The following is a 58520-nucleotide window of genomic DNA, read 5'->3' on the forward strand; positions in this document are numbered from 1 at the left end:
CGACCATGTAAACCATAGCCTACTAAATGTCTACATCCCATATCTATCAACCCATAAGCACCAGTTACTCTTTGAAATAGACTCACACTAGATGACCCCCTAATCCTTGTAACTTCTTTCTCAGCTTCATGTACTATATCACTAAAATCACCACAACCAAGGACCAGTATGATTTGCATCCACACACAAATTCCACAATTCAGCACGTTAGTGTTTTTGTAGATCCCCATACACATAGGTTAGTAACAATTCTTGTATATTCGAATATCCTTTCGCCATGGCTGCTATTAAATTTTTGTAGGCAAATAAGACTTCAATGTCTAATCCCTCTCTCTAAGCTAGCTATAAGACTAACCCACCCTTCAGCCTCCATCACCTTATTATGCCAAAAACCAATCCTTTTCATCACTATCTTTACCCTTGTCTCCTTTGCCTTAGTCTCTGATAAAAAAAAATTACATCAAATCTTTGTGTGCGGGAGAGTTGGCCCAGTTCCCGAACTATAGGAGGACCTCCTACCCCCCTACAGTTCCTACTGGCGATTTTCAGGGTTGTAGATAGGGACAACCACTGAAAACCCAGCTCCGTCCAATTTAGACTCTACCCCTTGTACACCAAAATCTATAGAATTCAATAACTCCACCAGCCCCAATTGAATCTTTCAGACATATTCTTTTGCTTGTTTTTTACGGGTGACAATCCACTCAGATTCCATCTCATCACTGAGTCCCTTTAACCACCCCAGTATCACTAAACCCACCATTACAGAATTTATAACGGGTTGAGTCATTTCTGTAACTGACGTCACATACCGTCATTCCTTCCTCCAGCATAAATCACCCATCTCCACCATCATCCCTTGTAATTCTGAACATTGGGGCATCCAAGTTTGAAACAAATCATCATCATCAGTCTTCTTCCTATCTACCTTGTTGGTTTTACTCCCCTTGAGTCACTCCAACAACCCTCTCCACTCTCAAATCCTCCACTATGACCATCCTTAATTTACACCACTACTGCTACCAGCACCTCCACTGTCTGCACGAATCCCCAAGCCCCTCCCCTACCCCACCCAAATTCACACTATCACCGTCACTCCCAATAATAGTCATCATGTGTCCCATACACCCATAATAAAAACAAAAAAAAAATATCAAGTTTTTCTTATTGTATTGTCGCCCAAATTGTCTTCTCAACAAAGGAACTCTTCTTCATAAAGGCTTAGCTTCTTCAAATTTACTTCCACATGATAAAAAAGATGAGATCAAATCAGACCCCTCACAAGATTGTCTCTCACAACGTCCCATAGCACATTTCTGCCCTGTATTGAGAGATGATAATACCATAAATAATTATGTCATCATCGGGAGATGTTTTCAATATACAGCGGGAATGTGTTGTGGAACGTTATAGGGGACTGATTTGAATTCAAAAAAGATGGCTCATCCACAATCGTGTCTGATCAACATTTACACCTCGAACAAGATCCCCCACCTTACTAGCCACCTTGCGCCCAATGGAGTCAATCCGGTATTCCATAGGTAGACTATGGATTTGAATCGTGAATAGGAATAAGTCTGATCAATGTAATTAGCAAGTTAAAGGACCTAATGGACAATTCAATTTTGTAAAATATAGAAAAGTTAAATCAATTGTTTGTGCCAGTTTATGTCCAAGCAATTCTTAAAACACATTTTTAGCAAAAATGTCTATGAAAAGTTTCTATGGTTGGGCTCTCCCAAGGGGAATTTACTGTTAAAGTTTTTTACTATAATTTGTGGTTGGATTCTAGTGTGAGGATAGAGGAGATACAATTCAAAATTAGTTGATTTTGGTCACTAGGGATTTCCTACCCACTGTGAATTGAAGCCACACATCTCTATTATGAATTGAGAGATGTGTGGTTGCAATTTAGAAGCGGGTAGAGAGTGGGTAGGAAAAGTGAGTAGGAAATCTGGGCTCAATTTTGGTATGAATGTGGACCGTGTCTATTCTTTGTTGTAGTTTGCAAGGAGGGATCTCTTCTTCATCTGTTATATTTTTATCCATTTACCAAGGTAGTATTATTTTCTTCCCCATGGGGTTTCGGAATAAATGTCTCTAATTTTTCCTCTTTTGTTGATTTTCTATTGTTCATCTTGAATGCTCCTCCTGTGAGTAGTGAAGATAGTGCTAACATTTGCTTAACCTGGATTGCTATTGTTTTTTATTTCATTTGGCATGCCAGGAATTGTGCAATTCAGTGATGAAGTAAAATCTGTTCATTGGGTTGTGGAATATGTTAAGAGGACTTTTATGGACACTAATGCCTTAAATTTTGATATTCAAGAGCAATCGACTAAGGCTTTGTCATGCAGGCCTAAAGATGACTATTTACTTGTGTTGAATTTGTTTGATGCTATCATAAATAGACTTGTTCATGGTTGGGGTGGGCCGAGCTTTGTCTATTTATCAACAAAATTACATTCAGGTCTGAGCCCGAGCTCAATCAAAAATTTGAAAATATAATCTTTTTATTTTTTATTTAAAGTGTTTTATTTATATTAAAAATCCTCAAAATCAAAAATAATAAAAGATCTCACTATTATTTGAAAAAAGAAAAGAAAAAGAAGAGAAACAAAGAAAAAATATTGTATATATATATATATATATTATATAATATATATTAGGATAAATTTCTTAAACTATCCTTAGAGTTTAGCTAATTAACTAACTCTACCCTTACTGTTTGAAAATTAACTAAGTGTACTCTAACTGTTTATTTTCTGTTAAAATCTACACACGTGACACTATGTGACTTTTAAAAATTTTAAAACCCAATATTACCTTAATCCCATTCCTCTGGACCAACAGCCCCTACAATCCGGAGAGCTTCTCTAGGATCTTGGCAGAAAGCTCATTCCAGCTAGAAGTCGCCGGGAAAATGTTGGTGAAGCGGCGAAATCGAAAATGCAAGAGACTTCATTGGGTAATGAAAGAATGAACAATAATAACACCAACAACCGCAACAAGAAGAAGAAATCTGAGGAATATAGTAAAGAAGAGCCCGAGGTGGTAGCCACGGCTACTGCCGTGGCGGTTCCAGCGCCGTTCCTCGTCGGCCGAAATCGATCTCCCTCAAGGAAGCTCGTTCTCTACACCAAACCAGGTTGCTGTTTGTGCGATGGCCTCAAAGAAAAGCCTCAAGCAGCTTTTTTAGTTGCCGGCCCAGATTCCCTCCACGATGTTCATTTGCAGGTTCGTCCCCATGCTTTCTTCCTATGTTTTTTCAAATTTAGATCTTTATATGTGTTTTGTTTGATATGTTTCTTACTTATTTTGTTTATTTTATTGAATAGATAAGATCACGTCCAATTACCGACTGCCGCGACCACCGCCCATAGTGGCAGCATCGGCAGCGAATGAGTGGTACTGGAACAGACAAGGGATAGTGAGCGGGTTGGGTCCTTTGGGAGATGCAAAGCACCCAAACAATAATAACCGTCACAGTCATGGAATAGGTGCTCAGCAACATCAAATTTCAAGCATAAATGCGGATTCAGCAGCTGCCATGCATCAGATTTCTTCTTCCTCCGTCCCCTTCCCAGATCTGTAGATCTGGGACTTGCGACCTTAAAAAAGGAGAAGATTTCTCTTATTTTTTTCTTCCTCCGTCACACCGTAGATCTGGGACGTTTCAGAGAGAGAGAGATATTAGATATAGAGGAAGAAAGGACTTTGAACGAAGAATAGAGGAGAAAAAACTCACCGACCTCCGATTGAAGTTCGTGGTGGTTCCAGCGGTGTTTTTCGTCGGCTGGAGTCGACTTCCGCCAGAGCTCCGCTGTTCTGTTTTTGCAGCGACCTCCGTCGATGACAAGTTAAAAGCAAGGATACAAATGTAATTTTACATAGGGGTATAACGGGCATTTTACTTTTTTCGTCCATATTTAACGGTTAAGGGTACACTTAATATGTTTTATTCTTAAACCCGCGGACCTAAAATAATGTCCAAACTTGATTTAGAACAACAGATTGGGCCATGCCGGTCGGTTGGGCTATCCGGCCCATAAACATGTGTAATCATAAAGTGTGATGGTGGGGTTTGTAAGGAAGTTGCTCAATCATTTGGTCTTTGTATTTACAATAATTCCAGGTGGGAAAAATAATCCTTTTGGAGATGTTGTGAAAGCTAAACTTCTGGCGATCCTCAAAGCTCTGTAATTAGCTAACGAGGAAGGAGAACTGGAAGAAAGTCTTAGTTTTTTTTTTTTTTTTTTCTGATGCAAAGAATATTATCAACTTTTTAAACTTTGGTTCACCAAAACTTCCTTGGGTTGTTGTTAATAGTCTGGTCAAAGGCACATGGATGATGATGATGAAAACTGCTCATATAAATTAAGTTCCTTAAAATATGCCATTTTGGCTCTTCTTTATACATAAAATGCCATATATCAACCTTGTTTTAAATTTCTTAGAAATGTACATCATAAAATATATTAAAGAAAATGAGAAGAGGGAAGAGGGAATAACCCATTTATTTATGCCTTAATTGTCATCCTCCACGCGATATAGTTAATCAGGGAAAATTAAACTAACAAAAAAAAAGTATTTTTCTACTTACGAAATCAGCAATTAAGCATTTGCACCACCATCTTTCACAGAGAAGCAAGCAAGAAAAAGAGAGAAGAAGAAGAAGAAGAAGAAGAAGAAGAAGAAGAAGAAGAATTAAGGTGGTTCTCATCATAGATGAACCAAGCAATGCCTGGGACCCCCCATTAACGTCCCCATTCCTGTGGTAGCCGAGAACTCAACATTCAAATTCTCGCAGTAAACAGTAACAGCTCGAGTTTTTGACATCCAAGATCCAGCCATGAACGTGGCCATGGCGGTCATCTTCAGATTGAAATTCATGAACCCACGGCTCCGATCCATGGCCATTTTCTCGACCAGGAATCCTTTCATGTTCTCCGAATACACAACCATCTTCGCCTGCAACGCCGTGTGGTTCATCTTCTCCAAGTAGAAAGGCGTGAGCAAAACGCTGGTCAGGATGCTGCTCCCGTACATCAAGCCGGTGTTCAAGCCGTCATACATCAAAGCCATGTTCTTGTTCGGGTTGTTTGCGCTCATGGCGACCTCCCATTTTGCAGTGAGTTCCAAGTTGGAGATCTTGAAGGTGGGTACAGAGAAGGAGTCTATTCTGAACTCGGGGAGCTCCGGCTGGAAGACGAGCCAGGTGATGTAGCTGAAAAGAAGCATAGCGAAGACGACGGAACACAGCAGGATAAACGAGCAGCGGAGGCAGGAGATGCAGCAGTTATCGTGGGATGGTGGATGATACGGTTGTGGTTGTGGGTTATAGTAGGAGGCTGAGGGTGGCGCAGCGTAAGGGTAGCCATTGGAGGAGATTGGGTATAGCTGCAGGTACCCTTTTGAGTGTTTGATTTGATTGTCGTCTGCCGGAGCCATTTCTATGGAGAGGAAGAAGGAAAACTGTTTGATGCGTTTTGAATAAAATCCGGGAAGAAGAAGTGTTGGGTGTGTTGCGAATGAAATCCAGGAGAATATATAGAGAGTCGAGATGACTGTTTGTGGTTTTGTCTTCCACATTCACAGTGGGGAGAAGGATCCAAGATGAATTTGGCTGTCCACGTTGGACAGCCTATGCTGTCTAAAAGGACTCATTCCACGTGACACGTTGGTCGTTAGCCTTCACTTCAACTCTAAGTTCGGCTTCAGTGAGGGTAAAGCCCATTCGACCAGCATGCACTGATTCCCTAGTTATATGCTTTATTTCATGTGAAGATATTATTAATGTAAGGTTGGAAAAGGCTGTTAGAACAGTGTAGGCACAAGTTTATCCTCATGGAAGCCGATCTCCACTTCACTTCACTACTTTAATAGTATTACACGAGTGGGGATCTCTTCCCAGCAAAGCACGTCTCAACCCCCTATCAATATAAACTGATACTGCACATCTCATTCATGGCGGATCCCACTTTTATGGTTGACCCCAATCTCATGATGAGATGTGTGGTGTTTGAGGAAGTTGGTAGCGGTTGGAACGTGTATTGTTGGTAGCGGATTCCAACTCATGTTGCAGGGTTGGAAAACTTGGTTCGGACCGGACAATTGGACTGTAATCCGATTAAATGACACTTTGGCAGAGCACATATTTGCTCTTACATGGTTGGATGAAAGCGTCCGACCATCTCTTGATTTTCCTATATGTTTATTTTTTTAATAAAAAAAAAATCTTTTTTAACTCTCCAAAAACCAAAATTAAAAAAAATAAACTAAAAAAAATTGATTCTATGTATTTCGAAGTGCCAATACGCCTCTGCCAATACTTTGAACCATGCCCCTAAACCCTAAATCCCTAAATCTTTAAACCCTAACCTTAAATCCTAAATATAAAATATTAAATATAAAATACATTTGATTGGACACAAATCCTGCGACTAGGTATGAAACAATAAATCCTCGGCGGGTTTTTACGGGCTAAACGAACAAAATCGGCCAATTAACCAGTAAAACCAGGACCCATGGGGCATTCTGGTTTTTAATCCGGTTCAAGTCTTACAACATGAAATTCATGTATATCACGTAGGGAGAGTCCTTTAGGCAGCAGAGGCTTATTCATGTATCCTTTAGGCAGCAGAGGCTGTCCAAAGTAGGCAGCTAAATTCTTTCCAGTGCTTTGGTCGGATAACAACATGCCTTATTGCTGGCTGGTTCGTCCATAACATGCCACCGTTTTTATATATGAAGGATTGGGCCCACCAAAAAATGGTTATTTTATGGGCATGAACTATTCAAACATAGAAGGATCGGGTCCACCAACAAATGGATTCCATGAATGAATGAGTAATGGACACAAACTATTCAGACATTTACTTATCGAAAGTTCCAAGAACAAATATAAATCAAACAACTGAGAAAAATAATAAACAAATGCTGTGCAACTATGAGGTTCACCAATGCTTACGTATTTTGCTTGCAAACCGTTTCCACGTGGTAATAAGGTTAGGTTGGTTATTTATTTCGTTTAAGAAATCAGATTAAGTTTGATTTGTAATTGATAAACGATAACCCAATTTAAAAGAATGGGACCCATACTAATGTGAAGTTTTATTTTTACTAATACTAAGGTTACATATAGAATAAAATTTGGTTTTCTAATTCGAGCTAAGAAATTAAATTAAATTTGGTTTGTTATTAAGGGGGACATGAATGTTTTTTATTTGTTTTTGAAATTGTCATATCAATAAAGAAAAAGGAAAAATCTAAGGAGAATGACGGTTGGGCCTAGGGTCAGGATTTCTAGACCTAAAGTATAGATGGGGTAGGTGTCAGCTCAGAATTGATGCCAATTCATGGGGAGACATTAGTGTATAAAGTAAGGGTTTTTGACATTTTGAATGTTTATAGCTCTGTAGTGGAATTCAGAAATCTGCACTGGACATGTCCGTACTTTTCCAAAAAATCAATGATACCAGAAAGACATGGTACCAGATGAGTTTTGACCAATAAAAGCAATCCCATGAATTTTGATGAATACCATCAGATGAGCTTTCCAAGAACCCGTGCGACTTGGATTCTAACATGTCCATGTCCATTTAGGAAAGCTGGAGAGTTCATGCAACTTTGGCTCTAATGTATATACAAGTAAATAACCCCATATTCCATATGGGAAATGTGTATATAGGTACTTTGTTTGACACTCACTAAGGGCATAAGTTTTTGAAGCATTTAGGTTGAATCTATTTATTTGATCTAGAATGTATTGATTTGTACATAAATTAATATAACATAATGAAAGACTTTATGTTAGGTCTTTATTTGAGTCAGAAAACTAAAATTAGATTTGATTTGTTATTAGAAGATATTAAATAATCTCTTATCTTGAATTAGGAAACAACATGATTTGAGAGCTAGAGTGAGAGGAACCCCACCTAACATATATTTTATTTTCTTGTGTTAAAATTTATCTATTCCCATTTTATAATTTTTGAGTTAGAGGCTAATCATATATTTGAAGTAGAAGCCTTCTTAATGAGGATGTGAGTAACAAAATTACGAAAATAAAGAAGTAGAAAAATCCATTGTAAGAGAATAGGTTTATAGAGTCAAATAGGAGAGATAGGGGAGAGAATTTTAAGAAAAAAAAAAAAACAATTTTGAAGTGGAATAAAAAGTGAGAGGAGTTTTAGGAATTGAAAAGGTTAAAGAGAGAGGTGTCTTCAAGTGATTAGTCATGCGATAGAAAAAAAAATAAAAATAAAAGGGAAAACAAAAGAAAGAAGAGAGAACATATCCTTGAACTCAAATGTGAATTGATTTTACAATCTTTTTCGAATAATATATATAAAAAAAAAATATGGAGAGAGAGCCGCATCATGTATTATGATACCTAAAAATTGAGTCCAGATCTATTGAAAGTAAAAGGCGCCTAAACACATTGAGAGCATGGTATCCAGCTACACATCAAGAAGACAGAAATCTCCATGAATTTAACAAAGCATGGAAACATCTCATTGTATGCTGTTTTGCTTTCAACAGACCCAAACTCACCATGTTCGCATACATTTTTCTTTCAGTAGATCGTGTCGCCTAAAAAATTGATAACCAATTAATCCTTATCATAGAAGTGGTCACCAATCCACTAGTATTTATCAAAATTCACACAGGGGTTCGGAATGACCAAATTTCTTCCGGTATCATACCCTTCCGGCATCATAGAAATTGCCTATATATATGCATATATAGTTAGTTACCCCGTACCATGGATCATTAACTAGTTGGTAATATAGCAGAGAATTAAAAAACATGATCCGTCTTAGCAAAAAATATTATTTCGTAGAAGGCATCAGGTAGGCTTTTGATTATATATACATTTATAACAAGGGCTATTTTAATAATTATTTATTTATGCAACAGCCAACGGGTGCATCTCAGGAAACATCCTGGAATTTGAATTTCCAGGACACAGATAGCTAGAACGAGCATTGTCTAATGGAGTTGTTTTTTAATATCTGTGGACAAAGGCAGAAAGGAATCATTCCAATTCCAGAGCAATTGAAACGACCATACTGATGTCCTTACGTTTAAATTAAATGAGAAAATGAATGAACAGAGCAAACGGGGCAAGTTGAGAACTCCCCAAGTAAATCCCCAGAAGAAAGATAATGCTCTTAAACAAGAAAGCGTAGAGATACACAGATCCATCCAACGTACGGATACTTAGAGGTGGAAGAAAGAAAGAAAGGCATCTGAGGTTATAAAGAAAGCCACGCCACCCATGTTTGAAAGAATGTTTAATCTTCTGATAATATGGGTTACGTGGCATGTTTTCCACCGACCGATGATAGGAAAGTATACTCAGGGATTGCCATTTCTCTTTCCCCAGCAAATTAAGTGGACCTTCCATTTCATCTTCCACGCAACTTTTAGCTGATTTGATTCTAACAAGGCCAAAGTTGAGACCTAAGCAGTGGTCAGAGACGCATAGTCGGTGTTAGAGAATAAAAACCTATTCAGGTGACTTCACCTGACAGCTTTTAAGTTTTGTTGAATGTTTTCTTGGGTATCAGTGTAAGAGAATAAAATCCTATTCAGAAATGTTTCCTTGGATGATATCAAAGCCTGTTTGACCCAGTGGTCTAGTGTTTGATCTTGGCCACCCCATTATAATTAATTAATTTCAGTATAAGGTATGGGTGAGGCTGTGCTTGTCCACACTTCAAGCCCGACAAGCTTTCACGTGAGGTTCCTGAATGAGTTTTTATTCTCTAACACTCTATGCTGAGATAAAGACCAGAAGCACAAGTTGGCAATTTTAGGCTTTTGGCAAATAGGCAATTAGTGGGACTTGTGACCTTTTGGAGTTGCTTAATCAATCTTAAGGTTCGTCATGAAGCTTTTGAGCTGAGGGGAAGAAAAAGAGGACTATAAGACGCTTGAAATTATTTATAACAACTCAGAGAAGAACCAGGAAAGGAGCATGTTGAATACAAGCACCATGAAGAACAAGACGTATTGCTCCAAAGCTACACTATTTTTCTTATTATTCCTCATGCAAAACAAATCACAATCTATGAAAATACACACACATTTCTAACCACGTACAAAGCAGAGGGTTTTTTCTACTTTACAAAATCTACCGCTTCTGTTCATTCAAGATCGTCCCTTCAAAAAATTCATTCAGCATCCGATCAAGATCCTCGGGAGAATATCTTACATACTTTTGGGGGTTCTTCCCATTCTCAACCAAAGGGCTGTACGGCATCAGGAGTTCATCTCAGAATCAAAAGGAAAATGGAAGGAAAGAAATAAAGAATATAAGGCTAAAGTTTACGAGAACACACCCAAAACGTTTAATAAAAGATCTGTAGGCGGGCAAGAGGACTTCCGCAACTGCAAGCCTTAATGACTCCCTCAGCTCACTGTCAGGCACTGCCCACTGGGATTGTCTCTGATGAAGCTCCTCAAACTGCACATTGAAAGTCTTTAACCTGATATCATAAAGCATTGCTGTTCAGTTTAGAATCTATAAAGAAAAAGCTGGGAAAGCCTAACAGAGCGTATATTTTACCTCTCTTTCACCACTGCTCTTGAAACCCCACTGCTGTTTCCTCCATCGCCACCCATAGCACTATTACTACCACCACCAGATGAAGTCAGACCCTGAACAGAAAGGCACTGTAGAATCTGCAGGCAAAAGACCCTTATATTAATGCAAGCCATATCAATTCATTTCAAAAGTCCATGACTGTGAACCCAAAAAAATATCTTCTTTTCCTGGACATCAACAGACATTAATAAGTAACCACCAAAATTTGTGAAAGTAAATGAATAAATAAACAGATACAACATATATTGTAGATAATTGATATTGGATAACTTTGAGAGAACTGTTACAAGTTGCAGGGGCTAGAAGAGCTAGGGGCAGATAAAAAAAGACATGGCCTTAATTAGTGAGAAAATATGTATGGGCCCATAGTTTAACAATGGATTATTCTACCAAAAAAATATTTAACAATGGAAATGACACTGAACAGAATGGAATGGCTGAATAGGAAGCACGTCCCCCATCTGGTTGGGGCAAGGCTTAGTTGATGATGATATCAATAATGTTGAGAAATGTTATTTCTGGTCCTAAAGAACCTCTAATTTATATTTATAGGAACTGAGTGCCCTAACACATACTTCTTCTCCAATTCATGTTTTCCTTTCTTTCTCTTCTCTTCTTCCTTGTTTTCCCTTAATAATCATACAAACGTTAACTAACATTTTGAAAAACTTTGGCCATATCTCTATCCATTCAACAAGACCAAGATTTTGTAAGTCCAACATGTCTTAATAGAGTTATGGCCAAAGTAGGTCATAAGGTGTCAATCTGTTCTAGGATTTGAATCTTTTCTATTTTCTAAGTGGTTTTTTTTTTGTTTAGTTATGGCAAGATAGGCAATGGGTGTTTAGAGTTTTTTTTTTTTTAAAGGTAAAATGGTCTTGTATTAATGGGAGGAGAGGACCCCTCAAGCAAAAAGATATTTCTGATTTTTCACGGTATATACCATAATAGTATTATGCAGAAAAATTATGATAATAATTCCTTTTCCCAGATGATTCTTTGCCATTATACCAAGTAATGGCCCCCTTATAAACTCCTCATGTATTTTTGCTAGCTGCAAAAAATAAGGAGCCTTTCCATCTTTCCTATCAATACTTCTTAAGGGACTCTTAGCCTCAAAAATTCTTTGGTTATGTTCTAGCCAGAGTGACCAGCAGTTTCCAAAGTATTTTTCCTTTAGTGCTCAGGCCTTTTAAGGTCCAGGTGAAGAAGAGAGTGAACAGGGTCCTTAGGCCCTCTGGTACAACCCATTGGTTCACAAATAGCTTCAGAAAACGGGTCCAAATGCTGCAACATTATTTGCAGTGAATCAGCATGGGATGTACAGTTTCTTCCTCCAATCTAGGCAACAATGATTGTCCAGCACCAAACCTTTGGACAGCAAGTGCTCAATGGTTAAAACTCTACCCTTCTAGAGTTCATCAAAAGTAATGATTTAGTGAATTCTGTTTTCTTCCATCCATGTAAGGTTGCACATTTCATATTGGTTGCTGGCTTGCACCGCCTTTTGTGTGCTATAGAAGATGAACAAGCACAAATTCCATTAGATTTCTAGACCACCACAAAACAGTAATTCACAGAATCCCTCAAATGTAATGCAATACATTGGTAAAGGAAATTTTTATTACACAAGCACGGAAAAGAGCAGACTTTTTTTTTTGATAAATAAATGAACTTTTTATTGATTTGGAAAAGTTAGCACATACAAGCAGCCCTTGGAGAGGCGCGAGCTGCAATCTCTCCACTAAAGAAGAAAACAAAAGAAATAAGTTACAATTGTGCCCAATACAAAACTTCCCTCGCTGCCCCTTGCTTGGCTAGACAGTCCACCATAGCATTTGCTGATCTCCCCACCCATTGATTCTTAGGTCCATGTTTCTTATCAGCGCCTTAAACTTTTTCTTCAAACACATTCAGGAGAAGAAGAAAAAGTAAGGCTGGAGTATTCAGAAATTCTAAGAACAGACATCATCGAGAGTAAGAGATAAAGTAAGGCTGGAGTGGAAACCACCAGAAGGCAATAAAGTAAAACTGAATTTTGATGGGAGCTCCTTTGGAAATCCGGGCATCTCAGGAATAGGAGTATTCAGAATTTCTGAAAGGAGGATATTGGGTATGTTCTCAGGACCGATTGGCACCAGAAACTCACTGAAGGCTGAACTGTTGGCATTACTACAAGGGTTAAAGCTAGCCAAACAGCAAGGATACAGACATGTTGAAGTGGAAGGGGACTCGAGTAGTAATTTCATGGGCAGCAAACAGCAGCCATACCCCATGGATGTTTAAACATGTGATTAGGGAAGTGGAGAAGATTGCAAAGGAGGTTGAGGCTGAATTTAAATGGGTCCGAAGAAGTGCAAATGGGCTAGCTGATGGTTTAGCAAAACAGGGGGCTTTGAGACAGCAATTGTTTTGGGCTGCACCGTAATGAGGGATAGAATAGAGTGATTAAAGGGGATCAACAGTCCCATCACCAAGTTGTATAAACTGTTTACAATCTGAGTTTTAATAAAATACATGTTTACTGATAAAAAAACAAAAAAAAAGAAGAAAATAATTAATACATTTTCAATAAAAATAAGCGCCAAGGCAGATTCATTAGCACTTTGCTTAAAGCTCAACTGTAAATCAATTGGTCAAAATTATAAATTGCAATCACGTTATAGGGAAAGGATCAGAGAGGAAATGAAGGAAGAATCTTCCTGTAGAGATGGATGAAAATCTAAGTATAGAACCATAGATACTGAGACCAAAGGGCATGTAAAGAAAATAAAGAAGTAATGCAGAATCTTTCAGTACAACAGAGAGATGCTTCAAAATCAGTTAATTGAACAAAACCTTTCCCCAGGCAACCCTCTTATACTGATTTGCATGCTGCTGAACAATCCTTCGCTGTCTTTGCACCCAGTCGTCTCCTAACAAATCCTTTGCTTCTGACCTGAAAACATGCAAAGAGAATTTGGTTATAGTGTGTACACAAAATTGTCATATTTCAATGATATAAGCTGAAGATATCCAGACCTACGCACAGATCTGACCATGTAGTGAATATTATTCATGAGAAACAAATAAGTCAAAGCAGGATCTTTATATTGTTTAGATTTCCCATCCAAATTTGTCTGAAGGGCTTGCATTATCCGCATTGTTACAGATGCCAACTGAGAATTTGTTTCAGCTCCATTTTCAAACTCCTGGAAAAGTTGCTTCAGTGTTGATTGATAACTGTTGATCCATGAATACATTTGTCAGACCAATTTTGTCAAAGATAACTGGAAAAGTTGCTTCAGAGCTATACCATGTCAAAGATATTAGACCAACTATTCACCATGAATACAACATGCACAAAGGCTAATGAAATTTTGAAAAATAGTTCAATGAAAAACATGAACATGTTCATCCATGGAAGCACAAATTCATAGGGCAGACGTTTAAATATTGAGTGCACTAGCCTAAAACATGCAATAACATACACAAAAGAGAGAGAAAGAAAGATAATTGGTAAGATGCAATAATGATAATGTTTTGTAAATCAACCCCCATGACATATCTCAAAAAAAATATGTAACAAATGAAAGATTAAAAAATTGTTAGAAAAGACGACAAAAATATAACTAGTAGTTAGCAAAATGAAATATTGAATTGAAGAATGCACAGTATGTACCGCTTTTTTTTTCTTTTGATAATCAACAGAATGTATTTCATTTATTATAAAGGAAACTATGCTGTCCAGAATTCAGCTTCTATGAAGGACAAATTCGGCTTGGTTTGAAGTAGCAATTTCAGCTTCTATGAAGGAGAAAGTAGTAATGGATTGGAAGCCTCCTCAGCCTAATAGACTAACGTTCTACTTTGACAAATCCAGAGCTCTCAGGGATTGGAGGTGTGTTTAGGGATGATGCAGGATAAGTTATAACCTTGTTCTCAGGGCCGATTGGAGTAGGGGGATTCTGTAAGAGCAGAAATAACAGCCTTACATCAAGGTCTGAAATTAGCAATGCAGCAGGGGTTTAAGAATTTGGAAATAGAAGGTGACTCTAAATTAGCAATTTCTTGGATGGATGACAGCAGCCTGGGTGTGTGGGAAGTTCAGACATCTAATCAGAGAAATCAAGAGTTTAGCAAAGGACCTAGAGGCAAGATTCAACTGGGTCAAGAGAACAGCAAACGGATTTGTGGATACTTTGGCAAAACAAGGGGTGCACAGGGATCAATCTTTTTGGGCAGATTTGGGTTAATTTGTTTCCTTGGATAAGTGGCCTTGTTTCTAATCTGTTCTTAATCCTATGATGCAACTTCTTTTTTCATACCTAATGAAATTACTCTGTTCACTGATCAAAAAAAAAAAAAAAAAACATGCTGTCCAGAATTGGATAGAATGTTCAGCACAAAAGCAGCATCAAACTAACCAAATATACTTAATTATTGACACTAAACAGCTATTACAAAGTGATTGTAAGTCCCAGAAATCTCCGGTCTAAAGATTGCTTTGAGGTTCCAGAATTAGCTAGGCCATGAGCCAGCTCATTAGTGCTACTCGGAATCCATCTGAACAAACAGTTCAGGCTTGTTCCTAGGGATTGAGCTTCTTAATTGAGAAGCTATAAATCCATGGTACACCTTTCCTGTGCTCAGCCAGGAGACTACCACTTCACAGTCCCCTTCTAAAGCAATCCTTCCAGTTATTCATTTGTACCAACTTTAATCCTCGTATTAGTGCCTCCAATTCTGCCCTTGGGAAATTTCAATCCCTGCTGGACCAAAGAAAGTAAGCCTACTTGGCTATCAACATCCCTAATCTCCCCACAAACACTACAATTGCATGCACAGTATGTAATATGAACTTACTCAAAAAGAAACTTCACGTAGTTAATTACATAGCTCGTCAAAGGATGGACAGTTCCATCCAGAACAGCAGTCTTTGTTGCATCTTTTTCAACTGCTTCTTCAAAATCACCAAATGTCTCTTGAGCTGTCTGGGCAAGCTTCTTCGTCAAGCTTAATGCAGATTCTCGCATTTCACTACAGGCTTTACCTTCAAAAAGTGTCTCTATCTGGCAAAGAAAAAACAGTTCCGAAATAAGAAAAAATTAATCTCCACTATTAAAAAAAAAGAAAAGAATTGCTAGAGAAGATAAAATATATAATAGGAAAATTTGTACATAGTCATCCAAAGCAATTGGGACAAAATAAGCCTCAACTTTCATAAGCCAGAGAGACAACTTAATTTAGTTACTAATTGTTACCTCCTTCAATATGCATTCTATGAATCATAATATAAGTTAAGACTTAATGGAGAACTAAAATGGACTCTCTTTTTGTTCTTTTGGTAAACTAAAGCACTATGCACTAAAATCAGCAAAGTTTAATTGGGGTTAGAAACATTTGAGTCCTTACAACCAGCAGGAAACAAACCAGATGGGAATTGATGCATCTGAACTCCTTTTAAACTGCATTCATGACTGGCAAGAAAGTGAGCCAGTCTATTAAGATTTCTTGGGATGTGTTGGCACTGAACTGACAAAAACCTAGATAAACAAGTTTTACATCCGCAACCAACAGGAACAGAGACGGGATTTTTTAGCAGGGGTGGCCAAATGCTAATAAACATTGATTAGGAGGTCAAGAGTTGACAAACATGGATGGGAGAACCAAAATATAAGTGATATAAATGGGATTGTGGGGATTTTTAAGCCATGGCAGAGGGGGGCTATGCCCCCCCTGCCACCCCCTGGCTCCGCCCCTAGCAACCAAGAAGAGAAAACATTACGAGGACGCCAAAAAAGTGAGTTTTGGTTTAATCTAAGTTTTTGCTCCAGATTTTCTAAGCCACTGGCAGATAGCACACCCTAAGAACACGAGAAAGCAAAACTGAGGGGGGTGAAGTGCACATTTTCAATTCAAGTACTTCCTTGTAATGAAAATAGTGTTTTAAAAGGCATGCTTAGGCTCATGGGCAAGGCTCATTTTTGTGGGAGCATCTCACCTGCTGCTATTTTTTTATGACATAACCTTGAATTTGATGTTGAATACATAATTTACCATACTGTACGATGTGCTCATGATTCTTAGAGTTTAAACAGCTTAGCCCATGTAACTTGAACATACAAGGCTACAACCTTCATCAAAATTGAATTAATATGCCTTTTGAAATATTCCAACCAATTGAATTAATATGCTATTTGAAATATTTTTTTCTTCTTTCAAAATTTAGATTTGCATATTATTGTATATTGATTTTTTTTCAAATTGGTGCCTCACTTCATTCAGGCATGCACACCTCAAGCTCTTGTGCTTTGGTTGCACTTCTCAGTTCTCACTTATAAAATATTGACTGAAGCCTCATAAGACATTATAATAATAATACATTTTTTGGTAAGATGGAATTGTGATTACACATAACAGATGGTAGCATGTCCCCAGAATTCCATGATAGATCATCATCATCATCTAAGCCTTGTCCCAACCATATGGGATCAGCTACACAAATCCTGTTTCACCATCCCATTCTGTTTAGTGTCATATCCTTCATTAATAATCTACATTCCCAGGGCATATAATTAGAAAGGTAGCACTTCCTCCATAATCTACAGTAATAGATTAAGCAAAATCAGGCTGCAAATTATGATTCAATAGATAGAACTAATTCATTGCTTCATGTTGTCCACATAATGCATGTACTTCTTATGTGATGGGAGAGAGATCCATGTACATTTTTTTATCAATAACAGAAACTTTCATTAATTAAATGACAAATGTAAATTACAATATAGCTGCAGATAAAATGGCTTATCTCCACAAACAAAACTTACAATCTAGCCCAAATCAGTTGCTTTCTCCCAACCCCTTGTTTAGCCTAGATATCATTCATACTGTTAGCTGCACTTTTGACCCATCGGTATGTTACATCCATATCCCTAGAAAGCCATTTAATTTTCTTCATTTCATTGTGAATTTCAAAAACCCATTCCCTTTATTTTGCAGCTAAACACCAACTGAGAATCTCCTTCTACGATCAGCTTGCAAAGACCCATGTACATTTTTAATAAGCATGTCCATAAACTGAAGCCACTTTAGAAGTTTTTATTTTATGATATGTTTAAAGATTATGCAAAATTGAATTACAAATTATGGTTCAGAAGATAGGACCACTACACTGCTTCATGGTATCCATATAATGTATGAACGTTTTACATGTTTATACACATGTATATCATGTCATTTTCCCCATTTATACATATTAGCATGGAAGAGGCACATGCATTGCACATGTCACCCTTCTCTCAACTACATCGTATTTGAAAGATTAGAAATTTTAGAAACATAGAAGTAAACAGACCAGGTTCAATGATTGAATCTTACAAATTGAAAGTATGGAACAAATAATAGGATGAGGGAGGAACTTAAATAATAAAAGGTTAGAAAGGTTAATGCAAAAATGAAATAACTTAATAAAGGTGGAACTGGAAAGGAGAAGGAAAAGTTGATGAAAAAGGGAGACAACCAAGGGGGGTTGATACATTGAAGAACTTTATACATTTCAATAAAAACAAGCTTACTGACTCGGATAGAATCTAAGTTATCTAACCATATCTCCCATAAGTAATGAAAATCACACGATAAAACCCTCCCAGAATAATAAAGAAAAGAAACTCACTTAAATTGACAGAAAGTTATATTTAATCTAGTGATGCATACCTCTGACTGAAGTTCTCGCATTATCTCATACATGTCTAAAAGTACAAACAACTTCTCCGGTGACCGTTTGCTTTTAGCAATAGCCTCTCCAAAACTTAGAAGCATGGCAACACTGTTTTCAGTAACTTCAGCAAAGCAATGATCCCTGAGAGAATCAATGCCTTCAAATATCTGATCACAGACTTTCCATTCCCCTGCAAATAGTAATTTTACCTGTTTCAAGCACAATCAGATGGTTGAAGAAGCAGAGAATATGATACTAATCATATAGTAAAATAAAAAATCTTCTGGAAAATGGCAAATAGAACGAGAGGGAGGTCCAAGAATGGCACAAGGTGGAAAAGAGTTCCAAGGAGTTAGCAGATTGAGACTTGAGACAGTAGTTGAAGCAAAGAAGCTATTGTTCAAACAAGGTAAAATTAATGGAAAGATTGCACTGAAGATTAGGGAGGACAGAAGAGATACTATTTTCCTACCTGAGGGAGCGGCAGTTTGATTAAAAGGATTCATTGATGGTATGATATACTCAATCAAGGAAGCTGGGTGGAAAAACTCACTGGTTGTGCAGGAGAAGACTTATGAGGCTGAACTGAGAAAAAATGAAAAGGGATGGTTTGTGGCCATAATAGAACACTATGGAAAAACCAGGAAGCAAATGGTTTGTGTGCCAAAGGGGAAGGAGAAAATAGGTTGGATCTCCGTTGTGGATAATTTACAGGATTTCCTTCACTCAGTCCTATGGCTAACTTCCAAACTAAGAAGCATTAGTGGCAAGGGAAGTGGAGAACAGAGTCCCTCTGTTGCTCCAGCTCTTCTGGACAAAATCCAAAGAAGACAAGGAAGAACACAGCATAAAAGAAAAGATGGTTACACTGTGTGGTCTCTCAATGGCAAACTCGAGACCTGCTCAAAATATGTTTATCAAGGAAGAAAGAGGGGTTTGGGAACAGAGACTGGTATTAAAAGTTGACTATGAAGTCAAAAACAGGAGGAAAATACTTGATACAGTGACAGAGAAATTGGGGGTCCAGAACACAGCGGTCCTTTTGCCCTTTGAAGACAGGAAAGCAACATTTGACATTAGAAAAGAGGAGGGATTTTACAGTAGTTGATAGGAAAGAGTCGATTATTAGTACAGAGCTGGACGCCAGGGTGAAAGGAGAAGTTATTCTCAGAAAGGAGTGGTTTGCAAACTTGACCTAGAAAAAGCTTATGACTTGGTGGATTGGTCCTTTCTATTGGAGGTAATGGATAACCTCAGGTTTGGAGAAATTTGGTGTAGATGGCTATTGGGTTGCCTTAGGACTGTCACTATTCAACTGTAGTGAATGGAACAGTAGTGGATTTCTTCCCGCCATTAAGGGGTATTAGCAAGGGGATCCCCTCTCTCCTTTTCTGTTTACTAGGCTAATCTTTAGAGCAAATTCAAGGAATTTAATAAGAAGTTGGAGAATTAACAGGAAGGGGTACCAGTCACTCACTTACAATTTGCAGATGATACAATTCTCTTTTGTCAAGGCAGTAACTTGAGGTGGATTAGGAGTTTGAATGTTGCTATACAACTCTTTGAGCAAATGTCTAATTTGAAGGTAAATCTTGAGATAAAGCTGTATAGTGGGAATTAACTTGGATTTGGAGGCCTTAAACTTAGAGTGTGCAGCTATCTTGGGATATACAGTTTTGTAGTGGCCATTGATGTATTTGGGACTACTTCTAGGAAAGGAAGCTTCTGGACTCTGGTGGTTGAAAGATTTGAAAAAAGACTTGCTTCTTGGAAGAAAAACTACCTTTTCTTGGGAGGGAGAATCACTCTATTAGCTCCACAGTCCACCCTAACTAATCTGCATGTGTACTACTTGTCAGTGTTTAAAATGCCAGAAGGGATAGCTAGAAAGTTGGAGAAATTAATGAGGGACTTTCTTTGGGAACTAGGGGAGGAAAGGAAGGATCATAGGGTTAGATGGGAAGTGGTGACAAGAAGTAGGAAGTATGGAGGCCTTGGTATTGGGAATGTCTAGAAGAAAAACTTGGCATTGTTGGGGAAGTGGTTGTTGAGACTACTAGCAGAGGAAGAAAAATTGTGGGTCAAGGCAGTGGTGAGCATTCATCGGATTGCGGACAATGGATGGGATGTCAGAATTTAGGCAAGGACCACCAGAGCTTCTCTGTGGAAAGCCATTCAAGTTATTCTCCCTTTGTTCTTGCCTTGGATAAGGTATGATTGGAATTAAATTTTGGGAACAAGGTTAGCTTGGAGAGTCTTCTTTAAGGTTCAGTTGGGATTTGGGTTTTAGAAAGGGCTATTAGGGACATAGAGTTAAGTATTTGACTCTAATGGGCATCCTTGATGGGTATTTTTGGATCCCACTAAGCCTGATAAAAGGATTTGGACCCTTTCTCCTTTTGGATTGTTCACCTGTGCTTCCTTTTCCAAAGCCTTAACTCAACTAGAAGGTAGTGGGAGTTTGTCTTCCCCTATTAAAGAGGGATAACCTATTCCACCAATGGTTGGGAGTTTTTGTTAGGAGGCTTTCTTGGAAAAAATCAACACATGTGATTTACTTCAAAGAAAAGAACTAGCAGTTGTTTATCCCCTAATCGGTGTATTCTATGTAAGGCTGATGATGGGAATTGCTATCACTTATTAATCTCCTACAATTTTGTTAAAGATATTAGGGAATGGTTTTTTTTTCTTTGTTTGGGTGCAGGTGGACTCCGCCACCTATTGTGCAAAGCCTGTTTGCCTCTACCTTCTTCAGTTCACCAAAAAAGAGGGGCAAAATAATGTGGAGATGTGTAAGGGCTGCCATTAGCTGGACTATATTGGAAGAAAGGAATTCAAGAAGCTATATTGAAGTTGACCTTTACCAGAGTAGTACACTGGCTGAAATCATTGGAACTTTTCCAAGATTACACAATGGATAACTTGCTAAGAAGTTGGAGAACAGTTGCCAGTTCTGCCCCAGTAAGGGAGACATTAACTCTGTCTTGGACCTCTCTTCCCAATGGTTTTTATGAGCTGAATGTTGGTGGAAGTAGTGTTGGAAATCCAGGGTCTTCAGGCATTGGGGGTTGATAACAAATGAGAAAGGGAAAGTAATTGCTCTCTTCTCAGGACCAATTGGAAGTAGGAGACTCTCTTAGGGCTGAGATTATGGCAATCTTGCAAGGTATGCAAAGAGCTAAGGAGCTGAACATTAGCAAACTGATGATAGAAGGGGATTCCAAGTTGGTAGTAAGCTGGTTAAAGGAGAAGCAAAGCGCACTGTGGGCCTACAGTAATGAAAAGAAAAAATTCAAATGACTGACATAGGGCATTGAAATTAATGTGGTGTGGGTCAAATGAAGTGCCAATTCCTTTGCTGATGAGTTAGCAAAACGAGTGAATAGGGTGGCTTTGTTTTGGGTTCAGTTGTAATTCGTATGGTTTTATTATTGTTTTCTACGCAAGAGTTAAGAGAGCTTACCTCTCCCTATTGTACCTTCTTTATTATTAATGAAATCTACTTGTTAGTGATAAAAATAAAATACAAAAAAAAAAACATTTCTGGAAAATCATCTGGAACCCTTGGGTGCTCTCTAAGATTGCCTTAATGGTCTGGGCTTCTGCAATAAATGCATGTCTTATAAAGAATAAGCTTATCAATAGGGGGATAGAAACTTCTACTCTTAGCTGCATGTTCTAGCAAACTTGAATCATGTTTGGGAGTCAGAGGACCATCTATTTATTTGTTGCTTCCTCAGTATGAAGATTTGGTCTTTCTTTCTCAACACCCTTAACTTTGGGAGTTCCTAGGACTATTATGTAAATTTTGGGAGGCTTGTTTGTTGATGGCCTGAACAGGAGTGGGAAATATAGCGCCAAAAGAAAAAGAAAAAACAAAGAGCAGGAAAATTGCTTGGAAGTCCACTGCCGCAAAAATTTTATGGACTGCTTGGATGGAGAGAAATTTGAGGATACATCACCACAAGGGGATGAAGTGTAAGGAAAAGTCGTTTTATGGTATAATTGTCTCTCTGCCGCTACTGTGTTCAGAGATATTCCTTCCATAAGTGCTATATGATAGAAACTTTAAAGGGCCAATAGGTGGTTCTTGTTGTATGTATCGTGGAAAAGTTTCTCATTTGGTGGTACAGCCTCTCAGAGTATTATAATTCCTGAGGTTCTGTACTCAGTTGCCACTTTCTGCTCTATAAAATATGCTTTACTTTTTCTCAAAAAATAAAACAAAAAGACTTACAGCTATCCGCATGTAATGAATCCAATTCCCAATTTTAGCCTCCAAAACCTCCCACTGCATCTTCTGCACATCATCTTTACTGAGTTTTTCTACACCAAGTTTTCGAAGGCTTTGCTCCAGGACAGAAGAACGAGCATCTCTGAATACCAATGAAATTGATTACTATTCTAACATTTCTTTGAATATATATATAAGATAGATGAAAGATATGAGTCACTTCGATATTCTTAATAAATACTTATATCAGTCTCATCAAATATACGTAAACAGAGATGGCTCATCACCTAGCAACATAGAAAGAAGCCCAGGTAGTCCAAAAATATCATACAAGAGTAGTACCCAAATCTCATGGATCTATAAGCACACAATTCGGGAAATTGAAAGTATAGCAAGGGAGTTGAATGTTGCTTTTAAATGGGTGAGAAGAACAGCAAAAGAGATGGTCGATACTTTAGATAAACAAGGGGCTGTTGGGCATCAAATGTTTTGGGCAAAGCTATGAAGTAGTTCCTTTGGGGTGGGGGACTTTCCCACCTTGATGTAATATTCAAGTTTGACTTGAATAAAATCTTCTTTTATTGATCAAAAAAATATACAAGAGGAGAGCATAAAAGAGGTGAACAGAATTTCTTTTATCAATAACTAGTTAATGATCATCCCGTAATGAGTACAAGGCAACTATTCCTACATACTCTCTTTGGGACTCACTATCCATGTGGTAAATTTAGCTTAGTTTTTTTATTTGATTTAGGAGATTAAATTAGATTATGTTTGTAAATATGAACCCAATTTATCTTAAAGAATGGGACCCACACCAATGTAAACATATGGGAAGCTTTTGTGTTAGATTTTTTGTTTAAGTTAGGAAACTAAATCATATTTTACTTTTTGCGAATGGATATGAGGTAATTTTTTTAAACTCAGTTAAAATCTATTTACATTTTTTTTCTGAATAAGAGAAGTACTTACAGAAAGAAAATGATTAAAATAATAATAATAATAAGAAGAAGAAGAACAACAACAACAACAACAACAACAATAATGATAGAAGGGATACAGGAAAAGCAAACACTACAGGCCTACACAGGAATAGATAGACTATAATATGTTACCAACCTTTCTAACTGGTCAACTTCAGCCATTGGAACAAGATGCTCAAATTGGATTACTGGGGTCAAGTCTCCCTAATGAAATGGTAGAATCTCCAAATATCTCTATCTCCCACGCTGATCTAAACAATGGCAATATTATTCACCATCCAAATCAAATTTCCACATCACAAGAAGTGAACCAGACAAATATCCTGAATGAAAAAGGAGATCCCATATCTACAGAAGCTCCTATCCAATAAGACCAGAGTAAATAAAACAAATGAACCCTTGAGCTCTCTACAAGGGCCCTTACTCCAGAAGACTTGAAGATTCTCGGCTACCTCGGAAATAAACATCAAAGTTCAATTTAATGGAGTTCACATTAAGACATCATCTTTGACAAGGCTAGGTCATATGACAACAGGCCAACTCTTCATATACCTGTCAATTCTCACTCTTAAAGGGTGACAATGAAACACCAAAGTTCAATTAGATGGAGTTAACATCAGGATGGCATCTGGACAGGGATATGGATCAGATGATAAGGGTGTCAATCTTTCACATTATCATCACCCCTAAAGGGTCCATAGTAGTCAACTAATAGTAATGGATAATTTTCTTCCAGACATGTACTCCTCAAGATCTCAGTCCAATAAAGGTCTCTAAAAGTAGGATACAAAGCACCTGATTACCTCTTAATTAGTTAATTCAAAACATTGACTAATGCTACTTTCTTTAGAACTATGCCTACATAATCTTGGACAAAGCTCACAAACTTCCACCCTACTCCAATCATCTTCACAAAATCACACCCTTTATCCCTCTCCCACTTTAAATTTAGTAACCTTAGAAAAGACTGCTGGAAATGCATAATTTTCTTCTAGACACATACCTCATATAACATTCCTAACTGTTAGAATCAGCTGTACAAGGGTAGTACAGTCCTTTTATGTTTAGTTATATATGTATTGCTCTGCTGATGTGGCCCTCACTTAAGTGAGGGCACAATGGTAATCCTTGTATATCTTAGAAGAGTATAAATAAAAGAAGGGCCGACTAGAGGTTTTGAGATTTTTCTCTCTAGTTCAGTTGTGACTTTTCTCCTTTTTCTTATCTTTCTCCTTCCCCTTCTCTCTCTCTTTTCCTTCTCTTTCTTCTGATCTAAACATATACGAACATCTAATCTGAGTTTTATCATGGTATCAGAGACACGATAATCAGTTCAGATCAGTTGTCTCCTTTTCTCTCTGTTCTGCGCATTCCTCTCTAGGGTTTTGCAGAATTCTCATTGATATTTAGAGAGTTTTCCAGAAAGGAAGAAAAGGACTGGTCGTTTTCTCCTTTTGGGGGTTTCCATGCCTCCAATGAGTGCAGTTGTTGTGGTTTTGTGTGGTTGGTAGAAAACCCTCTACTCGCAATTCGAAGAGGGCTGGTTTTGTGATGGTGACAGTGCAGACTTGGTACCCTCTACTCGACAGGTACATGATCTTCGAACTAAGTTGTGATATGTAGCAAGTTTCTTTTATATGTTGCAGAACTGAAAATATTATTCGTGAGGTGTGTTGTGAGGGTTTCTAGAGCTGACAGTAAACGGCAACAATAGTGCTGTTGCTAAAAGTGGTGAACAGTTGTGAATATTATTGCTGAAACAGTGGTGAATAGTTGTGAGTGTTGCTGCTGAAACCTGGTACTAGGAACCCTAGTGGTGTTCAGTCATTCGTGTGGAGTGTGGTCATTTATTAGGGCAGTAGAGTAACAATTTAGTAGTACAACCTCCCACTGTTTTTTTGTGCAGTCATGGGAGATAGCAGTGAATACAAATCAAGTGTGATGGTGCCTTCTGATTATCTGAATGTGCAGATGACCTCTATAAACTGAATGGTGAGAATTATGTCCCTTGGGCTAAGTCTGTTGAAGTTTTCCTGAAAGTCAAAAATAAAGTGAAACATGTGAGGGAAGATAAACCCTCAATTGATTCTCCGGAATATGATGAATGGGAGAAGGAGGATGCTCAAATTATGACTTGGCTATGGAACAGCATGGAGTCTAAAATTAGTGTGAACTTCATGTTTTTAAATATAGCCAAGGAAGTCTGGGATCATGCAAGGAAACTATATTCTGGACAAGATAACACTACTAGGGTTTACCAACTGTACCAAGAGTACTTCAATCTACAACAAGGGAATCAGAGTCTTGAGGACTATTATGCCAGTATGAGAAATTTACGAAATGAGTTGAATGTTTATCATCCTCTTACACCTGATGTCAAAATTCAGCAACAACAAAGAGAGCAGTTGGATGTGACCAGATTTTTAGTAGGGCTGAAATCTGAGTATGAACCCATAAGGGCACAGATATTAGGTGGATCTGCTCTTCCCTCTCTTGAGGAAGTGTTTGCTCATCTTCGGAGGATTTCAGTTGGACCCATAGAGACTTCCACTATGTCAGATAGGTCTACATTTGCAGTTACGAGAGGGGGAGGTCGTGGTGGTAGAGGAGGTCAGCACGGTTGTGGTAGTGGTGGTGGACCCATGTATGGTCATGGTGGTGGTGGAATGTATAATCGTGGTGGTGGTTGTGTTGGAGGACGAGACCCAGGGGGAGCCCGTGGTAGGGGACGTGGTAATACTCAAAGAAGGTGTACTCATTGTGGTATGGAAGGACATACTATCAACTTTTGCTACAATCTCCATGGCCCACCTTCAACTTGGGCGAATCGTGCAATTGTAAATGGTGGTAGCTCAAGGCAAAAATCTCAAGTCACTGATCAGATCCCCACTACATCAACAGATACTTCCAAAAAGGAGATGATGAGTGTTTCACGGGATGAGTATGAGCGGTTCATTCAGGGTACATCTCAACAGAACACAGCTACCCTTGCACACACAGGTACGGCTTGTCTGGTATCCACATCTTCCCATTGGATTATAGATTCTGGAGCTTCCGATCATATGACTGGAACTCCAGGTGTGTTTTCATCCATTTCTCCGTCCTCTACTTCCCAATCTGTTACTCTTGCCAATGGCTCTACATCAGCCATATGTGGTGTTGGTAATGTTGACACTGACTCATTATCCCTCTCCTCAGTTTTATATGTTCCCAAGTTTCCCTTTAACCTGATGTCTATTAGTAAATTGACTCAGTCTCTTAATTGCTCAAGATCTCAAGACGGGGATGAAGATTGGTGGAGGCATGAAGCTGGTGGACTGTATTATCTTGATGGAGGTGGTTCGGCAACAGCTCTTTAGTCATCTCTCTCCCCTCATCAGTGGCACTGCAGACTTGGTCATCCGTCTCTTAGAGCTCTTCAGTTACTTGTTCCATCGTTGCGTCGTCTTTCTAATTTAAATTGTGAGTCGTGTCAGTTTGGGAAACATTACAGTGTCTCCTTTAGTCCTAGAGTTGATAGTCGTACATCGAGTCCTTTTTCTTTAGTCCATTCGGACATCTGGGGTCCAAACAGAGTAGTGTCTTATAATGGTTACAAGTACTTTGTAATTTTTTATGATGATTATTCAAGGATGACATGACTTTACCTTATGAAAGAAAAGAGTGAATTGTTTTCTATCTTCCAGAAATTTTATGCTGAAATTCGCAATCAATTTGGTGTAAATATTAAAATTCTTCGTTCTAATAATGGTCGTGAGTATTTTTCCACACACTTTCAAGAATATTTGGAACAACATGGCATTATCCATCAAACCTCATGTACCTACACCCCTCAACAAAATGGGGTGGCTGAAAGAAAAAACCGTCACCTTTTGGAAACTACTCGGTCCCTCTTACATCAAATGAATGTCCCCAAACCCTTTTGGAGTGATGCTGTACTCACATCTTGTTTTCTTATTAACCGCATGTCCATGTCTATCCTTGAAGGTCAGTCCCCTTTCTATGTTCTGTTTCCCACGTTGTCTCCTTTTCCCCTTACTCCCAGAGTTTTTGGATGCGTGTGTTTCGTTCATAATCTTGGGCTTGGAATGGACAAGTTAGATGCTAGATCCACTAAGTGTGTCTTTCTTGGCTATTCCAGGACTCAAAAAGGGTATAAGTGTTATAACCCTCGTTCTCGGCGTTCTTTTGTGTGTTTTGATGTTACATTTTTTTAGTCTGTTCCTTTCTTCTCCAGGTTGGATACTTCTCCTCTATTGCCATCACCCCCTCTTCCAGCTCCTGTTGAGGATCCGTTCCTCTTGTTCCGGTCGTGACCCAGTCTTTGCCTCCAATGCAGCTACCTGAGAGAGGACCACCTATCCGGCAAGTGTACACACATCGTCAAGCATCGGCTCCTCCCCTAGCTTCGTCACTATCGACAGATCCGGCAGTTGATCCCACCCAAGCCCCAACTCCAAGTTCTGACCTTGATCTTCTTATTGCTTTGCGGAAAGGTAAACGCAGTAGCACTCTCCATCCCATTTCCAATTTTGTTTCTGTATCTCACATTTCGGCTTCCCATCGATAGTTTGTTTCTATGTTATCCTCTGTCTCTGTTCCCAAGGATGTCTAGGAAGCCCTCAATTCTCCAGGGTGGCACCAAGCAATGGAAGAACTCTCGGCCCTGACTCGTACTCATACGTGGGACCTCACTACTCTTCCTCCTGGTAAGCATGTGGTCGGTTGTAAGTGGGTGTACACGGTTAAATACTTACCTGATGGAAGTGTTGAACGGTTGAAAGCTCGGTTAGTTACCAAAGGTTATTCACAGTAGTATGGTGTTGATTACACAGACACCTTCTCTCCGGTTGCCAAAATTGGGTCAGTTCATGTTCTAATTTCTCTTGCTACTATGTTTGATTTGGCCCTTGTTTCAACTTGACATCAAGAATGCCTTTTTACATGGTGATCTTGAGGAGGTGTACATGGAGCAACCACCAGGGTTTGTGGCTCAGGGGGAGGGTGAGAAGGTCTATAGACTTAAGAAGGCTATTTATGGACTTAAACAATCTCCCCGTGCATGGTTTGGGAGATTTAGTGAAGTGGTGAAGAAATTTGGAATGAAACAGTGTCAGATTGATTATTCCGTATTCAGCTATGAATCAAATGCTGGGAAGATTCTCTTGGTGGTATATGTAGATGACATTGTTATCACAGGTAGTGACAGACCAGGAATTGACAGGTTGAAGACTTACTTGCATGATCACTTCCAGACAAAGGATCTTGGCAAATTAAGATACTTCCTAGGGATAGATGTTGCAAGGTCCAAGAATGGTATTAATCTGTGCCAGAGGAAATATGTTCTTGATTTGCTTGAGGAAACAAGGTTGTTGGGTGCCAGACCAACTGAAACACCTATGGAACTGAATGCTAGATTGGGTAGTGATACAGGTGAGGAGTTTGAGGATCCAGGAAGGTACAGAAGGCTGGTGGGTAAGCTTAATTACCTAACCATCACTCGACCTGATATCTCATTTGCGGTCAGTGTAGTGAGTCAATTTATGCAGAATCCGAGAATCCCACACTAGGAGGCAGTCCTAAGGATTGTGAGGTATTTGAAGGGTGCTCCAGGTCGTGGTTTGTTGTATAAGAGTGGAGGAAGTCTTGAGATAGAGGGATACACGGATGTTGATTGGGTCGGGTCCATATCTGACAGAAGGTCCACTACAGGGTATTGCACTTTTCTTGGTGGGAACTTAGTGACATGGAAGAGTAAGAAGCAGACAGTGGTAGCAAGAAGCAGTGCAGAGGCTGAATATAGGGCTATGGCTCACACAACATGCGAACTGGTGTGGTTGAAGCATCTACTAGAGGAGATGGGATACTCGATTGACACTCCTATGAAACTATACTGTGATAACCAAGCTGCAGTTCATATCTCCTCTAATCCAGTATTTCACGAAAGGACGAAGCACATAGAAGTGGATTGCCACTTTGTACGTGAGAAGGTGCTTAGTGGAGTGATAAGTACGGCATATGTGAACACAGGAAATCAATGGGCAGATCTGTTTACCAAAGGGTTGAATCGGGGAAGAGTGGACTACATATGTAACAAGTTGGGACTATATGACATATACTCACCAGCTTGAGGGGGAGTGTTAGAGTCGGTTGTACAAGGGTAGTACAGTCCCTTTATGTTTAGTTATATATGTATTGCTCTGCTGATGTGGCCCTCACTTAAGTAAGGGCACGATGGTAATCCTTGTATGTCTTAGAAGAGTATAAATAAAAGAAGGGCTGACTAGAGGTTTTGAGATTTTTCTCTCTAGTTCGACTGTGACTTTTCTCCTTTTTCTTCTCTTTCTCCTTCTCCTTCTCTCTCTCTTTTCCTTCTCTTTCTTCTGATCTGAACATATACGAACATCTAATCTGAGTTTTATCACTAACCTCCCTCAAGTTCCACCTAAATCTTTCCAGCTGCCACCATATTTTTTTTTAATCAATAACAGAACCAATTTCATTAAAAGAAGAAAATTAGTACCAGTGTTTAGAAAACCGGACCAATTCAACCGATCAGACCAGTTGAACCATGACTGGGCCCTAGCCAGTTCGGTCACACCCCAAGAACCGTAATGTCTAAAAATCCAATGAAAACCGACTAACCATCCAATTTAACCAGAAAACCGGTGAACCGGTCCCGGTTTCATGAAACCGCCTAGGTCACTAAGTAATTTAAATTCTAAAAAATGAGTGTGACAAGACTTGAATCCATGACCTCTTATTTTCATATATTACTTAATTACCACTGATCTGACAATTGGCGACCATGCAACTGACGACTAGCGACCATGCGACTGACGACTGGCAACCAACAGACGATGGCACTATGGCCGACGCCCGACGACAAGCAGCAAGGAGAGAAGGAGACTGGCATCATCAATAGTCCAACCCCTAGAGATGGCGAGGTTTCCAGAAGAAAGAGGAGAAACAGAAGGGAGGAGGAAACTCGACTCTACAAAGATGGCCAGAGGGGGGGAAGTAAGAACGAAGGCCAACAACAAATCCTTTTTCTAGAAGTGGAAGGGGTAATGTGAAGGAGAGATTGTCCTTCATGCTTGTCTGATGGGCATGTTCGACTAGAAGGGTTTGGAGGTAGAGGAAGTTTAGGCGTGGGCTTCTAAAGTGTGGTGATGCTCCTAAGGAGTCGATGTGAGAAGGCTGGATGGGGATTGATGGTTGTTCTTCCTATCCTCCAAGGAAGAAACCAAAAGAATCCTAAATACTAGCTTGGGGTGGAACATCTCCTAGTTGAAGGGGACTCTCAGGTGGTAACAAGGTGACTTCTAAACCCAGATGCTACCATTTGGGGCTACAAAGACCTCATCAAAAAAGTAAAGTGGTTAACCAGTAATATGAGAGTTGAGGTAAAATGGGTAAGCAGGTCAGCTAATACTATGGCTGATTCTTTCGCCAAACAGGGGGGTTTCCAAGGAGGATCTTTTTTGTGCTACAATGTAACTTGTTCTAGTATATTGGAAAGTTGTACTTAACTATTGGAGAAGTTGCATCTCATGCCTCTCCTTGGGGACATTGTACCATTTATCATTGCTGATTAATAAATTTCTTTCAAGTATCAAAAAAATTATCTTAAACTGCCCACATAGTTGACCCCATATGAATGATCCAAAAAGAAGATTTTTATAAGCTATGATTGGGAATAGCTTAATAGCCTGCTCCTGATCCAGCATAAACCAGATTCATGGTTTTGAAACTTCAACATGAAGAAAGTAGACTCTAGAACATGGTAGGAAGAAAATGAGTTACACATACATAAATAACATTAGGATTACAGGGTTGCTGCTACAGAGCAGAATAGTTAAGAGAAACACTAGGGTCACACCCCTATTACTACTGAGAAAGAAAAAGAAAAGTACTAAAGTTAACCTTACTTAAAGTAGAAGTCAACACATATACTAACAACACATACAAGTAGGCGAGAAGAAAAGGCATGCTCTATATATTATATACTAATGGTGCAAACCAAACACATTGACGATGACTTCAGTCTGAAGTCTGAACCCTACAAACAAAATATCAAACAAGGTTACATCAAACCACATGCATAATTGGTTTGCATTATGGCTTGGTTTTAAGGGAAAAAAAGGTTTGCAGCAAAACAGATTCCTTCAGCCTCTACACCAATATCAGAAATGCTAGGATCCTCAGAGGACCTAATGTAAGAATTCCAGCTCATGGCTCCAAAAATGAACTACACTGACCAAGGAAAGCTTCCTCTTTCCACAGAATATGAGTGTTTACCCCTACCAAAATAAGCACAAAGAGAGAAGAAGGGACTGAGTAGCAGCGACGAGAGACTATATGTTAAACTGAAAAGAACTTGAATAAAAAGGATAAAATATTTTTATAAATACCAAGCAAAGAGGATGACAAAAATATTATAGGAGAGAGAAGAAAATGGAAGGTTCAAAAGTACAAAAGGAAACAGCTCACCAACAATAGATGTTCAGCCATTAAAAGGGAGAAACTTAGCACACTGTCAAATTATACATTTGAAAGTTCATCTGCCCATGGAACCAGCAAAATCCCTACATGCATCATATTACCCATCTCTAACAATTTTCTAATTAATCTTGAAAAAAAAAAAGCTTTTTTAATAACAAAGTTTATATCAACAGTGAAGAGCTAGATTTGTTCTCTTTGAATTTAAAAAAAATACTAGTCAGGAAATTGAGGAGCTCTATGACATTTCCAATTAAGCAGTAGCCATCTAAGTCCAATTCAAGCATTATTCTTTAGGTTATGTCTAATTTACCCAATCACAATCCAAGCTGCGCTTTAGTGAGAGTGGCTAATTTCCTATGCTCTACATACATTTGTATTATTTTTTGTATCTTAATGCTATTTTTTTAATTTTTATTTATTGGTTTGTTATTATTTTTGTATTCTCCTCTTATAACAATTCTATAAACCACCCTTGTGTTTTGATCCTAATAAAAACCTCCCCTATAGTTTTGAAAAAAGTGCAAATATCTCCTTTCCATTAGCTTTTCAATAAAAAAAAAGACATTGAAGTTACCAAAATACCCTTGTCGTTGTTAAGGCATTGACGTCAAGGTATTTTAGTAAATTTACATCTGAATAAAGTTGGTTAAGGGTAAAGGTTAACGCATTAGTGCATTACATCAGCAATTTCCGTTTGGAAGGTTGGCGGAAGGTATTTGTACCTTCTCTCAAATCAACAGGAAAGGCTTTTTGTTAAGGTCAAAACACGAGGAGGTTCATAGGATTGTTAGAAAACCCAAGGAAGTTTCTATAATTTTCCCTATTTTAAATGGAATTTAAATTGATTTTAAATTAATTAAACTATGTCTGTTTTTATTAATCATTACTAACTTTAATTAATTACAGTAAGATTTTATTTTATAATGGAATTTAAGTTGGTTTTAAATTACTAGAAATTAATTATAAACTAAAAATTGTTAGATCATTTTGTATTAGTTTTATATTAATTTTAAATGGATATTAGTTTTTAAGTTATCTTACTACTTTTTATTAATTAATTTATTTTAGTATATTATAAAAATATTTTTATCAATAATAACAATTAATATGGTTAATTATTTTTATTTTATTTAAGTAAGCTACTAAATTATTTTTACTATGGTTAATTAATACTTATTATTTTCAAATGAAATATAAATGGATTATAATTTTTATGATGTTTTATTCAATGTTTTCAACCCATCATTGACTTGGATAATTGAACCATTCAAATCATAACTCGACCCTATTTATAATTCCAGGTTTCCTAAAACCCACTATTTTGTCAAAAACCGTTGATTTGATTAAAACCTGTTCAACCTAGGCAGTTGAACCATTGACTTTTTTGACTCAATCATTGGGTCACGAGTTACAATATACAATGTATTGAAAACTTCTAGAGGACTTAACTTTGTGTCAGCTGTCTGATGGGTTGATCTTTTTTTTTATTTTGGATAACTTTTCACAATCTTTGCAACCCCACTATACAAAAGAAAAACTCAATTTTTGGCCTCAAATTTCACTTTTTGGTCTTTTATTTATAAAAAATTAAAAACTAAAATAAAAAGTACAAATTAAAATTATTATATCACACGTAAAATGTAATTATATATATATATATATATAGATGGATAACATGTCACGAATCATGATTTGACTCATCCAATTCGCACAATTGAACCATTGACCTATTACCTAAAGGCAAAAACTATTCAGCCTCCAAGTCAATTTTTAAAGCACTGGTTTTATTTGTTGAGTGAAGTAAATAATATTTATTCTAAAAAGCAAATTACTTGATTAAATAACTTAAAAATTAACTATCTTTTCAATAGAAGTAGATTATTTAACCTAATAATATAATTAATCATTGAATATCTCCATTTCAAGATAATTAAATTTCTATTAATAATTATAATTTAATGTAAATATTATCTAATGTATCTAAAATTATAGCTAAATTGAAATGGATATAGATATAGATAAATTTAATGAATTTAATGAAGTAATGGAGAGGAAAGAGAATTAGTGGCATAAGTTATTAAAGGAGAATTAATGGCATAATTAATATTGACAGATAATTAAAGGAGCTATTTAGCTAATGAGAAAGAGGGGAGAGAGTTCATGAGGAGAGATAATGGTGAGTTAATGGTGATTGGCCACTTAAGTTATTTTGTTCAATTTTAAAATTAGAAAAATTCAAAAAAACAAAAAAAAAAAGATAAGTGCCTTTCAAAAACAACCTGAAAGCAGGAAAGTGCCAGCTTGGCACATTCCACTAATCCATTTTAATATATAGATATAGATCTCACTAACAGATTGAGAACATCCTAAACAATGATCTGCATCACCTTGTAGAAGAAATGAAACTGTTACCTGTAAATTATAAGCAACTGCTGTTGGTGACCAGCTTGAACCATTTGTTGAGCTAAATCATGCAGCAATGGCAGAATCCTTGGTGGAATGAGAGTTGGAGGCGTGTAAGATTCCAAGCCCTTGTTTTGGTGCTCATGATGATTGTTGGAAGAAGGGTTCTTCCAAGTAGAATCAGCCTGGTGGCCAGGTGATCCTGATCCTGATCCTGGTCGCAGTGAATTTGGAAGGCCTTCAAAAAGACGATCGGGTTCCACAGGTTTGCTGAAAACAGAAGTACAAACTGCTTATTTAAGGGCAACAGAAAAATGTACTCTGAAAACCTTCTTTATCAGTAAAAAAAAAAGAACTCTATTGAAGGAGAAGAAAATAAGACAACAAACAATTACATATTGCCAAAAATTGTATGGGAAGGGGCAAAATATGCCTCAAAACAAAACAATAAAAAACTAAGAATAGAAATGCATTTTCACTACAGACCACCCAGGATAAGCACTTCCCTATACAAATCACTTCTCCTAATCCCCCCCCCCATGGTAGACCTGTTCACGGGCCGGGCCGGGCCAGGTTCAGGCTGGGCTTTGCCTTTACATTAACAGAAAATGTTCAGGACCAAGCCCGAGCCCGGCCCGACCATTGGGCCTAGGTCTTGAGCCCAAGCCCGACCAGACTATAAAGCCTGAAGCCTGGCCCGAACCCAAGCCCGTCTAGAAATTTGGAAAAAAAAGATTTTTCCTTTTTAATTTGATTAAAAGTTGTTTTATTTATACTAAAATAACTCAAAACCTAAAAAAATAATGAAAAGTCTCATTATTACTTGAAAAAAGAGAAGAAAAATATATTATATATATGCTTTTTTATTATATAAAATATATTTTTATTAATATAATACATTATCAAGTCGGGCTCGGGCTCGGGCTGTGCTTTTTTGAGAAAGCCCGAGCCCACGGGCCTGAAATCTTGTCCAAGCCCGAGTTAGATCGGGCCGGCCCGTCAGGCTACCCAGCCCATGAACAGGTCTACTTGGCACGGTTACAGCCATCAAACCAGCCAATATTGGAATCCATCTGAACAATATGTTCTCTCTGTAAGTCAAAGCTCAGGCCTCCTAATGTGAAGACAAAAAAAATCCATGAATAATTAGATCCATCACATGCATTCACTAAATGAACAATTTGGGAATCACCCTTCACTTTGATACACCCAAAGCTCATGGAATACATAAGCCTGTGAACCTACAATGAAGCCATATCTCAACTCTGATAAGAGTCCTAATAACCAATCAGACTAGAGAGTATAATACTGGCCTCCCCCACCCCCAAATCCCTTTTTCTTTTGAAGAGTAAGAAAAAAGAAATTTTATTAATAAGAAAAAGGTTACAAATTAAGAGGTGACAAGATGGCACCTCGCCAATACAAACTGATCATATTACAATTCTGAAATTCAAGAACATTCCAAAAGTTCTCCCCCAAATCAGATCTGCTAATCTGTTCAAACTCAGGGAGCACCAGAACCCAATCTGAGACAAAATGTGCAACTAAAGCCACCAGCAACTCTATATATTTTTACTGTCTTCAAACAGTCTCCTGTTCCTCTCATTCCAAAGGGATACATCTCCAGACCATTTTCGCTTTTCCACTCACAATGATCTTTGGCCAGGAAGAGAACAGCTCAGCTGATGACCTTGGCTGGAAGGTACTTACTCCAAATAGGGCCGAGTAGAAATTCCATAAAAAAACTTGCAACCTTGCATGAGTAAAACAAACGGTGAACAGACTCTTCTTCTGAAAAGCAAAGATAACAATAGCTTGCCAGGTTGAAGCCCCTATTCTTTAAGTGGCCCAAAGTTAGGATGCTGTCCAAAGCTACCAACCATGCAAAAGTTTCCACTCTAGGTGGCACTGGGTTCCCCCAAACTGCTTTCACCTGATCTGAGACCAACTGATCTTTAACTAAAGCCATATATAAAGACTTTACTGTAAACTTTGCATTCCTAGATTCTTTCCACCATATAGAAAGACTTGAAGAAGCTGAAGCCTCTGATTGTTGTAACTTTTCCAGAAGCTGAATGCATACTTCCATTTCCTTATCCAGCAAGGGCCTTCTAAATTAGGGTTCCACACAACCTGTTCACCCCTTAAAACATTGATTAACCGGAATATGATGGTCTGTCAACCTGTATAATCTTGGGCACATCTCACACAATTTCCCTACCCCATACCACTCATCCTCCCAGAATCTTACCCTTGACCCATCACCCACCTTGAAGCTCACCAAATCTCTAAAATTCTGACTAAAGTGCATAATCCCTTTCCAGACACTTACCCATAGGAATTTAAAACCTCCCTCGACTCCCACCCAAACCTCATCACCCCATACTTCCCAACTACCACCCTTCTCCAAAGAGAATCCCTTTCCCTCTCTGACCCAAGCCTCCACAACCATTTACCCAAGAGAGCCTTGTTAAAAATTCTTATTCTCCTAAAACTAGTTCCTAAGTGTCCCCACCACCAAATCCCTGGACGTCCACCAGTTCCCAAGTGTCCAGGAAACACTAATGAAAATTAAGTTTGATAGCTCCAATATGAGTTAAGCAACCCTGCACAATGACCAGACTAGATAAGAACTAATGAGAACCTGTCAGCCTCTACCATGTAGGCCACAGGGGCACCCACTAGCTTTTCTGTCAAAAAATACAATGGATGATTAATCTGTCATCAATGTCACGGGGAAAAACTTTTGATGATTATCATTCTATGCTACAAAATGCGAGAGAGAGAGAGAGGGAGAGAGTCTGCAACCACATCAGAATGCTACAAAATATGAAAGTGGCCTTAATTTGGCAATTACAGTCAGAGTTTCAAATCCAAGAGAATAGGGATTTTATTTTAAGTTTCTGGGCACAGTTTATATCAAAATGAACCACATTCCTAATCCTGCATGCAAATTTGATAGTGATAAAATAGTTTTTTTTTTTTTTTTGAGAAGGTAAGGTAAAAATTTTATTGATAGAAGAGGCTACAGTACAACAGCAACCTAGTGGAAAAACACTAGGTGAGCAACCACATTTTTAAAAACATTCACATTTGATAGTGATAAAATAGATGACCACCTGAAATCACAACACTGCAGCAATTTTGTTTCTGCCACGATATTTAAGTAATATCTCAAGATAATCTTCCATCACCTATAAACGCGGCTCATAATATCAGCAAGACCTGCAAAATTTCTCCAAAAACTCCACTTTTCGCTGGGGGTGATACAAAATATTCCAAGAATCTTTTTTTTCTATTATTTCAAATACATTGCAAATATATCAGCAATGTTTCAAATTAGGTAAACTCTACATTTGATATTTAAGATTTTAAAATCTCATCAAAACTTTGTCAATGTTGTATTCAGAGAGATATTTTTGAAAGGTTTGTGTTTTCTTTTCTTTTTTGTATCTTGTTGTGCCTATGGAGTGCTATCTCATCACCCTCCTTAATTTGTACTTATTTAATGACACTTCACTTTGATTTATCATCCAGAGAAGGAAGCACACTATATGCAAGTTCCAGAACACAACTAGCATGTCAAGGATGAAGATATCCACTAAATGTCTAGAAATCACATATACATAGCATAAATAGGAGAAATTATCTATGCAATAACTCACCTGTAAGACACCAAAATCTGTTTAAATTCCTCTTCTAGCTTGAGAATAGCCTTAGCAAGCAAATTATTTGCATGGTTAAGCACTGCATCACTACTTTTAAAGCTTTTGTTGCTGCTGAAGAAATGAACATTACTTCTCAGTTGATCAACTGCTCCTAGATAATTTTCCAAGTCATCATGTGGTCCTTTCAGTATTTTAGCCTCTGCCTACATGTTGAAAGGATCTTTGACATCAGCATGCAAAAAGACAGGCATGTAACATGCAATGTAGTGGAATACTGGGTCATACCACAGTCTAGATGTACATACAATCAAAAAAGGAAAAGAAAGAAGATACAGAGGGAGAAATGGTAAGAAGAAGATTCTAATGGGAAAGAAGATTCAGATGGCTAACTATAAACATGTCAGTCCATTTCCAATGGGAAAGAAGATCTGCAAATGGGTTAGCAGACTCACTAGCTAAACAAGGGGTGCATAGGAATCAGATATTTTGGGATAAACTGTAATTCTTTGTTTTGATCTGAGGCTGCATCCCGTGCCTCTTTTTGGGAACCTTCTCAGTGTATCTTTTATATTTCTAATTCTTAATAAAATCACTCATTCATAATAAAAAAATCAAAAACCTCTAACTTTTACTAAGAGGCATAATTATACACTCAAAAATTACAAGAAACTTCAAATAGAGTATAAACAATATGAAAAACTGGCATCAAACCATTTTAGTCATCTTTTTGTCTAGTATTTGAGATTACATTTTCTTTTAATCAGAAAAACAGTTTTTTCTTTAACTTTTTCTAACATTCTACCATGTAACAAATCCAACTATCTGACAATGCACTGTGACCATACATGGGAATGCCTCCATATCTTCAAGTATGTAATACACTTTCCATAGGATTCGACAAGAAAAAGTAAAATCAGTTGCAGATTGCTAAATTAATTCAGTTTAGAATTTAAATACCATTAAGGTTAGAGAGCCCATATCCTAACAGAGTGGGCCCCTTAAATTTTTGTAAGGAATATATAGTCCCCCCACCCCTCTAAAAAATATTCCAGCTTTTCCCCTAAATACAATGAAATACAGTTTCAAAGACCGTCCGAACTTCTTAGTTGTCAATAAGCTGCTTCTTATAGAGAAGAAAAAAAGACCAGGTCATAAATGTGCAAATAAATCATGTCCTCCGCCGTTTAATGCAATTCTAATACTGAAAAGAAAGAAAAAGTAGTCCCCAAAACATCTACGTGCACAAAAAGCATGTCATTTATAGAATGTTCTGAAAGAACCCATATGCTCTGTGAGTTAGCTAACTGACATACTTACTGAATCAGACATCTTTTATTTTAACTTCTCAGTTAATCTGAATTCCAGGATCTACTTAACAAACTTCCATTTGAAAGAAAGAACTAAGTGGAATTGAACTAATCAACCAATCAAAAAAGAAAGTATAAAAACAGAAAAACCTGTCTTCCTCTCTTTCTTCTTCGTGACAGCATGGGTTGCTCAAAAGAGTGAAGCAAAAATTACAGCTCAACTCAACAACACACTATCCCTTCTATTTAGGTCAGCTACTTGAATTCTATTTCGCCAACAGTAGCAGTTTTATAATAATATCGACAGAAGCAAATTACTGAAATTAAAACCAGTCTTACAAATTCTCCAGAATTAAGAGAAAAAATGACCATCCTAACATAATTAAAATGGAAATCAGGTGGTTTTTCAATGAATTGAAGAATAAACAAATGCATAAGAAAATTAACATGAATCGAGAAGTAACGAACCTGGCGACAAAGATCAAACTGGGACAATATAACCTCCGCCGCCTTCAAAGTTTTATCGATGTTCTCGTGTGCTCTCCGAATTGAATGTGTCCTTATCTATAATCCGACACACAGAGATTAACACAAACGAGAGAGAGAGAGAGGTAGGTGAAAAACACCAAAAACAGAATCAAATCAGAAATGGATTCATGCCATCAGTTCAGCAATTTCCTGATCTTCTCTGCTCGCGGGATTAGTGATTCAGTGAAGAACACCAGGCCTAATGAAAATCATCAGAGGTGTCAAATCCAAGCTAGAAACATATCCATACCTGAGTGGGACGCATCGCAGTCTCTAGAGCAGAGAGACGGTGATCGAAGGAGCCGAGAATAGTGACCATGTTGTCTGTAATGGTCTGGCTCTTCTGGAGTGCCTCTCTCATGAAGGCCGCTCGTTCGCTAAGGGTTTCCATGGGCAGAGGAACTCCCATCTGATTTCTACCTTCTTCTTCTTCTTCTTCTTCTTCTTCTTCTTCTTCTTCTTCTTCTTCCTCTTCTTCTTCTTCTTCTTCTTCTTCTGGTATCAAGACTCCATTGCTTTGAGCCGATGAAAATAATTGTCCGAAATTTGCAGACCAGTTCGCCTGAAAAGTGAAAACTATTTTACTCACCTTAAAATAATATAAAAATAATAATAATTGAGACCAGCTGGTTTATGGACGAGTTGAACCGGGTAACTGGTCTGGGTACTGGGTAGAGATTCTGGATCTGCCACAAACAAACATGAGGACAGAGGATGAGGTATACAAATAGAAATAGGCTACGGAATACAATGACAAGAAGACATGTCATCTATCCATACAATTACAAGATTACAGAATCTGACGTGTTTAATCTTCATTGGCCTTTGTAGCCTATTATACACGTCTAGTTTGCAACTAACTGCTACGTACGGAATCTCAACAAAACGAGTTAAACCTGGTCCATCCACCGGTCTATCATATGCGTGTGAACCTGTTGTTGGTCTCGCTATTGGATGCGCATGGGTCAACCTTTTTGTACAAAGAAAATGAGAGGACAGCTATTCTTCGATTTTGACAAGCCGCCAGACGTTGTAGTACGGGAACATTTGGAATCGTTGGATTGAAATATTGTGGGACCCACTAAAAAGTTTATCCAGCTCGACAGTTGTGAGATGCGGGCGCTTCAACGAAAGTTGGTGTTGGTGGGCACGGGATCGGACTGAACGGGATCTGCTTCTCACACATGGGCGCTTCAGAGATTATGCATTGGGAATATTTTCCGTGAATAATAACTTATAAATACGATAGATGTTCCGAAGGTATGGTAGAATGTGCGTGTAAAGCGCGTATAAAGCGCCTTGTGTGAGGAGCAGATCCGATCTCGGGGTTGGGGGCATATATATATTTTTAACGGAAGAGCAGTTAAGGTTGCCAGCTATCAGCTTTCATACAACTAGAGATGGCGTGTCGTGTGGGGCCCTGGTTATGCGTTGCCGTTTAAGGCGGAGGAGAAACGGGAATGTCACGCTGGACGCTGCTCTTACTCCCATAACACTATTTGTAGGATTAAACTTATTTTTTTTTCGGTGTCGTAAGAGAAGTGACAACGAAATCGTAAGGATTGGGAGAATTACCGATCAGCCCAGATCAGAATTTTATAGCTCCAAAGTACAGGGGAATGTATGCTGACCGTGAATTAATGTTAAATTCACGGGCAAGATGTGGTTTATAGTGGGAAAGGGTTAATAAGGGGGGCTGGAAATTCTGCATCCTGTGTATCTGTATTTCTCCCTAAACTTATTTTGGTTCCTATCTCCCTTTGTATTTAAAAAACAAAAAACAAAAAATCAAAACAAACCTTATTTTTGTTCTGTGGAAAAAATGCCGCCCTATCAGTACCAACATTGATGTTTATTGTGCATAAAATCATTGCTTGGTTTCAATATTTATTAAATAAAATATAAAATACTAAAAAATATAGTTGGTATTTAGCATCGATGCCATTGCCTCATAGCCGTTTTCTTAGAAAACGGTGCTATATAGATGAAGGTCTGTTGCACTATTTTATGAGAAAATGGCTCCTTTTTGTTTGGCATTGATGCTGCCATATAGAATGTATTTTGGGGAAACGGCATTGTATTTGTTTGGTGACGATGCTTTATAATCATTTGGCCTGTAAATGGTATTCGAAATTTTGAATTCAAATTCGAGATCCGAATTAAACGGATCAAATTCAGATAATTTGAATTGAATGAACGATCGAATTCGAATATGCTTTTCATACTGATTAGTTAATCAAATAGAATTCAGATATAACATGATTCGATTTGACAAATATCCGATTCGATTACAATATTATAAATATGTAAATTATATATTTATTTAACAATATGTGCGGGGATGAATCATAAATATTGATTTCTTAAAAATAAATATATTAATATATCACTAGCGGAGGAGAATTGTGAAAGTAAGTTCAATAAAATGATAAAACAAAAACTATATGCTTAAAAAGGTGAGAAAAAAATGAGTAATTTCATTTGATGTAATTATAATAAGTCAATTAATTATGCTTAATAATTAATAAGTAAACACAAATAAATCATATAAATATGACTATATATTAATAATATAAAATTATATATAAATAAGATAGCACTTGCAACATTAAATTATATGTATCCATCTTTTAACAAAATGAGAGGGGGGAGTGTATTAAACCCTATACCCCAAATCTTAAAGCTATGTTTGGTTTGAAGGAAAGGGTAGGGAAAGGAAGGGAAACCTATACAAGGTTTATAAAGGTTTTCCTACCTTTCCCTGCATTTTCCTTCAAACCAAACATAGCCGCCCTCTCTCTCTTTTATGATTTCGGGTCCATAGAAAACCGTCTCTTTCCTTTTCTCTCCCCCCATTTTTTATATGTCTTAGAAATGTGTTAAAGTAACTAATTTAATTTAAATAATTATATTAATACTAATAAATTAATTAGTTAAATCAATTAATTAATCTAAGTTTAGTTGATTAAGTGATTTAATTAACTATTTATTTTAACTGAGTTGTATAAAATAATTACTTAATTAATGAATGAATTTTAATTGAGAGGGGGAGAGAAAGTGTACCTAAGAGAAGAGGAGGTAGAGAGTGTGTAGAGTACTGATGGTTGATGCTTGGGCTGAGAAAGAAAGAGAAGATGTCTATGGTCTGAAAAGTATTAAATATGAAAAAAAAATGACAAGTTGGGAGTTTATTTGTAATAAAAATCAAACGATAATATTATAATCAACATTGCATAATTTAATTAGCAAATATAATCTAATGGCAACATCTCAGAGAGCACTCCTCACAGCCACATCCTACACTGTATTAGGAACATGCTGTGAGGTCGTGAGGAGCAAGTGTGGACTTGTACAGTTGCACTCCAGATATTTATCAAACTACTTATGAAAGAAAATGTGCAAATCTATAGCATCTTTGGCAGACAAGAGCAGTAATTAAAACCAAGTGAGAATAAATCATGAAAAATCTATTTAAGAGAAAAAGAAACTCATCATGACATTTTTTCATCACTAAATGATTTTTATTTACCATGGTCAAAGATTATCCAGTAGGCCTCCGGCATTATTCCAACGCCAAATGTACACCTATGTACTCTCTAGTTCTTGATTGCATGGTTGCTGGTGCTGGTTAAGATGAAGAACTTGAACATATTGCTGCAAGACCAGAACAGATTTGATGTACTGAAACCAAGAACTTGAACATATTGCTGCGTGCGAGAGAGGGCAATAGGAGGGAAGAATGTTAAAACTACACCTTTCCCGAGGAGTTGTATGAGGGTAAGACTGTAGTTCCTCATCATGCCAAGTCATTCGGTTTCAATATCTGATGCTTAAATCCTTTGAAATTGACAAATTATTATGCTCAGCATTATTGTACTTAACAGAGAATATCTATCCCATCCTTGAATGCTGCATCAGAAAATCATTAAAATCTCTTTAGTACAACATTTCTTCCCCACCCAAGTTAAATGATCATATCCTTATTCAAGCACTTCTTTGAGTAAAAGGAAGAAAAAAGAATTTTATTATACTAAATGACAGCGTAAGTTTTTGCAATATGTCAAAAAATTTTGCAATATAACATGCAACAATCATCCTCACTTAATTTACCTACATGGATGGATTAAAGCTATAATGCAAACCATCAGATTTTACGGCAGGCCCAATACAGATTTCTGAATTTCATTGTAGAGCTATAAACATTCAAAGTGCCCAAACAATTAAAGGTATAATCCAAAACTATAGAGCACACACTAAAAAATCGTTCTATCATTGTTGCTCCTTGGAAGCAAAACCATCCCAAAAAAAAATTCTATTTTTCACTTTTTTATTGTAATTGACCATTTAAAAATTGAATCAACATCCAAGATCACGATTTATGCTGCAAGAAAGAAAGAACTTATGACAAGGGACCCACGTCCACGTATACACTGCCTACAAACATTGAACCCTGAATTTGGCCCCCATTTATTTCCATTCATATTTAAGTCTACAACTTAGGTGGAATCCACCTATATAATAGGCTTTTTGCCAAAAAATTCTCTGAAATTATAGGGTAATTACATACTATTTTATAGCAAATTAGCAATCAACAAATCCAGAAAAAATTAAAAAAGAAATCTTATGTTTTGATAAATAAAATTAAATAATAAACATTAAAATATATGAAAACATTTAATTATATAAAATGAGTCATGATTAAACAAGCATATCAAACTAAATGTTCACTAAATAAGTGATAAAGAAATTAGGTGGCAATTTCTAACCCAACACTTACACCTGGAAACTACTCAAAATGTCGAACCCATCCATTTAAATTGCCAATTGACAAATACAAAGGGTTGGCTTAGGTTTGGTCACGGTATTCTTTCTTTATTCTTCCTATCCACTCCTCATTTTTTTCTCTCTACCTTTCCTCCTCCACATTCACATGTAACGAATTAAAACTTCCCTTCCCTATCGCTCTCCCTCCCCTCCCTCCACAAACAAGGACACCCATAACATATAAGTTTAAAATAACTATTTAAAAACTAAAAGTTTATATGTGCACACCAAGAACCAAGGATTTAATGGGAAAAGTAGGGCTAAGGTCAGTAGTATTCTAGCTGCTAAATTTATATAAGACCAAAACTCTATGGTCCTGCATAGTTTACTAAATTAACTTTAGAATTAAATAAAAAACAAAACATTACCTAAACTGTTTTTTTTCCTAACCACATAATTGGTCCAAGAGAACTTTTTTGTCTAAGGGTTTTCACCAATCACATATTTCATGGAAGTGTAAGTGGTCAAACAATATTTAGTTTAAGAAGGTAAACAAGAGAAATGATTAGATAATATGGCAGCTGATAAGGGTGACATATCTTCCAATTAGTGGTTGTACATTTACAGTCTATTTGGTTTGTGCGATTGGGATGAGAAAATAGGAATATTCGCTTAAGATTCCTATTTCTCACATTTGTTTTGGGCGAAAGAGTGTGTTTTCACGGTAGACTCCTGGCAGTTGGTCAATCTCCGAAGGTCCTGAGATGGCAACAGGGATGAGAGAGGAGGTGGAGAAGAGAGGAGAGAGGGGAGAGTCCCTTTGTGAGAAACCCTAGGTCCAGGTTGTATATGTCTCTCTGGGGAAGAATTGCTCTCCCTCTTTTATAGAGAGAGTTAAGACTATCAAGGAAGGAGTTCTTTTTTGTTAAGAAAGAGGATCTTTCCAGTTAGGGAAGGAGATCTTATTAAAGGATCATTATGAGAGAATCCCATCACCTCTAGATTCTCTCCGTATGTGACACTGTTATACTGACGTGGCATAGGTGACGTCATCATTTGGCGGCCGTACTTTTATTGAACCCACATGCGTAATTTAAAGGCGAACATGTATTCGACATTTATTCCCGATATATCATGATTCTGTGGTTCTATAATGGTGTCGTGTTCGTTGCAAGCCTACATGTGTCTTAGCTTTAGCGCAGATTCGTGCTAGCCGAAGTTCATTGCGGCTTGTCCCAGGTATGAGTTTATCGCAATCGTGAATCTTGTGATGAACTCATCGCAATCATGTGATGGGTTCTGGGTTCATTACAGGCGTCCATATAGTGTTGGTTTGACACCTTCTGTACTCTGATGGTCTTAGTGACCACCATGTACGTACAGAGTGAGATGCAAGGAGAAATCACTTCTCAAAATTTGGGATGCAGGGTCTCACCGAATAGGTGTGACCCTAATGAGAAACGAAACCTCTGCGATGAGAGTGAGAAAGAAACATCGAGAGCAAGAGAACTAGTCTCCCAACCGAGCACCACACCCCTACAACGATTAGAACTTCTCGAGCAAAGTCTTCTTCTTCGTCGAAGGCAAGGTGTCACCACCTTCACTGAGATCGCACTTCCGCTCTCTACACTTGCTTACTGTTGTTCTTCCAACCATTTCCAAGAGTGTGAGAACTCGTTTTCCAGTTTCGTCCCTACCATTGCTTTGAACTCCTTCGATCCACCTGCCAATTTCGTACTTACAGTCTTGTTCTCCCTCTGCGCCGACAGCTTGGACGACGTGGTCGCCTCCTTTTGGAACTCCTTTGTTCCGCAATACTCATTGTTCTCCCTCTTGCTATTATCGTCTCTACCATCGTGAACTCTCTTTCCTGTGTCATTCATTCTCTCTCTCTCTCTCCAGTCGAGCTTCAGATCTCCAAATGGCAAGTAATCAGATCATCGTCTTTCAGGATTTTTTGGCAAAATAGATTCCTGTGGAAGCAAGTTCCATTCTGGAATGAGACTTGCCCTAACCATTACATCATAGAAAGGTCTTTTTTTCTTCATTTTTCGATGAGAAACTAACTCCGATGAGTCTTTTGTTTCTAGTAGAGACTACAACGTTTTTGAGCAAATAGAGCAACTTCTAATTGCTAGTTCTGGTTGAAGGGAATAGAGACGCCGATAGTTTCAATTTTTTGGGTTAACTACAAATGTAAGTTTTGAGTAGGTTTTCATTTTTTTGGATTTAACAATATAGTGAATTCAAAGGTATAGACTATTCTCTTTGAGGATTTTCAGATTTCTAGAAAGAAATCAACTTGTTGAGATTGCCATTTCTTCTTAAAATTTATGGGAGGTGTTATTGTTATTTCTCCGTTAAACTTATCTGGGTTTGATTTTGTTCTTTCCTAGAAAGAAATCAATTTGTTAAGGCGTTATTGTTATTTCTCTGTCAAGTTTATCTATGCACCTTTTTGTCAATTGCGAAGAGCAAAAGGAGGAATTTGAAACCTCATGAATCAAAACAGTTTATGCAAACTGCAAGTAATTTTTTGGTTTGAGTGGGATAATTGGTCTCAACAACCAAACACTAGGAACAGATTTGATGGGATAACTGGTCTTAACAACCAAACATAGTGCGTCAGGAATGAGAAAATAAATTTTCCCTTCCCATCCCATCCTTTCTCGGCAACGAAACGGACCCTTAGGGGTTAAGAATTAAGATTGTTAGCAGAGGGCATGGTAATCCACACTTGTTGCCTTGTTAAGGCCCTTTAAACATAACATCAACATGCATGTGCAATTTTAGGGTGAAAATAGAAAAGAAGTGAGCATGCAACATTGTAAGAATGGCATGAAAAAATTAAAGGGTTTCTATAAGAAAGATGTGGTTTCAAACTTGACGACTAAAATATCAAAGGTATTACCTCAAGTAATCGTCATGGTTACTTGTACTGTCAAACAAAGGCAGGACAAAAAGGAAATACAAAGAACAACCTCATATTGCTAACTGTTTCTTCTACAAGAAAACCAACTAAAAAAAATGAACAAGATTATGTTCGAGAAAAGCCTCTTGGTTGAAATTAAAATGGACCACTAGGAAAAAAACACAATACCTCGTTCGATCATCAAAACCCTATTTTAAGCTTTAAGGAAGATAGAATCCCTATTTTAGCATTGAGTTAGAAGCAAAAATAAACAAAAAATAAAGATAGATACATGAACTGAGATTGAATCCGTATTTTAGGTTTCAAGAAGAAGAAGAAAAAAATAGATGTGAAGCTCCTGAATACGGCATTTGGTTGATTGCAATGAAGAAAAAAACACCTACAACAAAAAAAAGCATGAGAAGTGTGTTCAAATAAAATAGTTGTAGTTTTTTATAAAACCAGAGCAACACAAACATGGAAAATGAAGATCTTCAAATTGAAGCTCTTCATTGTAATATTAGAAAAGAAATCCAAAAGGAACAAACTTTCAACAATTCATTCAAGAGCTTAGAGAAAGAAGAAAAATACATGTTTGTAGTGGAGAAAGTTCAAGCTCTGAAAAATCTTCACTCTTCTTCTTCATTGCTTTTCTCTTCCTCTCTTTCTCTATGTGTGTTTCTATTGTGTCTACTCTCCTCTTTCCTCGTTTCACCGATCTGTCCTTTGAACTGAAAACCCGTCTATATCAATTTTTTTTTGAACCCATAAGTTCACTAGCAAACAAATGATCCGTAATAGGATCAGCGGGAGATAATCCTGCCGCCCCAGCACCACCACCGCCACTACCTAAAAGTCCTTGCATCCTCTTCAAGTAAAGTCAGTACTTCTAGAGATGACTTGCGACATTCTCTGTAAATGAACCAAATCTAAAGCTATGAAATCTCTATAAGTGGAAAGGAAGAGAGACAGAGAGGAAGAAGATGCGAGGATGGAGGCGAGAACCAGCCAAACTCGGAGGTTGGGAGATGAGATGCGAAATTAGAGAGGCCTTCTTCCACTAGTCGTGAGATGCATTTGGAGGCCGAGAGGGAAGGTGAAGCCGAACTCGGCCTCGACGCAGGCGAATTGGACACTAGAGAGGAGATGGAGGCGAGAACCAGCTCTAGCATGCCAGTCGAGGAAACCAGGCCCAACAGGAAGGCCGGCGGAGAGAACGGCTTGGAGGTCGGGAGAGAAGGCAAAGCCGAACTCGGCCTTAGCACGGGCGAACTTGACACAAGAAGAGGCCTTCCTCCCTTGGTATGCCAGAGTTGCTCTATTTCACACATATAAAACATCAACAAAGCAGGGACCGTCTAACGGAATTGTCACAGATATGAAGCCCAATCTTTAGCTTCCCTTCCAAGAATCCATGGCGAGAGAGAGGAGAAAGAGATGAGAGAGAAAGAAACGCCATAGGAGAAAGAGAAAGAAGAGAGAGTGAGAAAGAAAGGGAGGCAAGTAGCGAGAAGGCAGAGAGTATCGAATAAGGAAAGAAACGCCACAGGGAAATGTGTTGTGTCACTTAGACACATAACTTTCATGCAAACAGAGGGGAAGTAGTTATTGCATGAAACGTGTCCATGCAATAAATGCGAGTTTGAGAGATTGGTGGTGATATACGCTTAAATCATTTGTACGTGAGAGAACCAATCTATCGCACGAGTAGATTCCATTTAGCGCAAGGAGAGAGCAGGCATTATATATATATATATATATATATATATATATATAGAGAGAGAGAGAGAGAGAGAGAGAGATTTTATTAATAGTTGAAGTACAATGCATAATGACTTTCGGAAAAACTGCTCAATATAATATTATTTTAATAATAAAAAGTTCATGAAAAGACAACGAAGACAGAAGCTATCATTACCTTTTGAAATAAAAATTGATTTTTTAATATTTTGTAGGAAAAGCCTGCCTACAGCCTATCCTTTAGCCTTACCTTTTCATTTCACATCGTCTCCATTCTTTCCTCAGTGTCTTCATCTCCATCCTCTCCTCCCCATCTCTGTTGTTCTTCCCGGTTGCAAACTTTTCCTTTTTTTCCATCATTTTATCTCTCCCTCTTAAGAGGTAATCAACAAATCACAGGTTGGCGGGCATTGGCCACACCTAGTTTCTTTAGTTGGTTTTGCTAACTAGGGTCAAAGCTTTGAATCAAATCTAGAGCTTTTCAACTTGACTTATGACTTATCTCTATCTCAAGCGATGACTATAGGCATAGATATGTTAAGATTTTCTTCAAGAACCTCCAGGAGAGATAGAGAGCAACTCAGTTATGTGGAAAGAGTTATTCATAAAACCAGACAAGCAGACATCTTTTTCTTCGAAGACGATTACTAGACCTACAAGCGATTTCTGTCGAGCCAAGTAAAATAAACTCGATTTCTCAACTAGGTCCTCAAAGACAACAAATGAAAATCTTATGATTGCACCTAAATTGAATCAACAAGATAACAGATTATTGGTCAATGATTCCCCTTTGAGGTGTGCTTTTCTTTGAACGTAACGAGCGGCCCAATCAATCGAATTCATTTTATGTTCATTCGTTAAATTAAATTTGAGTGGTTACAAACTTAACATATGGCAGTAAATCGAATTCAAAATGAATTAGGATATTCGACTTATTCAAATTTGGTTGATTATTTTAAAAAAATGTTGAATATCAAATCGTCCCTTGTTTAATCGGTTTCGAATTCAAATCAAGCCATATTCAATTCGAATTCGCTCCATTTACAGGCTTACTTCACATGCTTTTGTATTCTCTTGCATCCAATTGTGCAAAAATGCCCACATTTATCATACGGTCCCCATTGCTAAAATAGAATATACAATATAAAAAATTAGAAAATTATGAGGGAAATGGCTGGGAAACAACAACCAAATGGAAGGAAATTATAAAAATTCGAGAAAAAGGATGCAAACTACCATGAAAAAATTCGGGAAAAATGTAGAAATAGTGACTTGTAGAAAATAGATAAAACATCAAGAAAGTAGGAAAAAAAAACAAATTTGTAGAAAGTCATGGGAAATGTGGCCATTGTTGTCGAGCAAAGCTATGGGAAATTCTGACCATTGTTGGACCGAGTAGGGCTAGCAAGTCAATGTTGCTAGAGATCATTTTTTAGCAAGCTCACACCTTAGATGTCGTCCATCTTTGTCAATCAAAAGCCCATCGACAAGGCTCGGTTCAAGAAGATATCAAGGTATGTCACACAAAAATACACAATTTCATTTCCTTATTGTGGAAGAGACACTCATATTCAGTGCCAAGCTTTGTTTGAAGTTGACACGTTCACAGTTCAGCTTTAGGGTGAAGTCATTGATGGAGGAGCTAGGCTTGAGCAATATCATGGGAACACAAACAAGTCCACGCCTGGTGGTTGAGAAAGGAAAGGGACTCTTTGAAAGGAAATATAGCGTTAGGCTTTGTTTTACATAGAGATACACATGTTATGGTGCATTGAAAAGCACCGTATCATTTCAAATGTAAACCATGTCAGATGCCACATTAGTGCCACTTCATGTTACCATTGGCAGCAAAGATTACAAAACCAAGAGAATGCTAGATTCAACATTCTCTTAAACCACGCCTTCCCGAATTCCAAGGCGTGGTCATTTTCTTCACGTTTTCTAGAAAAAAAAAACAGAACCAAACAATCCTACGTCACTTGGTGCACCATTTTTTTCAACGTGAAGCCATTTTTTAGGCAATAACATCAATGCCAAACACCACCATAAATGCTTGGATTTATATGCATGAGGCATTTGGGGAAACGTCAAATTCTTTTTCCCTCAATTCCCAAGTGTTTGTTGAAATGAAAGGCTTATGTGGTATACTTTATAGGGTGTTAATCTGAGGTGTAAAGTAACTTTAAAGTACCATTTTTCAAATAAACGTTTAAAGCAAAAAACACCCCATCTATAAACACCCACATAACCAAATACATACCAAATTTATGATGATTGTGGTCAAATATTTTCTAGTATCATAGTTTTCCTTTTTTTCCTCTAACAAATGTAAGGTTTTAAAAATTTATTTGAAAATAGAATTGCTTTGGACTCTAGTTTCTTGGTCAGTGGTTCAATCGTTCGGGTTGAATAATTCAACATGTGATTTGACAAATATAATAATAATAATATAAAATATTTATAATAATAAGGTATATCACAAAATTTTAAAATAGTTGAAATATATATAAGAATAAATGCCATTGTTTAGAAAACTAGATCAAACTAATAGAATTGTGAATCGGGCTCATGGTTGGTTCTTTCATACACTAAAGACGATGATTCATGAAAAACTGGTATGATTTAATAAAAAATTGGTAAACCAATCCTAGTTTTATGAAATTGCTTGGGTCATAACGTGGATAGAAACTTCAAAATAGTGAACGGTTCAAGCCAATGCAATGTTTTAAAAATCAATCCAGAAATGGAACCACTTTGGCCTCCAATTTTTGGGTTAGTGATTCAACCCAAACAACCTATGATATCGTAAATATAATAATTAAAATATAAAATATTTATAATAATGAAATATATCATATGAATCAAAAAATAGTTAAAAACTTGAAATATTGCAAATAAATGCAAGGATAAATAATTAAATATGTAGAAACTTTCATATAAAAACTATTACAAATTGCAAAAAAATACAAAAATGGAATGCAAAAAATATAGAAAGAAAAATGCAGAAAGTTGTATAAAAAACTAGGCATACATATATATCTATATTTATCACACTAATCAAGTAATTACATTTATAACAAAGCATTTGTAGATACTCGTTTACATTTTACATATTATATTTGTAGAATATAAATCATAATACGGTTTAGACTATTAACACTTGACAAACCATTTGATTGATATTTAATCTAGTTTCAAAGAAAAAATTGAGTATAGAGGAAACATACTTAATTCCGATCACATTTGCATGAGCCAATAGTGCATACCTAGATTCAATCATCACTCAAGTGGATCAATCAATGTTGTTGCTATAAGAGGTGGTCACCACTACGAATGGTGGTCATCATCGCAAGAGATGAAGGATTAAAAGAGTTGATGGTCATTGCTAGAAGCTTTGATTCGTTATTGAGACTTGTCGGTCTTCTCAAGAAAGAAGACTTATAAACCCCTGTGGAAGAGTAAAGTGACAACTGTCATATAGGATTATGGAACAAATTTATATTTTATATTTTTGTTTTAAATTAAACTTAAGTACATGGGAACTACTATTTGGGTTGAACTTATACCCTACCTGGTGAGTACCTACCCTTACCCTCCCTAACAAGGTGGGTTTGTTTGCTTGAAGGACGGGTTTTGGGGCGGGGACAAGTTTTAGTATTCTATAATCCGTATGGGTACAGGTAAGGTACGGTGTTAGGCTAAACCCAACCCATATATTGTTGGAAAGCATATAAATTTTATCTACTAAGTGTTGAATTTAATAATATTCGGAATTTTATGTGAAAGATAATTCTTAGTTTATGTGTTTTCTACATGTCTTAATTAAATAAGTGGAAATTTTGTTGTTTATCTATGTTATTTTACTCATTTATTGCTTATATATGACAATAAATAATAGGAAATTATATATGGGCTCTAAATCCAACTTGCCCCTACCCTTGAATGTAGGGAGGGTAGGGTCGGGGAGGGTTTTGCATTTTCTTGTGTAGGGAGGTTTGGATTCTCAAAATCCAACCCATTACGGGTTTTGGGGCAGGTACGGGTTGGAAGGTTTAGGGATGCAGGTAGGGTCTATAATTTACAAAACCCTCCCTGAACCCGCCCCACTGCCCTCCCTAGATTGAACAGTTCAATGGTTTAACCATTTCAAAAAAAATAAATAGTTTAGGAAAAACTAGAACCAGGAACATGACTTGTTCTCAGGTCAACGTCATTTTCAAAACCATGAGCAAATATTTACATGCTTTGTTTGTGGCAATTTTAGATGACGATGATAAATTATTATATTTTATGTATATGAAAATAATTCTTATTTATTACACTTATTTTTTGTTCAATATAGTAAATATATAATATTAGAGATGTGCCTAAATTTTTACAAAAATTCTATAATTTTTTCATAATTTTTTTATATTTTTATTTTTTAATGTTTATTATTTCATTATGACATCAAAGGTTGACACATTTGACTTGACTACCACCAAATAAGAAAACAATCTCATTTTTAGGTTAATTTTAAATTTTGTATTTAATTTCCATCTATAAGAGCATAACATTTAAAAGTTAATAAACTTGATTGATAAGACTTGAACCCAAACTGAGTTATTTACTAAAAATAAACCAAGTTGGCCCTATCCAACCTAGGTTACAAAATGACAAATTAAGTCAAGCTTTGACTAGTGACCAACAACTGTAAATACTTGGCCACTTATTTTGACGTAGCATACTTATTAGAGAATTTAGAAAATTTATTAATTAATTAGAGAAATATATAAATAGGGGACCCTTTCTGAATGGAGCCCCTATATTTTCTCTCTCTTAAACCCAATCCCGAACTTCTCTCTCTCTCTCTCTCTCTCTCTCTCTCTTCCTCCCACATTATCCTCTCTTCCTTCTTCCTGTTCATCTTCCATTCTCCTTCCATATTTCTTCCATTAACTTCCTCCTCCCCCTTTACTTTGCTAGAACTATAATGGCCTACTCAACCAACTCATTACAATTCCTGTACTTTTGACAAAACAATCAAACTTTAACCCTAATAGTTGTAGCGGCAATAGTACTCAGAATATTCCACCTTCAAGAATATTATGTCCTTTTTCGGTGACTGTTCTTCACCGGATGACGTCCATCCTTCACCCCGGAGTTCAATTTCTTCATCGAACGACGACTGGTGACTTTATTTTTGTTTATTTTATCGCGTCGATAGTATTCGGAATATTCCACTTCCTAGAATATTTTTCTAACAATTGTTCTTTACTGGACGACAACGTTCTTCACCCCGGAGTTCAATTTCTTCACTAGACAATGACTGTGAGTTTACTTTCGTATTTCTTTGCCTTGTTTGTGCTCAATTACTTTACCTTACAATATTGGAATCAATCCCCCACTTGGTTGAACATGTAGCTTTCCATTTACACCAATACCAAGGTTGAATAGTAAAATCCTAATAAATTAATGTGGAAAATCTGTTTAGCAATGCATGGTTGAGAGACAAATCGGCCTTAGTGCTTAGAAGCTAGTAAAACCCTAATAAATTGTTGTGCTATATGCATATGCATTTTTTAGTGTTTAGTAGCTTACTAGTACTTGTTTTCATTTATCTGGGTAAATGAAATCTCTTATTAAGCATCATGTTGATAATGAGGAGCCTAAAGCAATTCATGACATTAACCTAAATGTGCCTAATGTTGACCTAAATGTGCGTAATGAGGGGCCTGGAGATGGAATGTTTGATTATGAGTTTAGTGAAGATGAAGTCAATGATGGGGGTGATGCAATTTTTTATGTTGTTATGAACGACGAAGATGTTATGATTCAAACAGAGGATGATAATGGCCTATTAAATTATGAACATGTATCAGAATATGAGAGCCTACTAGATTCAAATGATGATGGTGCAAGACATGCGTTTGAAGTACCATTCAATATTGAAATGCCTAATTTGCAAGTGGTTATGTGCTTTCCAAGTGTCAAAGAATTTAGGACTGCTCTCAAAGAGCACGTTATTATAAGCAGGTTTCAAATGAAGAATTGAGACAGATGCTTGATGTTGAAGTTCCAAGGAACAAGATATACAAGGCAATGAAACAAGTTGAAGGGTGCCACAGAGCATGGGTGGTCAAGTTACCAAACTTCTATGAAGCAATATTGAAAGAGAACTTGGGAATAACCACTAGAATAGTGTAGATAGGCCCACTCCTAACTCACCTCCCAGCTTTTAAAGAGTGTTTCTCTGTTATGATGCAAAGAAAAGAGGGGCATTAGTTGGATTTAGGAGATTGGTAGGTTTGGATGGTTGTCACTTGAAGGGGCCATATGGGGGAACTTTGCTTGTTGTTTGTTTGGATGACAATAATGAAATGTTTCCAATAGGAATTGCTATTGTTGAGGTTGAATCTAGGCCCAGTTAGACTTGGTTTTTGTAGCAACTAGAATATGCTATTGATATCACAGATGGTGGCCATGGATGGTGCTTCATGTTAGACCGACAAAAGGTAAGTGGGTTAATTTGTTCAATTTTGTTTTATGTTGAAGATATGATTACATGTATATTAATATTGTTTTTTATTAAATAGGGCCTTATTGAAGTTGTACGTGATGTAATGCCTAATGCAAAGCATAGGTTCTATGTCTGTCACATGTACTCAATTTTTAAAACAATACACAAGGGTGTTGCACTAAGAAATGTGTTTTGAGAGGTTGCAAGGGCATATACAGTACATGATTTCAATTATGCATTATTGAAAATGAAGTCTCTAAGCCAATCTGCTTAGGTGTGGGTAAAGGCATTCTTCCAAAAACATGGATCTAGGACGTCTTCAACCTAACATAAAAAGTGATGATTTGACCAATAACATGTTAGAGTCAAGGTTCAAAATATTGATATAGGGTGATACGCCGGTAGGGCGTATTGACCTGTATTAGTACTACTTTTTTGTTTTTGTTTTTTTTTTTAATTTGGTTTAGAGGGGCCGGTCTACCCCTGAACCACTCACCGACCTAAAACACACCTTGTAGGGGCATATCAGAAAGGCTTTGTTACGATATGTATCAACCGATATGGGCCGATACGTGATGATATTTTGAACCTTGGTCAGAGTCATTTAACAAATGGGTTTTGGATGTCAGGTTCAAAGTTATTGTTCCTCTCCTAGAGTACATATGCATAAGTGTATGGTTAAAATCAAATCTAAACATGATAACATCGAATGACACAAATGCTCTTTTACCAAACGTTGCTAGGTTGGCTAAGAAGCAAAAATAACTTGCTAGGTATGGCTTGATCTCTGTGTATTTATTCATCTATAGATTCTTTGTTTTTTTTTCTTGTTTACTCACTTTAGTGTAATTGTTGATTTGAAAGAATTGCCAAGTCTTAAGGTTTAGGGAGTTGGAGTATGAGGTGCAATATAACAACTTTTGGGAGAGTGTTTACTTACAACATTGTTCTTGTAGTTGTCGAGTTTGGGACATTAGTGGTATTCCTTGCAAACATGCATTAGCCATGGCGGTCCATAGGTGAAAACGAATTGAAGATTATTTCAATGAATGCTGGAAAAGAGAGAAATATTTGACAGCCTATGCACCAACAATTCACCCTATATCAGATTATTGGTCAGAACGTTCCTGGGATACCCTTGAAGCACCACCTTTAAATAACAACTAGGAAGACCAAGATTTGATAGAAGAAGGGCACCGGATGAAGAGCCATCAACAAGGCAACCTCTGTTCTAGCGTAAGAGAGTTAAATGTTCTAGATGCAAAATGTATGGACACAATGTTAGAGGTTGTCAAGGGCCAACACCAAGAAACAAAGGAAGTAGTTTTGATTCAACATACGGGAGTGGGTCATCTGCACAATTACGACAATAATCACATATTTTGCAGGTCCTATTAATATACCATTAGTTACATGCATTAATTTACTTTCAATTGATTATTTTCCTTAGCGATGATTGAGTATTTATTTATAGGTGGAAAGAGTAAATAATGGTGAGAGAGGGTCTAGTAGAGCCATGAGGCCCCAAACTCAACACCAAGTTGTTAAGCTAGAGCCAATGCATTTCAGATTCGTGAGGCCCCAGGTTCATCAGCAAATTGACAATTTGTAAGGACATGAGCAGCCAAGTAGTCAAGCGCTACACTATTCATAACCATTTTCAATCATTGCTTGCTCGAACTAATAAAAGGAACAATATGTTGACACCAATTTGACTTATTTGAGAAAGAACCACAATAGTAATCATTTTTTGTATTTTTTGTTAGGTATAAGAAAGGAACAAAACATTGAATTTGTTGAGATGTACAAAATAAATCATTTTTGAAAACACAAAATCATATACATTGGTGATTTTATAATTGCTTCCATAATAGTTCTAGGCCTCTTCGGTTGGCTCCAAATACACTTGTTTGTTGACACAGTAGTTTGGACATGATACCTGATATTTTTTGTTTATGTGTATATATACTGATACTTAATATTTTACTTGGACTTGTTCATGTTCTTTTGACTACCTCTTCCTCTTTTTACCTATCGATGGGGGTGTAATAGTTGACTAAAGTTGAAGTTGTAAAAGACTTACATAGGACTCTCTTAATCAGAATTAAAACATTAATCTTTCACTTAGATGTGGTTCAGAGAAGAGATTAGATTAGAAAACTTTCTTGATTTAAGAGCCTAGGTTAGATCAATAAAATAATTAAAGACTTTAGAATATCCTAATTAAGCGGGTTATTTGTCATTTACATTTTGCAATTGTTTCAGGAAATAACAAAAACAAATGGTTGGTTGTTGATAAAAGTAACTAGTGGACCATTGACACAAAAGGCTGGTTGTTGGACTATGCAGGATACTCCTAAAACTACAACATACTCCTAAAATCAGTGGACAAAAGGCTAGTCGATTATAGTTTTGATAAAAGACCACTTTAGCATACTCCTAAAACTATAGATCGTTATCTCCCAAACAATAGGAAAGGTAATATTTCCATGAAAGTCAAAAAACGTGAATGCATACCAGCTTCTTTTTCCTAGAACTCAAACTTGCTATTAGCTTTGCTACTTTTTCTAACAATTGTCTTTCTTCATAAGTAGGACATTCATTCATATACAAAATAAAAGCTTACAAAACAATCAGGACATATATTTCAATGGATAGACTAAG

At 37.2% G+C, this 58520-nt stretch overlaps 2 protein-coding genes across 2 annotated transcripts; both read right to left on the reverse strand.

The window, feature by feature from the left end:
* Window positions 1-4722: 4722 nt before the first annotated feature.
* LOC104601378 (NDR1/HIN1-like protein 10) lies at window positions 4723-5451 on the reverse strand. The gene has a single exon (XM_010264676.2). The coding sequence runs from the start codon at window positions 5449-5451 to the stop codon at window positions 4723-4725; it is 729 nt and encodes a 242-aa protein (XP_010262978.1).
* Window positions 5452-9928: 4477 nt separating this feature from the next.
* On the reverse strand, window positions 9929-41151 carry LOC104601379 (exocyst complex component EXO70A1-like). Its single transcript, XM_010264677.3, has 13 exons — window positions 40839-41151; window positions 40193-40504; window positions 39883-39978; window positions 38105-38310; window positions 34449-34709; window positions 22552-22690; window positions 18311-18523; window positions 15461-15666; window positions 13637-13837; window positions 13454-13553; window positions 10577-10692; window positions 10350-10496; window positions 9929-10259 (listed from the first exon to the last, which is right to left on the reverse strand). Exons 1-13 carry the CDS (start codon window positions 40860-40862, stop codon window positions 10142-10144), a joined length of 2139 nt encoding a protein of 712 aa, XP_010262979.1. The 5' UTR covers window positions 40863-41151; the 3' UTR covers window positions 9929-10141.
* Window positions 41152-58520: the final 17369 nt, after the last annotated feature.

Source organism: Nelumbo nucifera, chromosome 2, assembly GCF_055504915.1.
Source record: "Nelumbo nucifera cultivar China Antique chromosome 2, China Antique-T2T, whole genome shotgun sequence".
Classification (NCBI taxonomy): Eukaryota; Viridiplantae; Streptophyta; class Magnoliopsida; order Proteales; family Nelumbonaceae; genus Nelumbo; species Nelumbo nucifera.

What these genes read in the sequence shown, in the direction of transcription:
- LOC104601378 (XM_010264676.2), bottom strand. Translation starts at nt 5,451, where the DNA reads ATGGCTCCGGCAGACGACAATCAAATCAAACACTCAAAAGGGTACCTG.
- LOC104601379 (XM_010264677.3), bottom strand. Translation starts at nt 40,862, where the DNA reads ATGATAGACCGGTGGATGGACCAG. An exon ending in CTGCGATGCGTCCCACTCAG is followed by an intron (nt 39,979 to 40,192) that starts GTATGGATATGT and finishes GTCGGATTATAG; the next exon opens with ATAAGGACACATTCAATTCG. An exon ending in AGAGCAGTGGTGAAAGAGAG is followed by an intron (nt 10,497 to 10,576) that starts GTAAAATATACG and finishes TTATGATATCAG; the next exon opens with GTTAAAGACTTTCAATGTGC.